Source organism: Panthera tigris, chromosome C2 (assembly GCF_018350195.1).
Source record: "Panthera tigris isolate Pti1 chromosome C2, P.tigris_Pti1_mat1.1, whole genome shotgun sequence".
NCBI classification, from domain to species: Eukaryota; Metazoa; Chordata; class Mammalia; order Carnivora; family Felidae; genus Panthera; species Panthera tigris.
The window spans coordinates 63,601,958-63,674,046 of record NC_056668.1 but is presented as its reverse complement, the minus strand read 5'-3'; positions in this window follow the sequence as shown (position 1 = coordinate 63,674,046).

Sequence of the window (72,089 nt, the reverse complement as noted above, 5' to 3'; positions counted from 1 at the left end):
CCAGGTAACTTTTATTATTGGAGACGTTTCAGGTTTAGTAAAGACAGGCTTTGCCAGCTGTCATTTAAGGCTTGTTTGGTGAATTTAGTAAGGGTTTCCACGTGTGCTACAACATCCTCCAGGCCAATGGAGGGGACAAAGACAGCAGTCAAATGATGAAACCAGTGGGAAACAGAACATGCTTCTCTGGCCTCAAAGAGAGGGAGGTCAGAAATTTTTGTTACTGTGGGGCAACTCCTCTCCTATGCCCAAGGAAAACCCACAGTATAGTGGTTCAACCATCCAGGTGGAAGCCACAGCCAAATATTTGTACCACACATTGGTTCTCCTTCGGGACTATGCAATAAACACCTAGATAGCAGAACCTGTTTGTGCCAAATCAGTCACTATCCTTTAATGTGACAGAATGACTGCACAGTTCTAGTGATATCCATTCTCTATTCTTAGTGAAATGAGTTGGTTCTGTTTGGAGTGATTTTTTGTTTCCACCATAGGGTTGCCAGGGTGCTCAAATGTTTATAACCCCAGGGTAAGCCACCTGAACACATCCCAATTCTGAGAATAGCCACCAATGGGTCTATTTTTAGGACGCTTCTGATCAGTGGTCTGATGGGCTGCCTATGCAGTTTGATTGACAGGAAAAGAATGCCCATGCCTAGGGTTAGTGACAGTGGGTACCACAGGCCAGGTTTCTAAATCAGTATTGGTAATATAAAATGAATTAGGAGTAATAGTCCTAGCTTGTTCTTCTATAATGCACTGCTTTAAGGCCTTCCAATCCCCACCCTGTAGTGGTGATACCCACCATGGCCATCCTAATGAGCTAGAGAGGGACAGTTGCCCACACATCCAACAGTTGGATTGATTCCTTTGTCGGGTGGATGAGCCTGCCAACTGCAGGAAGCTACTGGATGCTGTTTCTGTGACCAGACACCACAGAGGCCATGGAAGTCTAAGGTCAAAAAGACATATTTAGTAGGGACCTATATGGGAAGGTCTTCCCCTTCGATAGGAATTATACTTGTGGCCTGATTGTTAGGTATTAATGTGACTACAGCTTTAGGAATTTAACTTTGTTGTTTATACCATACATGTTGGCTGGGGGAAACAGTACTGTCAGGTATGAGGAGATGGACTAGAGGTAGCATATGTCAGGCCAGGACCCCTACCTTCTCCCCTCTTTCAAAGGTGCGTGTTCTGTTCCAGGTACAGTGCATTTCTGCAGGTTCAGCTTGCATCAGGACAATAGGATCCCAGGTGATTTGTGCTGGGCATGCAAAGTTAACCCCCAACTGGTGGGACATCCCATGGCAAACTCCAGTACATAATGCCTTTCCCAGGTGTGATGGGGCTTGATGTTCTCAACGCGATAGCATGTGGACCATAGTGAGATTCAGGACAATGACTATCTCCCAAGATTTGCATACCTTTACATAGTTAAGTATCTTGGCTGGGGTCCCCAGTTTGGCATATGGGGCAGCAGGTTCTACTGTTTGATTATTCAGATGTATTAAATCCTGGAATGGTACTTAAGCCCACCTGGCCAATAGGCTGCTTTAATATTTCATTCTTCCTTTTTACCAACCCTTCTCCTTGCAGGTTATAGGGGAGATAAAGCCATCATTCAATATCATGTACTTTCATCCAGTCTTGTACATCATGACCTATAAAATGTGACCCTTGATCACTATCTATTCACCCAGGGTCGAATATTCATACATGGTACTCAGTTTATTTTTTTTAATTATTTTTTTTTTTTTTGAGAGAGAGAGTGACCGAGAAAGAGAGAGAGAGAGAGAGAGAGTGTGTGTGTGTGTGTGTGCGCGCGCGCATGAGGGGGGGAGGAGCAGAGAGAGAGGGAGAAAGAAAATCTTAAGCAGGCTCCGTGCTCAGTGCCGAGTCTGACAAGGGGCTGGATCCAACGACCCTGCGATCATGATCTGATCTGAAATCAAGAGCAGGATGCTTAAACGACTGAGGCGCCCAGTTTCTTTAGTCCCCTGATGGTGGCAGCCTGCTTCGCACGGCAAAAGTGAAGTTTGGGTTAGGCTGTATGTAGTGTCCGCCAAAGCAAGGCATATTTAGGACCCTCACTCTGAGGGAGGGACCAATATAATCAAACTGTCAGTTTCTCAGCAGTTGGGAACTTCAGTGAATGTCCCCAGATTCCTTTGACAGTTGTCTTTGGTATTGTTTAGAACACAGTGGACCTGCCGTTTACTGCATTAACCAGTCACTATATTTCAAGGGAAATCTATCATTCTTGGCAATATGCCATCCCCACTTGGGTGCTACAGTGACCACTCTTCCTACATACCCCATCTGCTGTATTTACTGAAGAGTCAGTTGGTAGGGCTCATACCTGAGTTAGGTTATGAGGGGGGGTGTCAGTGCCTTGTGTGTTGGGATTCAGAGGACAGTAAAGACTGCCTGAGGCTCTTGCAGGTGAACCCAAATGCTTTTCATATATCTTTCCATGACCCTAAGGGTTTATTCATGAGATACCCAGAGCTTTAAGTATTTTTGCTTTCTCAAAGGCAGCTTGCAGCTCTGATCCTGGATTGCACCCACGCCCTTTCTTTACCAGGTGGTATAAGGGACAGAAGCACTGTGCCAGGTGGGGAACAAAAGTCTTTCAAACCGCAAAAATCCCTTCAGAGGCTTTCACCTCTTTCACATTATTAGGGATTGGATAGGCTTGCACCTTATCAATCACAGCTTCTGGAACAAAATGCATCTTACCTGACCAAAAAACTCCCCAAAAATTTACAGTGCCATTGATGGCACTGAGGAAGCCAGAAAACTTCTGAGGATTACCATGTGTTAGAGTACATTTGACTCTAGTATCCACCAGAGCCATCACCTTTTGCTTGTTTCTGGGGGACCAGTGACTAATGAGCTCAACATGATGCCTCTAATCACCTCCATAGGCCTTCACCTGGAGGCAATCTTGGCATGCACCTTACACCTGGGTTGTGGGCGGAACCTACCCCAAGTAGTTCAGTATCTCTGAGGCCTCTGCTGGAGCAGGTGAGGCACTGGGGACTGTAGGGGCAGGAGGGGCAGGAGGGGCAGAAGTGGCAGGTCTGAACTGTTTTTCAGGTTTTAAGACCTTCCACAGGCTGACCAACACAGTGTGGGGTTGCAGGTCTCTTTTTTTTTTAAGGCGGGGTCCCATCAGCAATGAGATCAAACCACATTTGCTTCCAGGTTACTTTTCTGGTCCCTTTACAGCCAATTGGTATCACCTTTTGGCTATTGGAATTCCCTCTCTCTCCCAGATCTTTCTCACAGCCCATACTCATTGCTGAGATTTGTCAGTTTCCCCCAGATCAGCAATGGATCGTCCAACGTCACAAACGTCTTATCCCATGACTGAGTTCAGCATGGATATCAGAACCTCATACCAGGTACTGGGGGCAGACTGGAGTATTTTGGCTTTCATTCCTGCAGTGAATGTGACAGAATGTGCACCTTTAAGACAGGGGTGTAGATGGCCTACCTTATTCCCAACTCCCTAAGACTTTGTTGTATCTTATCGATAGATTTTTAGGGTCCCACATGCCCAGGGAGCTCCCACTCATTGGGCCAAGCCTCCCTGCAGGCTAGAATAGTCCAATCTATAAAGGAGAGAATATGTTACACACACACACACACACACACACACACACACACACACACACATTTGCAGGTGCTGCCAGAGGGCAGGGTGTGTGGAAATGTTGCTTATTTTCTCTGCCTCCTATCTAGACAGAGAAATGCCATCACCCCCATATTCCATAGCCACACTAACCACACCTGGATACTTTCCCTGGTCTTTGGCCTTTTGCCGGAACTTGGCAGCTGTATCAATAAGGTCAGCAGAAGTGTACTCTGTTACCATCAGTGTTTCCTGAATAGAGGGCTGCCCTGCTGGCTGGAGTAGTAGCTGCAGGGCTTTGGCTTTCCTGTGTGTCAAGGACAGATCCGCCAGCCCAAGCATTTTGTTTGTTTCGTAGTCAATTACTGCAATGTATTTCCCTTCTTTCTCCTCCCATTTCCAGAGATTCTAGAGTCTCAGTCAGGCCTTGTCGCTAGCACCCTGGTCTTAGTCGCAGACAGTGTGTGTCCTTCTCCTTTTGCAAAACAGCACATTAAGGTGTCCAATGTATCATCCTGCTCTCCCGTTTTGTCTGCCAGCCCTGGAGCCAGCAGATTAGTGGCCCTGGTGCATTCTTCTCTAACTTCAGCTCTTCTTCCAACTTTCTAACTCAAGCTTCAGCCTCTAGTTGTGCACCAATGGCCAGCCAAGCTGCCCACAGGAGAGGCCAGCCCAGTGTGGGAGCCATTTGTTTCCTTCTCTGTGCAGGGTGCTGTGCCCCAGTCCCCGAACTAATGAGTGCCAGCCGCGTTATTATGGCGTCTGCGCCCACGCGGTGTTCCACAAGCATCTAACCTAAGGCACCCTGCCCCACTCAGAGGTCCATGACCACCCAGGATTTCTCCTGTGGATGCCTCTTTCCCAAGATCATTTCTTCAGTTTCCTGCCTGGATTGTCAATTGTTGATTTGCACAGTTGGGAACTTGGGAGGTGAAACCTGAAACCAGACTTGTACAGGGAGGACAGGGAGAGACAGAAGAAAGAGGCAGACCACTCCAGATTGGTAGGTGGTGGGTTTAATAGCAAAGGGAACTTACATATGAGGCTTGTCTTGGGTGGTGGCAAGAGGAGTAGATCTCTGCACCCACCTGCCATTATCTTAAAAGTTTATACAGAGGCCTTACCTGGGTTCAGTCACATGTACCATCCAGAGGGTCTTGCCTGGGTTCAGTCACATGTACCGTCCAGAGGGCCTTATCAGCACCTTCTTCCCTCAAGACTGTATCATTGAAAATGGTGGGAACAGTGGGCAGAATGTACATTTCAAGCTCAAGGGGGCTGAGGAAGAGTCTCTGATTACCCAAGTCCAGCTCTCTGATCAGCCACTGGCTACCTCCTGTCAATGACCTCCTCCAACAATGCATGTCATCAGGTACTTAACCAGTTCTTTCTAAATAAACATTGAAGATGTTTTTCTTTAGCCATTTCTTTTTGCTTTTATAAACAATGCAATAATGAACATTCTTGTGTTGTTTTTTTAGGGCACTTTTGCTAGTGTTAAAAACTTTGTTCTTGGAAGAGGAAATGCTGACTAAGGTATGTGCATTTGAAATTTTGATAGACGTTATTAAATATCTTCCCAAAAAGGTGCTAATTAGCACCTTCCCCAAGAGTGTAGGAGAGTATTTCTAGCACAGACTTTTGCCAACAGGATTATAATTTTTTAATCATTTCAATCTAATAAAACAATGATTGTTTAAAATGGTTTATTTAAATATGAATGAGGCTGAGCATCTTTTCATATGTGTACATTTCTATAAACTACCTCTTTGTGCTCTAGGCACATTTTTATTGTTGATTATTCATTTTTTCTTTTTGATATTTAATTTTTTTCTATATTAAGAAAAGTTTGCCTTTTCTTAAGTACTGCAAATAATTTCCCCATATTATTTCTTTCCTACAGAGATTTCTAATCTCTATGAAGTCATGCTCAGGATTCTTCCCACCCTCTATATTAAAAAACATAAAGTCTGCCATGTTTTATTTCAGTACTTTATTCTATTTTTATATTTAAAATTTTAAACCTTTACTATGTCTTAAATTTATTTTTGTGCAAGTACTGAACCAAGAATATATCTGATCCCACATTAGTTCCAATGCTGGCCAACAGTATCCAAAAAAAAGTTAATAATATATATTTTTCCCCACTGTTTTGGAATACACTTTAATATATATTAAATTTCTGTATTTTTAATTCATATGTGGAGATCATAGTATATTCTATTCTATTGTTTTGTTTCACCCCACACCAGTAAGAAAAAGATTTCGCTAGTCTTGACTTGTTTTCAACTTTATAACTTGAAGGATGATCTGCTCTCATTTTTCTTTTTTAGAAAAATTTCTTGGTGATAACTCCACGGTTTAAAATTTAGACTAAATTTAGTATCAACATTTTTCAAGTTCAAGAAAAAAATATTAACATTTTGATTGAGACTACATTGGATTTTCTAGGTAAATATTTAGAAGGATGGATAGTTTTACAATATTGACCTTTTCTATTTTTCTTCCTTCACAAAGTATATTTTTACATTTATTTAAGTCTTTCTTTTTGTCTGTAAGTCATTTAATTGTTTTCTATATTATCATTACAAGTGCCATGAAAGTTTATTCCCAGTTGTATGTTTTTGTGGCTATCACTTAATGGAATCATTTTTTACATTTTGTAACAAAATGGCCCTTGGTATTTTTATGTTAATTTTGTGACAAAATCACCTTACTAATTAATATTTTTCCTATAGGTTTTTTCAGTGACTTCTCTTTATTTTCCCAGTTGTAAAATCATGTTAACAGCAAATAATAAGGCAAAAATTTTCCTATTCAGTATTTTTGTATCTTTAATTCCCATGTATATATATAGAGAGAGAGACTAATACTTTCAAAGTATTGCCAAGTAACAGTATTGAGTGTAGGTATTCATATAGTTTTCCTAACTTTAAAGGTAGTCTTTCCAGTTTTCCCCAATTTGACATAATGATGGCTGCTTGCTATTTTAATCACATTTATTATATCAAGGGATTATCAACAGGAAGAAATGTTTAATTCTGTTAAATGTCCTTACATAAGCCCTTACATAAACTAGTGAGATGGTCTCTTAATTTACTTTTATTTTGACCTGTTAATTTTGAAATCAAATAAATTTCCTTATTTTAAAACATTCTTGCTCTTTAAACAGCATATGGTTACAATTAGTTATTTTAATATATTCTGTAGTTCACTGTGCTAATATTTAAGAGTTCTGCATACATATTTTTGAGCAAAATTGAGTTTTTTTTTTAAATGTGTTGATTTTTTTGGATTTGGGAGATTACTGATATATAGTTTTTATAAAATCTACTTGAAAGCTTCCCTTTTTTGTCTATGAAGATGTTTCTCCAAGCCTGTTACCCAAGGACCATCAGTATCACAAATTCCTAATGGTGCTTTCTTTTTTTTTTTTTTAATTATGGTGACTATTGGTTATCTATTTTTGTTTGTTTTTCAACAAACTAGCTCTCAGATTTTCTTTTCTGCCTGTTCTCTTTTCTATATTTAATTTGTCAATGTCCAACTTATGTTGCTCTCTTTTTGCATTCCTGGTTTGTGATTTTTACCTCGTTGAATTGAGTACTTAATTTCTTTTCATTTTTGTTTATTGATGTCATATATGAAGATACAAATCTTATGGGCACAAATTGAGTTTCAACACATGGGATTTGATTTACAGTATTTTTACTACTCTTCTTTTTGAGATATCCCATTATCTCAGTCTTAAATTCTTCTCTGAACTGGGAGTTAAGAATTTCATCTTTTAATAGCTAATAATTTTGGTTTTGTTGCTATTATTCTAATTGCATTAGAAAATGGTCAGAAAATGTTACCTGCACGGTTGCAACCTTTTGGATTGGAATCTGTGCTTGTATTCTTAGATTAATATATAGTAAACTTTTGTAAATGATCTTTGAGACTATCATGCCCCATTTCTCAGAGATTTTATATATATAATATATTAATATAGTATCATTCAGATTATTACATATTTTTATTATGAGCTGAGAATAATGAGTTAAAATATCCTATTACAATTCTCTATCTTTGATTTCTCCTTGTATTTCCTGCAATCTTGGCTTTGTGTTTTAATATTATGGTAATGTGTGGCTTAAAGAATGATGACAGCAATATATACTAGCTGTGAATTATATTCTTTATTATTGAAAACGCTCTTCATCACATCTAATACATTAATTCCTTGAATCAAACTTGTTTAATATGGTTATGAAGATGTCAGCTTTCCTTGCATTTGTATTTTTCTGCTTTATCTTTGTCATCTTTTTACTTTGAATATTTTGATTAATTTCTGCTAGATGTATTAATTGTGTATGGCCTGTAATTGGTTTTGCTTGTGGCAAATACAAATATAGCATACATTTCTATAGGGGAGTTTATCTCATTACATTTACCAATATTATATTTTACCTTAATTGGCAATTATTTTGTGCTTTTAATTTTTATTTTATCACACCCTGTTTTTATTTTTTCTACACTCTGCTCTATGGTCTATGTTTCCTTCCCTCCACTACCACTCCGTCTCACAACTCAAAAATCATATAGTATGTTTTTTATTACTTCCTTTGATGGTTATGTTTATGATTTAAATAATATACTAATATCTTTATTTCATATGTTCCAATTTAAAATTGAAGCATTATATATATTACATTTCTCCTCTAAAAGATGAGGGAATTAGTTTGTATTTCCACCTCTTCTCTACTCCCACCCTTTGACTTTTATTACAGTGCTGGAATTTTGGTCTAATGCATTGCAGTTGTTATATATTTTCTCTCAGTATCTATCATTTCCTTCCTTGTCTTTAAACATAACTCACACATTTGTTTTGTGCTAAGTGAATAATTCCATATTCCAAGGTATTCAGTTTTTGCTTCCAATTCTTTTATGTTATGGTGTCTTCAATCCCAGGTTTTTCACTTGATTCAATCTTTGTTTGGTTAGATCCCTCTACCAAGTTGTTTCTTAAGCATTTATATTTGCTATAGTTCCATATTTGTTTAGGAATGTCTATCTTGTGGTGCCTGGGTGGCTCAGTCAGTTGGGTGTCTGACTCTTAATTTTGGCTCAGGGTCGTGGAATCGAGGCTTTCTTCCACAGTCACGCTGAGTGTGGAGCCTGCTGAAGATTCTCTCTCTTTCTCTCCCTCTTCCCCCTTCCCCACTTGGGTGCTCTCTCTAAAAAAGATGTTCAAAGTGATTTAACTGAGTATAAAATCTTGCTTTATAATTTTTTCTCTTTATCCACTCAGAATTTGGAACTTACAAATATTATTTTTTATGCCTACTTGGAAGTAAATGTTAATGTCTGAAAGTTTGAGGATTTTTTTTTCATTTTTTTTCCTTATTTTTTTTTAATATGTGAAATTTATTGTCAAATTGGTTTCCATAAAACACCCAGTGCTCATCCCAAAATGTGCCCTCCTCAATACCCATCACCCACACTCTCCTCCCTCCCACCCCCCATCAACCCTCAGTTTGTTCTCAGTTTTTAACAGTCTCTTATGCTTTGGCTCTCTCCCGCTCTAACCTCTTTTTTTTTTTTTTTCCTTCCCCTCCCCCATGGGATTTTGTTAAGTTTCTCAGGACCCACATAAGAGTGAAACCATATGGTATCTGTCTTTCTCTGTATGGCTTATTTCACTTAGCATCACACTCTCCAGTTCCATCCACGTTGCTACAAAAGGCCATATTTCATTCTTTCTCATTGCCACGTAGTATTCCATTGTGCATATAAACCACAATTTCTTTATCCATTCATCAGTTGATGGACATTTAGGCTCTTTCCATAATTTGGCTATTGTGGAGAGTGCTGCTATAAACATTGGGGTACAAGTGCCCCTATGCATCAGTACTCCTGTATCCCTTGGGTAAATTCCTAGCAGTGCTATTGCTGGGTCATAGGGTAGGTCTATTTTTAATTTTCTGAGGAACCTCCACACTGTTTTCCAGAGCGGCTGCACCAATTTGCATTCCCACCAACAGTGCAAGAGGGTTCCCGTTTCTCCACATCCTCTCCAGCATCCATAGTCTCCTGATTTGTTCATTTTGGCCACTCTGACTGGCGTGAGGTGATATCTGAGTGTGGTTTTGATTTGTATTTCCCTGATAAGGAGCGACGTTGAACATCTTTTCATGTGCCTGTTGGCCATCCAGATGTCTTCTTTAGAGAAGTGTCTATTCATGTTTTCTGCCCATTTCTTCTCTGGGTTATTTGTTTTTCGGGTGTGGAGTTTGGTGAGCTCTTTATAGATTTTGGATACTAGCCCTTTGTCCGATATGTCATTTGCAAATATCTTTTCCCATTCCGTTGGTTGCCTTTTAGTTTCGTTGGTTGTTTCCTTTGCTGTGCAGAAGCTTTTTATCTTCATAAGGTCCCAGTAATTCACTTTTGCTTTTAATTCCCTTGCCTTTGGGGATGTGTCGAGTAAGAGATTGCTACGGCTGAGGTCAGAGAGGTCTTTTCCTGCTTTCTCCTCTAAGGTTTTGATGGTTTCCTGTCTCACATTCAGGTCCTTTATCCATTTTGAGTTTATTTTTGTGAATGGTGTGAGATAGTGGTCTAGTTTCAACCTTCTGCATGTTGCTGTCCAGTTCTCCCAGCACCATTTGTTAAAGAGACTGTCTTTTTTCCATTGGATGTTCTTTCCTGCTTTGTCAAAGATGAGTTGGCCATACGTTTGTGGGTCTAGTTGTGGGGTTTCTATTCTATTCCATTGGTCTATGTGTCTGTTTTTGTGCCAATACCATGCTGTCTTGATGATGACAGCTTTGTAGTAGAGGCTAAAGTCTGGGATTGTGATGCCTTCTGCTTTGGTCTTCTTCAAAATTACTTTGGCTATTCGGGGCCTTTTGTGGTTCCATATGAATGTTAGGATTGCTTGCTCTAGTTTCGAGAAGAATGCTGGTGCAATTTTGATTGGGATTGCATTGAATGTGTAGATAGCTTTGGGTAGTATTGACATTTTGACAATATTTATTCTTCCAATCCATGAGCAGGGAATGTCTTTCCATTTCTTTATATCTTCTTCAATTACCTTCATAAGCTTTCTATAGTTTTCAGCATACAGATCTTTTACATCTTTGGTTAGATTTATTCCTAGGTATTTTATGCTTCTTGGTGCAATTGTGAATGGGATCAGTTTCTTTATTTGTCTTTCTGTGGCTTCCTTGTTAGTGTATAAGAATGCAACTGATTTCTGTACATTGATTTTGTATCCTGCAACTTTGCTGAATTCATGTATCAGTTCTAGCGGACTTTGGGTGGAGTCTATCGGATTTTCCATGTATAATATCATGTCGTCTGCAAAAAGCGAAAGCTTGACTTCATCTTTGCCAATTTTGATGCCTTTGATTTCCTTTTGTTGTCTGATTGCTGATGCTAGAACTTCCAGCACTATGTTAAACAACAGCGGTGACAGTGGGCATCCCTGTCGTGTTCCTGATCTCAGGGAAAAAGCTCTCAGTTTTTCCCTGTTGAGGATGATGTTAGCTGTGGGCTTTTCATAAATGGCTTTTATGATCTTTAAGTATGTTCCTTCTATCCCGACTTTCTCAAGGGTTTTTATTAAGAAAGGGTGCTGGATTTTGTCAAAGGCCTTTTCTGCATCGATTGACAGGATCATATGGTTCTTCTCTTTTTTTTTTGTTAATGTGATGTATCACGTTGATCGATTTGCGAATGTTGAACCAGACCTGCATCCCAGGAATGAAACCCACTTGATCATGGTGAATAATTCTTTTTATATGCCGTTGAATTCGATTTGCTAGTATCTTACTGAGAACTTTTGCATCCATATTCATCAGGGATATTGGCCTGTAGTTCTCTTTTTTTACTGGGTCTCTGTCTGGTTTAGGAATCAAAGTAATACTGGCTTCATAGAATGAGTCTGGAAGTTTTCCTTCCCTTTCTATTTCTTGGAATAGCTTGAGAAGGATAGGTGTTATCTCTGCTTTAAACGTCTGGTAGAACTCCCCTGGGAAGCCATCTGGTCCTGGACTCTTATTTGTTGGGAGATTTTTGATAACCGATTCAATTTCTTTGCTGGTTATGGGTCTGTTCAAACTCTCTATTTCCTCCTGATTGAGTTTTGGAAGAGTGTGGGTGTTTAGGAATTTGTCCATTTCTTCCAGGTTGTCCAATTTGTTGGCATATAATTTTTCATAGTATTCCCTGATAATTGTTTGTATCTCTGAAGGATTGGTTGTAATAATTCCATTTTCATTCATGATTTTATCTGTTTGGGTCATCTCCCTTTTCTTTTTGAGAAGCCTGGCCAGAGGTTTGTCAATTTTGTTTATTTTTTCAAAAAACCAACTCTTGGTTTCGTTGATCTGCTCTACCATTTTTTTAGATTCTATATTGTTTATTTCTGCTCTGATCTTTATGATTTCTCTTCTTCTGCTGGGTTTAGGCTGCCTTTGCTGTTCTGCTTCTATTTCCTTTAGGTGTGCTGTTAGATTTTGTATTTGGGATTTTTCTTGTTTCTTGAGATAGGCCTGGATTACAATGTATTTTCCTCTCAGGGCTACCTCGCTGCGTCCCAAAGCGTTTGGATTGTTGTATTTTCATTTTCGTTTGTTTCCATATATGTTTTAATTTCTTCTCTAATTGCCTGGTTGACCCACTCATTCGTTAGTAGGGTGTTCTTTAACCTCCACGCTTTTGGAGGTTTTCCAGACTTTTTCCTGTGGTTGATTTCAAGCTTCATAGCATTGTGGTCTGAAAGTATGCATGGTATAATTTCAATTCTTGTAAACTTATGAAGGGCTGTTTTGTGACCCAGTATATGATCTATCTTGGAGAATGTTCCATGTGCACTCGAGAAGAAAGTACATTCTGTTGCTTTGGGATGCAGAGTTCTAAATATATCTGTCAAGTCCATCTGATCCAATGTATCATTCAGGGCCCTTGTTTCTTTATTAACCGTGTGTCTAGATGATCTATCCATTTCTGTAAGTGGGGTGTTAAAGTCCCCTGCAAGACCACATTCTTATCAATAAGGTTGCTTATGTTTATGAGTAATTGTTTTATATATTTGGGGGCTCCGGTATTCGGCGCATAGACATTTATAATTGTTAGCTCTTCCTGATGGATAGATCCTGTAATTATTATATAATACCCTTCTTCATCTCTTGTTACAGCCTTTAATTTAAAGTCTAGTTTGTCTGATATAAGTATGGCTACTCCAGCTTTCTTCTGGCTTCCAGTAGCATGATAAATAGTTCTCCATCCCCTCACTCTCAATCTAAAGGTGTCCTCAGATCTAAAATGAGTCTCTTGTAGACAGCAAATAGATGGGTCTTGTTTTTTTATCCATTCTGATACCCTATGTCTTTGGGTTGGTGCACTTAATCCATTTACATTCAGTGTTGTTATAGAAAGATACGGGTTTAGAGTCATTGTGATGTCTGTATGTTTTATGCTTGTAGTGATGTCTCTGGTACTTTGTCTCACAGGATCCCCCTTAGGATCTCTTGTAGGGCTGGTTTCGTGGTGACAAATTCCTTCAGTTTTTGTTTGTTTGGGAAGACCTTTATCTCTCCTTCTATTCTAAATGACAGACTGGCTGGATAAAGGATACTCGGCTGCATATTTTTTCTGTTTAGCACACTGAAGATATCGTGCCAATCCTTTCTGGCCTGCCAAGTTTCAAAAGAGAGATCAGTCACGAGTCTTATAGGTCTCCCTTTATATGTGAGGGCACGTTTATCCCTTGCTGCTTTCAGAATTTTCTCTTTATCCTTGTATTTTGCCAGTTTCACTATGATATGTCGTGCAGAAGATCGATTCAAGTTACGTCTGAAGGGAGTTCTCTGTGCCTCTTGGATTTCAATGCCATTTTTCTTCCCCAGTTCAGGGAAGTTCTCAGCTATAATTTCTTCAAGTACCCCTTCAGCACCTTTCCCTCTCTCTTCCTCCTCTGGGATACCAATTATGCGTATATTGTTTCTTTTTAGTGTATCACTTAGTTCTCTAATTTTCCCCTCATACTCCTGGATTTTTTTATCTCTCTTTCTCTCAGCTTCCTCTTTTTCCAGAACCATATCTTCTAGTTCACCTATTCTCTCCTCTGCCTCTTCAATCTGAGCTGTCGTCGTTTCCATTTTGTTTTGTATTTCATTTAAAGCGCTTTTCAGCTCCTCGTGACTGTTCCTTAGTCCCTTGATCTCTGTAGCAAGAGATTCTCTGCTGTCCTCTATACTGTTTTCAAGCCCAGCGATTAATTTTATGACTATTATTCTAAATTCACTTTCTGTTATATTATTTAAATCCTTTTTGATCAGTTCATTAGCTGTTGTTATTTCCTGGAGATTCTTCTGAGGGGAATTCTTCCGTTTGGTCATTTTGGATAGTCCCTGGAGTGGTGAGGACCTGCAGAGCACTTCCCCTGTGCTGTGGTGTATAACTGGAGTTGGTGGGCTGGGCCGCAGTCAGTCCTGATGTCTGCCCCCAGCCCACCGCTGGGGCCACAGTCAGACTGGTGTGTGCCTTCTCTTCCCCTCTCCTAGGGGCGGGATTCACTGTGGGGTGGCGTGGCCCGTCTGGGCTACTTGCACACTGCCAGGCTTGTGTTGCTGGGGATCTGGCGTATTAGCTGGGGTGGGTAGGCAAGGTGCACGGGGGCAGGAGGGGCAGGCTTAGCTCACTTCTCCTTAGGTGATCCACTTCAGGAGGGGCCCTGTGGCAGCGGGAGGGAGTCAGATCCGTTGCCGGAGGCTTGGCTCCACAGAAGCACAGAGTTGGGTGTTTGCTTGGAGCGAGCAAGTTCCCTGGCAGGAACTGGTTCCCTTTGGGATTTTGGCTGGGGGATGGGCGAGGGAGATGGCGCTGGCGAGCGCCTTTGTTCCCCACCAAACTGAGCTCTGTCGTCCGGGGGCTCAGCAGCTCTCCCTCCCTTTGTCCTCCAGCCTTCCTGCTTTCTGAGCACAGCTGTTAACTTATGACCTCCCAGATGCTAAGTCGCGCTTGCTGTCGGAACACACTCCGTCAGGCCCCTCCGCTTTTGCCAGCCAGACTCAGAGGCTCTGCTTCGCCGGCGAGCCGCCCCTCCGCCCCGGCTCCCTCCCACCAGTCCGTGGAGTGCGCACCGCCTCGCTGCCCTTCCTACCCTCTTCCGTGGGCCTCTCGTCTGTGCTTGGCTCTGGAGACTCCTTTCTGCTAATCCTCTGGCAGTTTTCTGGGTTATTTAGGCAGGTGTAGGTGGAATCTAAGTGATCAGCAGGACACGCGGTGAGCCCAGCGTCCTCCTACGCTGTCATCTTCCCTCTCCTCCTCTCCTTATTTTTTTTAACTTTATTTATTTTTGAGAGACAGAGCGAGACAGGGCACAAGTGGAGGAGGGGCAGAGAGAGAGAGGGGAGACATAGAATCCAAAGCAGGCCCCAGGCTCCAGGCTCCGAGATGTCAGCACAGAGCCCCATGTGGGTCTCGAACTCACAGACCATGAGGTCATGGCCTGAGTGGAAGTCAGACACTCAACCAACTGAGCCATCCAGGTGCCCTAGGAAAATTTTTCATTCTTGATAAGTGAACTGCTTTTTTGTTGTTCCTATCAAAATGCCACAGGAATTTTTCTTAAAATTGAAACCTAATGCATTAATCAGGAAATTTTTGATGAAAATGACAGAAATTAAATTTGAACTAGCATGAACAAAAAGAGGGATTGGAAACTCACACAGACTGAGTTTAATGGTCACTCAGACCATTAAAAATGACTGGAATAGGGGCGCCTGGGTGGCTCAGTCGGTTAAGCATCCGACCTTGGCTCAGGTCATGTAGGGCTCCCTTGCAAATATGTATCATTTTCTATGTCAAGAAATTCAACCTTTTCTTCATTTATGCCCCTTTGAGACAATGCAGTAGGCAACCCCAAACTCCCAGAGGTTCATCCAAATATTGTGTTAAGTAAAATAGAGTGCAAGATTTAAATATTACCATAATAATGTTGTATAAAAAAAACCCTGAAAACTTGTTTCATGTAGAAATAAGTATTTCATGCTCATGGATCTGAGGTTTGGCTGGTCTTGGTTAGGCTTGGATGGGCTTGATTGGGCATAACTTCAAACTTCAGTTGAGTTCAAATCATCTCTAAGTGGGCATCCTTCTTGGACCCCAAAGCTACCAAAGGCATATTCTTCGCATATGAAAAGCAGAAGTGCAAAATGTAACTGTAAAGACATTTCTAAGCCTTTGCTGATGTCCAATCCACTGACATCTTATAGTCAAAACAAGTCATGTGATCAATCCAAAGCAAAAACTGATTAGTCCAGTCCTTCCATCATGACAGGAGAGTGGATGCATAATACTACTACAGTAGGGTTAGGAATTGAGAATAGTGGTTCAGTCTTTCATAATTTCTTTGTTGGTCACAATTACTCACACGTAAAATATACTTGACCCTGTGCAATGACACCCAAAAGTTTTATCCAATCATAGTAGCAGACTCAAAGTCAGGATCAGAGTTTCTTGTGATCAGGAAACCCATGAACTAATTAAAAGTTTACCAGAATCCAAAGTACAATAGTATAAAAAGGGTGGGAGAAAACATAAACGCTTCCATTCAAAGAGAGTAGTAATGGAATGCACATATCAGTCAATGGTCCATAGAAGTTTTGTACTCCTGCTGGACAAATATTGCCAAGTCCACTTCCCACAGGTGCAGGCAGTGATCTTTGATTAGCCTCTATGTCTGCTCTCTGGGAATGTGTTCTCCACAGCTCCTTTTCTGTCTCTAGGAGGACTTTCTATTTACAAAGGCCACTTTTGAAGACACATGGGAGAATGTGCTTTTCTTCAGAGCAGAGGAGGTTTTTGAACCTACTATCTGCATGGAGAAAGAGGCTCAAAAGTCTTTTTACATCTTGAACACTTTCAGTCTCCTTTATTCCAGATTACGGTGATTTTGCCAATACAACTCCCTCAAAAACTGTAAAATTTCTATGTATTTGATTCTAGTTAATTTCATATTCCAAGAGATACAACCACAATTATTTCTGAGGCATGCCCTTCATTTGAATTGCGATCATAGTTTCCCTGGGTGTATCAGACGTCTGGGGGAAACCACCCCTTAAGCTTTCTAGGAGCCCCACCCCCTACTTCCAGCTGAGGAGATCTACTAAATGTTCATTTAATTCTTTCAAAGTTTTAAAGATGGTATTATAGCCACACATTTTTTGTCATACTCTGAGGCTACATCTTATTGGAAGTACCAGAGAATTATTCTTTCTCCTGAAGCTATATCTTAGTAACCATTTATTTAATATGGTGAAAAACAGTTTAACTTTCCAATTTTGCAATCCTAGCATTTCTAGATTCTTCATATTTCCTCTCAATTCTATTTTTACCCTGGCCAATTTTCCCCTGTCTTAAAGAACTTTACCAAATGCAGCCTGCAGTGGCCACCTCTGGATTTTAGCAGTCTACCTCAAAATCTCCTCAATCAACATGACACGTTCATTAGATATATTTTCTGTTCTCTCCATTATCATGAGTGTCAGTTTTGACAAATATTTAGCCACTACATGCCTGCTAGGGATTTGGGATTTTCTCTCTCTCTCCCTACCCACCATATGACCCTGCTCATGTTCTCTCTGTCACTCTCTAAAATCAAAAAAATAAGATAGTAACAATCCAGTTTCTACAATGCATCAATCACAACATCCAGTAAATAGAACATTCAAGATCATGAGATTAAATAAAGAAACAGAAAATATGACCCACACTAAGGTGGAGGAAGAGATATCAATAGAAATTAATAAGACTTTGGAATTACCAGACAAGGATTTTAAAGCAGCCATTATAGTCACTCCCAGTGATATAAAGAATGTATGCTCATGATGATAAAACAGGTAGAAAAATTCAGCATAGGAATAAAAAATGTACAAACAAACAAACAAAAACTCCTATGTTAATACTAGAACTGAAAAATAGAATAACTGACATGAAAATTAAGTGAATTGGCTTAACCACACAGTGAGTATGATGGAAGAAAAAAAAATCAGGGAATTTGAAATGGATCAATAGAAATGATCTAATCTGAAAATTAGAAAGGAAACAGTGGAAAAATAAAGAAAGCCACAGTGATCTGTGTGAATATGAAAATTTTAACATACATATATTTGGAATCTGAGAAGGATAAACGAGAAAAAAAGTTTGAGGCAGACATATATATTTGAAGAAATGACTGAAAATTCTCTAAATGTATCGAAAGACATTGATGTAAAGAAACAAGTACCTTAGCAAATCCCAGCAAGATAAATACAAAGAAAAAAGACCTAGATGAATGATCATCAAACTATTCAAAAGACAAAAAAAAATTCTTAAAAGAACCTAGAGGGAAAAATACCCAAAACATTCATACATGAGAACAATGGTACAAATTATGCCTGACATCTCATCACAAAAAAAAGTAGAGAACAGAAGATAGGAAGACAGTGTGAAATTATTTTTTAAAGTACTAAAAAGGAAAATCCAGTCAATCCAGAATTCCATATCCAGTATTTTCAGAAAAACAAAAACAAACCTAATAGACTTCATTACCAACAGTTAAAAAGTAAAGGGACTACCAAAGGAAGTATTTCATTTGAAGTAAGATAACATACAGAAAGTCAGATTTGGGGAGAGGATTGAAGAGTATCAGAAGTGGTAAATATGGATAAATATAAAATACTATATTTTCCTCTTTATTTCTATAAAATGCATGTGACTTTTTTTCTCATTTTTTTATTGTGGTAAAATGTACTTCACATAAAATTTAGCATCTTAACTCATTTTAAAAATTGAGATAGGGATAGGAAGATGGCGGCGTAGGAGGACGCTGGGCTCACTGCGCGTCCTGCTGATCACTTAGATTCCACCTACACCTGCCTAAATAACCCAGAAAACCACCAGAGGATTAGCAGAATGGAGTCTCTGGAGCCAAGCGAAGACAAGAGGCCCACGGAAGAGGGTAGGAAGGTCGGCGAGGCGGTGCGCGCTCCACGGACTGGCGGGAGGGAGCCAGGGCGGAGGGGCAGCCTGCCGGCCAAGCAGAGCCTCTGAGTCTGGCTGGCAAAAGCGGAGGGGCCGGACGGAGTGTGTTCCGACAGCAAGCGCGACTTAGCGTCTGGGAGGTCATAAGTTAACAGCTGTGCTCAGAAAGCAGGAAGGCTGGAGGACAAAGGGAGGGAGAGCTGCTGAGCCCCCGGACGACAGAGCTCAGTTTGGTGGGGAACAAAGGCGCTCGCCAGCGCCATCTCCCTCGCCCATCCCCCAGCCAAAATCCCAAAGAGAATCAGTTCCTGCCAGGGAACTTGCTCGCTCCAAGCAAACACCCAACTCTGTGCTTCTGCGGAGCCAAACCTCCGGCAACGGATCTGACTCCCTCCCGCTGCCACAGGGCCCCTCCTGAAGTGGATCACCTAAGGAGAAGCAAGCTAAGCCTGCCCCTCCTGCCCCCGTGCGCCTTGCCTACCTACCCCAGGTAATACGCCAGATCCCCAGCACCACAGGCCTGGCAGTGTGCAAGTAGCCCAGACGGGCCACGCCACCCCACAGTGAATCCCGCCCCTAGGAGAGGGGAAGAGAAGGCACACACCAGTCTGACTGTGGCCCCAGCGGTGGGCTGGGGGCAGACATCAGGTCGGACTGTGGCCCCGCCCACCAACTCCAGTTATACACCACAGCACAGGGGAAGTGCCTGCAGGTCCTCACCACTCCAGGGACTATCCAAAATGACCAAACGGAAGAATTCCCCTCAGAAGAATCTCCAGGAAATAACAACAGCTAATGAACTGATCAAAAAGGATTTAAATAATATAACGGAAAGTGAATTTAGAATAATAGTCATAAAATTAATCACTGGGCTTGAAAACAGTATAGAGGACAGCAGAGAATCTCTTGCTACAGAGATCAAGGGACTAAGGAACAGTCACGAGGAGCTGAAAAACGCTTTAAACGAAATGCAAAACAAAATGGAAAGGACGACGGCTCAGATTGAAGAGGCAGAGGAGAGAATAGGTGAACTAGAAGATATGGTTCTGGAAAAAGAGGAAGCTGAGAAAAAGAGAGATAAAAAAATCCAGGAGTATGAGGGGAAAATTAGAGAACTAAGTGATACACTAAAAAGAAATAATATACGCATAATTGGTATCCCAGAGGAGGAAGAGAGAGGGAAAGGTGCTGAAGGGGTACTTGAAGAAATTATAGCTGAGAACTTCCCTGACCTGGGGAAAGAAAAAGGCATTGAAATCCAAGAGGCACAGAGAACTCCCTTCAGACGTAACTTGAATCGATCTTCTGCACGACATATCATAGTGAAACTGGCAAAATACAAGGATAAAGAGAAAATTCTGAAAGCAGCAAGGGATAAACGTGCCCTCACATATAAAAGGAGACCTATAAGACTCGTGACTGATCTCTCTTTTGAAACTTAACAGGCCAGAAAGGACTGGCACGATATCTTCAGTGTGCTAAACAGAAAAAATATGCAGCCGAGAATCCTTTATCCAGCCAGTCTGTCATTTAGAATAGAAGGAGAGATAAAGGTCTTCCCAAACAAACAAAAACTGAAGGAATTTGTCACCACGAAACCAGCCCTACAAGAGATCCTAAGGGGGATCCTGTGAGACAAAGTACCAGAGACATCACTACAAGCATAAAACATACAGACATCACAATGACTCTAAACCCGTATCTTTCTATAACAACACTGAATGTAAATGGATTAAGTGCGCCAACCCAAAGACATAGGGTATCAGAATGGATAAAAAAACAAGACCCATCTATTTGCTGTCTACAAGAGACTCATTTTAGACCTGAGGACACCTTTAGATTGAGAGTGAGGGGATGGAGAACTATTTATCATGCTACTGGAAGCCAGAAGAAAGCTGGAGTAGCCATACTTATATCAGACAAACTAGACTTTAAATTAAAGGCTGTAACAAGAGATGAAGAAGGGTATTATATAATAATTACAGGATCTATCCATCAGGAAGAGCTAACAATTATAAATGTCTATGCGCCGAATACCGGAGCCCCCAAATATATAAAACAATTACTCATAAACTTAAGCAACCTTATTGATAAGAATGTGGTCATTGCAGGGGACTTTAACACCCCACTTACAGAAATGGATAGATCATCTAGACACACAGTCAATAAAGAAACAAGGGCCCTGAATGATACATTGGATCAGATGGACTTGACAGATATATTTAGAACTCTGCATCCTAAAGCAACAGAATATACTTTCTTCTCGAGTGCACATGGAACATTCTCCAAGATAGATCATGTACTGGGTCACAAAACAGCTCTTCATAAGTTTACAAGAATTGAAATTATACCATGCATACTTTCAGACCACAATGCTATGAAGCTTGAAATCAACCACAGGAAAAAGTCTGGAAAACCTCCAAAAGCGTGGAGGTTAAAGAACACCCTACTAACGAATGAGTGGGTCAACCAGGCAATTAGAGAAGAAATTAAAACATATATGGAAACAAACGAAAATGAAAATACAACAATCCAAATGCTTTGGGACGCAGCGAAGGCAGTCCTGAGAGGAAAATACATTGCGATCCAGGCCTATCTCAAGAAACAAGAAAAATCCCAAATACAAAATCTAACAGCACACCTAAAGGAAATAGAAGCAGAACAGCAAAGGCAGCCTAAACCCAGCAGAAGAAGAGAAATCATAAAGATCAGAGCAGAAATAAATAATATAGAATCTAAAAAAATCTAGAGCAGATCAACGAAACCAAGAGTTGGTTTTTTGAAAAAATAAACAAAATTGACAAACCTCTGGCCAGGCTTCTCAAAAAGAAAAGGGAGATGACCCAAATAGATAAAATCATGAATGAAAATGGAATTATTACAACCAATCCCTCAGAGATACAAACAATTATCAGGGAATACTATGAAAAATTATATGCCAACAAATTGGACAACCTGGAAGAAATGGACAAATTCCTAAACACCCACACTCTTCCAAAACTCAATCAGGAGGAAATAGAGAGTTTGAACAGACCCATAACCAGCAAAGAAATTGAATCGGTTATCAAAAATCTCCCAACAAATAAGAGTCCAGGACCAGATGGCTTCCCAGGGGAGTTCTACCAGACGTTTAAAGCAGAGATAACACCTATCCTTCTCAAGCTATTCCAAGAAATAGAAAGGGAAGGAAAACTTCCAGACTCATTCTATGAAGCCAGTATTACTTTGATTCCTAAACCAGACAGAGACCCAGTAAAAAAAGAGAACTACAGGCCAATATCCCTGATGAATATGGATGCAAAAATTCTCAATAAGATACTAGCAAATTGAATTCAACAGCATATAAAAAGAATTATTCACCATGATCAAGTGGGTTTCATTCCTGGGATGCAGGTCTGGTTCAACATTCGCAAATCGATCAATGTGATACATCACATTAACAAAAAAAAAAGAGAAGAACCATATGATCCTGTCAATCGATGCAGAAAAGGCCTTTGACAAAATCCAGCACCCTTTCTTAATAAAAACCCTTGAGAAAGTCGGGATAGAAGGAACATACTTAAAGATCATAAAAGCCATTTATGAAAAGCCCACAGCTAACATCATCCTCAACAGGGAAAAACTGAGAGCTTTTTCCCTGAGATCAGGAACACGACAGGGATGCCCACTGTCACCGCTGTTGTTTAACATAGTGCTGGAAGTTCTAGCATCAGCAATCAGACAACAAAAGGAAATCAAAGGCATCAAAATTGGCAAAGATGAAGTCAAGCTTTCGCTTTTTGCAGACGACATGATATTATACATGGAAAATCCGATAGACTCCACCCAAAGTCCGCTAGAACTGATACATGAATTCAGCAAAGTTGCAGGATACAAAATCAATGTACAGAAATCAGTTGCATTCTTATACACTAACAAGGAAGCCACAGAAAGACAAATAAAGAAACTGATCCCATTCACAATTGCACCAAGAAGCATAAAATACCTAGGAATAAATCTAACCAAAGATGTAAAAGATCTGTATGCTGAAAACTATAGAAAGCTTATGAAGGTAATTGAAGAAGATATAAAGAAATGGAAAGACATTCCCTGCTCATGGATTGGAAGAATAAATATTGTCAAAATGTCAATACTACCCAAAGCTATCTACACATTCAATGCAATCCCAATCAAAATTGCACCAGCATTCTTCTCGAAACTAGAACAAGCAATCCTAACATTCATATGGAACCACAAAAGGCCCCGAATAGCCAAAGTAATTTTGAAGAAGACCAAAGCAGAAGGCATCACAATCCCAGACTTTAGCCTCTACTACAAAGCTGTCATCATCAAGACAGCATGGTATTGGCACAAAAACAGACACATAGACCAATGGAATAGAATAGAAACCCCACAACTAGACCCACAAACGTATGGCCAACTCATCTTTGACAAAGCAGGAAAGAACATCCAATGGAAAAAAGACAGTCTCTTTAACAAATGGTGCTGGGAGAACTGGACAGCAACATGCAGAAGGTTGAAACTAGACCACTATCTCACACCATTCACAAAAATAAACTCAAAATGGATAAAGGACCTGAATGTGAGACAGGAAACCATCAAAACCTTAGAGGAGAAAGCAGGAAAAGACCTCTCTGACCTCAGCCGTAGCAATCTCTTACTCGACACATCCCCAAAGGCAAGGGAATTAAAAGCAAAAGTGAATTACTGGGACCTTATGAAGATAAAAAGCTTCTGCACAGCAAAGGAAACAACCAACGAAACTAAAAGGCAACCAATGGAATGGGAAAAGATATTTGCAAATGACATATCGGACAAAGGGCTAGTATCCAAAATCTATAAAGAGCTCACCAAACTCCACACCCGAAAACCAAATAACCCAGAGAAGAAATGGGCAGAAAACATGAATAGACACTTCTCTAAAGAAGACATCCGGATGGCCAACAGGCACATGAAAAGATGCTCAACGTCGCTCCTCATCAGGGAAATACAAATCAAAACCACACTCAGATATCACCTCACGCCAGTCAGAGTGGCCAAAATGTACAAATCAGGAGACTATGGATGCTGGAGAGGATGTGGAGAAACGGGAACCCTCTTGCACTGTTGGTGGGAATGCAAACTGGTGCAGCCGCTCTGGAAAACAGTGTGGAGGTTCCTCAGAAAATTAAAAATAGACCTACCCTATGACCCAGCAATAGCACTGCTAGGAATTTACCCAAGGGATACAGGAGTACTGATGCATAGGGGCACTTGTACCCCAATGTTTATAGCAGCACTCTCCACAATAGCCAAATTATGGAAAGAGCCTAAATGTCCATCAACTGATGAGTGGTAAAGAAATTGTGGTTTATATACACAGTGGAATACTATGTGGCAATGAGAAGGAATGAAATATGGCCTTTTGTAGCAACATGGATGGAATTGGAGAGTGTGATGCTAAGTGAAATAAGCCATACAGAGAAAGACAGATACCATATGGTTTCACTCTTATGTGGATCCTGAGAAACTTAACAGAAACCCGTGGGGGAGGGGAAGGAAAAAAAAAAAAGAGGTTAAAGCAGGAGAGAGACAAAGCATAAGAGACTCTTCAAAACTGAGAACAAACTGAGGGTTGATGGGGGGTGGGAGGGAGGGGAGGGTGGGTGATGGGTATTGAGGAGGGCACCTTTTGGGATGAGCACTGGGTGTTGTATGGAAACCAATTTGACAATAAATTTCATATATTGGAAAAAAATTGAGATAAAATGAGGTATAATAGTTTCAGGTGTATAACATTTTAAAAATATTTTTACATACAAATATTAAACACTTTTAAGTATACAGTTTAGTAGTATCAAATCCATTAATTATATTGTGTGGCCATCATCACCATCCATGTCTGTAGCTGTTTTCATCTTGTAAAAATGAAATTCTATATCCATTAAACAATATCCCCCCCATAACCCTCTTCCCCAGTTCTTGCCAGCCACCATTCTACTTTCTGTATCTATGATTTTGACTACTCTAGTACCTCATATAAGTAGAAGAATTATACACCATCTTTTTGTTACTGGCTTATTTTCCTTAAATTCAACAATGTCCTCAAGGTTCATCCATGTTGCAGCATATGTCAGAATTTACTTCCTTTTAAAAAATTTTTTTAAACATTTATTCATTGTTGAGAGACAGATTGAGACAGAGTGTGAGTGGAGGAAGGGCAGTGAGAAAAGGAGACACAGGATCCCAAGCAGGCTCCAGGCTTTGAGCTGTCAACATGGAGCTCAATGCGGGGCTTGAACTCTTGAGCCATGAGATCATGACCTGAGCCAAAGTCGGTCACTTAACCGACTGACCCATCCAGGAGCCCCAGAATTTACTTCCTTTTTAAGGCCAAATAATATTCCATTCCATGTGATATATATATCACATTTGCTTATCCATTCATCTGTTGATAGACACATGAATTGTTTTCATGTTTTAGCTGTTGTGAATAATGCTGCTGTGTACACAGATATACAAATGTCGCTAAAAGACCTTGCTTTCCATTCTTTGGGGTATATGCCCAGAAGTAGAATTGTTGAATCATACGATAATTTTATTTTTAATTTTTTGAGGAACTACCATACTGTTTCCCACACTTGTATCATTTTACATTCCCACCAACAATATACAAGGGTTCCAGTTTCTCTACATCCTCACCAACACTTCTTATTTTCTGAGGTGATATTGTAGTTTTTATTTGCGTTTTACTAATGCTTGGTGATGTTGCATATCTTCTTTGGAGAAATGTCTATTCCAGTCCTTTGACCATTTTTAAACCAAGTTTTTTTTTTATTGTTGTTGTTGAGTTTTAGGAGTTATCTGTATACTCTGATACTAATTGCTTACTAGACATGTGATTTGCAAATATTTTCTCCCAATCTGTGGGTTGTCTTTTTCCTCTGTTGATATTGTCTTTTGATGCACAAAATTTAAAATTTTCATCAAGTCCAATTTGGCTATTTTTTCTTCTGTTGCCTGTGCCTTTGGTATCACATCCAAGAAATCATTGCCAAATCTAGTATCATGAAGATTTGTTTTGTGTCTTTTCTCTAAGAGTTTTATAGTTTTGGGTCATACATTTAGGTCTTCGATCCTTTTTGAATTTTTGTATGCCAGGTTTAATAAGGATCCAATTTCATTCTTTTGCATGTGGATATACAGTTTTCCCAGCATGAATTATTGGAAAGATTTCCCTTTCACATTGAATGGCCTTGCCATACTTACCAAAACCCAAATTATCATATATGCAAAAGCTTACTTCTGGGATCTCTATTTTTTTCCATTGGTCTATATGTCTGTATTTATGCCAACACCACACAGCTTTGATTATTGTTGCTTTGTAGGAAGTTTTGAAATTGTGAGTCCTTCAAATATGTTCTTTTTCAAGATAGTGTTGGAGGGTCCCTTGAGATTCCATATGAATTTCAGGATGAGATTTTCTATTTCTGCAAAAAAAATCAGTGGGATTTTGATAGGGATTTCATTGCATCTGTTGCATATGACTTTTTAAAGCAAAAATTGCAACACTGTGTTGTGGAATTTATAATATATGTATATGTAATAGATATAAACATAGCATAATGGTTGGGAAGTAAAAGGAAATAATTACTTACATTATTAACTGGTATTATACTGATTCTAAATAGACTGTGATTAGATCGTAATGTCTATTGTCATCCCAAGAGAAACCACTCTAAAAATGTAATAAATAAGAAAAGGTATAGCTAAAAAAGAAAGACCCAATAGAAACATTAAATGGAATTATAAGAGTTATGCAATAAGCACAAAAGAATTGAGGATAAAAGGAACAAAGGAACGAAATTAAAACAAAAACAAAAACCTAAATGGGACAAATAGAGAACAAATAGCAAAATGACATCTCGAATTTCAATTATGTGAATTAAAGATAAATGGACTAAAATCACCAATTAAAACATGGAGATTATCAGAATGGATAGAAAAATATGTTCCAAATATTATCTTTCTGAAAGAAATAAAGTTACAAATAAGTTGACAGTGAAAGAATGAAAATAAGATTTAGCTAGTAATAAAAATAGATTTAATTAATAATAAAAATAAAAAAGCTAAATTATATTTAAAGACAAGTAATATTATAAGAAATAATGGGATAAATCATATTAATTAAAATTTATCACCTGAGATAAAGAAGGATGCTTTATAGTAAAAATAATATTACAAAAATAAGTATTTTATTTTTTTTTAACGTTTATTTATTTTTGAGACAGAGAGAGACAGAGCATGAACAGGAGAGGGGCAGAGAGAGAGGGAGACACAGAATCCGAAACAGGCTCTGGGCTCTGAGCTGTCAGCACAGAGCCCGACGCGGGGCTCGAACTCACGGACCGCGAGATCATGACCTGACCCGAAGTGGGCCGCTTAACCGACTGAGCCACCCAGGAGCTCCTGTGTGAATAGTTAAGGACACAGATAGGGCTACCGGGGATTTTATTTATGGCATGCATTTTATTTATTTTTTATTATTATTATTATTATTTTTAAACAGTTTGGCTGCTTCTTTTTTTTTTTAATTTTTTTTTTAACGTTTATTTTTGAGACAGAGAGAGAGACAGAGCATGAACAGGGGAGGGGCAGAGAGAGAGGGAGACACAGAATCTGAAACAGGCTCCAGGCTCTGAGCAGTCAGCACAGAGCCCGACGCGGGGCTCCAACTCACAGACCGTGAGATCATGAACTAGCCAAAGTCGGACGCTCAACCGACCAAGCCACCCAGGCGCCCCAAAAATAAGTATTTTACAACATTATGTTACCAAGAAGACACACCAGCAGAAATATATATACACCTAATAACTATACTACAGTAGAAACATAAGCAAAAATTGTACCATCTATGAGGTTCCAATTCCTCCAAATCTTGATATTTTCATTGTTTCATTAATTACTCATTATGGTGGATGTGTCTTGGTATTCCAAAAGGTTTTTCTTTCTTTGTCTTTTTTATGACTTAAAAAAATGCTAAAATGATGTTCCACTGCATGGATATACTATATTTTTTTCTTTTTACCTTTTGACCTCTTTCACCCATTTCTCCCATCTCCCACCCCCTGCCTCTGGTGACCAGCAATCTGTTCTATGTATATATGAGCTTGTTTTGTTGATGTTGTTGCTCTTATATTCCACATATAAAAGAGATCATACAGAATTTGTCTTTTTCTGCCTGACTTACTTCACATAACATAATTCTTTGAGGTCCCTCCATATTTGTCTCAAATGGCAAGATTTCATTCTTTTCTAATGACTGAATAATATTCCAATAATATTCCATTGTGTGTGTGTGCATACTATAATTTCTTTATCCATTTATCGATCTATGGACACCTACGTTGTTTCTGTAGCTTAGCTATTGTAAAGAATGCTGTAATGAATGCATATATCTTTTCACGTTAGTGTTTTCATTTTCTTTGGATAAAAACCCAGAAGTGGAATTGCTGGATCATGTCGTAGTTCTATCTTTAATGTTTTGAGGAATGTCCATACTGTTTTCCACAGAGGTTGCGCCAATTTACATTCCTACTAAGTGCACAAGTGTTTCCTTTTCTCCACATTCTCGCCAACATTCGTTATGTCTTGTCTTTTTGAACTAGCCATTGTAACAGGTGTGAGATGTATCTCCTTGTGGTTTTGATTTGCATTTCCATGATGATTAATGAGGTTGAGCATCTTTTTATGTATCTTTTTATGTACCTGTGAGTATCTTTTTATGGCCATCTGTATGTCTTCTTTGGAAAATGTGGCTTTTAATAAAGTTAAGTCTGCATTTAGGGGCACCTGGGTGGCTCAGTCAGTTAAGCATCTAACCCTTGATTTCGGCTTAGGTTATGATCTCACGGTTCGTGGGTCGGAGCTCTGGGTCAGGCTCTGTGCTGATAGTGCAGAGCCTGCTTGAGATTCTCTGCCTCCCTCTCTCTCTGCCCCTCCACTGCTCACTCTCTATCCCTCTCTCTCAAAAAAAGAAAAATTAAAAAATAAATAAATAAAATGAAGATTGTATTTTGTCAAAGCAGTTTTAGGTTCCCAACAAAATTGAGAGGAGGCTGCAGAGATTTCCCACATATTCTCTGCCGCTACAAATGCATGGCCTCTCCCATTATTATTATTTTTTTTATGTTTATTTTGTTTTTGAGAGAGAGAGAAAGTGCATGCAAGCAGGGAAGGGGCAGAGAGGTGAGGACAGAAGATACAAATCAGGCTCTTTGATGACAACAGCAAGCCCCAAGTGGAGCTCAAACTCATGAACACTGTGATCATGACCTGAGGTGAAGTTGGATGCTCAACTGACTGAGCCACCCAGGAGCCCCTGGCCTCTCCCATTATTAACATCCCTACTAGGGTGGTACCTTTGTTACAATTAATGAACCTGTTGGCATATTTTAATCACCCCAAATCACCCCATAAGGCAAGCATACATAGCCTGCCTTATGATTTACTCTTGATGTTGTACATTCTGTGGGTTTGGACAAATACAACATTACATGTATGCATCATTATGGTATCATTCCTAGTATTTTCAATGTCATAAAAATCTTCTGTGCTCTATTTATTCTTCTCCCCACTGCAGGCAACCACTGATCTTTTTATTGTAGGTAGAGTTTTGCTTTTTCCAGAAATGTCATATAGTTGAAATCATACAGTATGCTGCCTTTTCAGATCGGTTTCTTTCACGTAGTTATATTCATTTATGTTTCCTCTATGTCTTTTCATGGTTTGATAGCTCATTTCTTTTTAACACTGAATAATATTTCATTGTCTGGATGTACCTCAATTTATCCATTCACTTACTGAAGGACATTTGATTGCTTCTAAACTTTGGAAATTGTGAATAGGTTTTTTTTATACATATGTGTGCAGGCTTTTGTGTAGTTATCAGTTTTCAACTCTTTTGGGTAAATTTCAAGGAACATGATTGCATGACCATATAGTAAGGATGTGTTTCGTTTTATTTAAAAAAAAATCATCAAACTGTCTCCCGAAGTGGCTGAACCATTTGCATTCCCATCAGCAATGTTTAAGACTTCTTGTTCCACACCTTCATCAGCATTGTTTTCAGTGTTCCAGATTTGGGCTACTGCTTTCTTTTGATTACGTTTAATATATTTTATTCCATCCGTTTACTTTTTATCTATATGTGTCTTTATAATTAAAGTGAGCTTATTATAGACAACATATAATTGGGTAGTGTTTTTTGATCCATGCTGAAGGAAGGTCTCTGTTTTTTAATTGGTGCATTTAGGCCATTGACATTCAAAGTGATTGATGATATAGTGGTATTAATATCTGCCATATTTGTTACTGTTTTCTATTTGTTGCCATTGTTCTTTCTTCCTGTTTTTGTCTTCCACTGTTTTTTGCCTTTTATGGTTTTAACTGAGCATTTTATTTGATTCTGTTTTCTCTCCTTTCTTAGTATACCAGTTATAGTTTTTTTAAAAGTATACTTTTTAGTGATTGCTAAAAATCACTAAAAAGTAAAGGGATACTTTTAGTGATTGCGCCACAGTTTGCAATATACATTTATAACTAATCCAATTCATTTTCAAATAATTGTACCACTTCATGGTAGTTTAAGTACCTTATAATGGCAAAACAATCCTAATTCTTTCCTCTTATCCTTTATGTCATTGCTGTTATTTATTTTATTTATATATAAGCATACCTAAGCATATACATATAGAATATGTACCTAAGCATACATAATCATATATATTTTTCTATTTTTGTTTTAAATAAGATTTTATATATTAGATCAATTAAGAATAACAAAACTACATTTTTGATTTACCTTCACTTATTTTTTCTTTGATGCTCTTCCTTACCTTATGTAGATGTGAACTTTTGCCCTATATTGTTTTCCTTCTCTTTAGAGAACTTCTTTTAAAATTTCTTGCAAGGCAAATCTGCTAGCAACAAATTTTTGTTTGAGAAACTCTCATTAACTTTTGAAGGATAATTTTGAAGGATACAGAATTCTAGGCTGGTGGGGTTTTTTTCCTCTCAATACTTTAAACATTTCACTCCATTCTCTGTTTTTATGTGGTTTCCAAGGAGCAGATTTAGTTATTTGTTCCTCTATATGTTAAGGTATTTTTCTCCTCTGGTTCCTTCAGAATGTTTTTCTGTATCTTTGATTTTCTGTAATTTGAAAATGATATGCTATGGTTTAGTTTTCTTGGCATTTATCCTGCTTGGTGTTTTCTGAGCTTCCTGGATCTGTGATTTGGTGTCTGATATTAACTTGGGCAAATTCTCAGGCATTATTGTTTTAAATATTTTTTTTCAATTCCTTTCTTTTCCTTCTGGTGCTCCTCTTGTGTTTGTTTCATCTTTTGTAGTTATCTTCTGTTTGGTTTTTCAGTCTTTATTCTCTTTGCTTTTCAGTTTTCCAGGATACTATTGATACATTCTCTAGCTCAGAGTTTCTCTCCTCAGCCAAAGGCATTCTTAATTTCTGTTAGAGTTTTTTATTCTCTAGTATTTTTTGTTTTTTTTCTTAGAATTTCTGTCTCCTTATAAATTGTCATCTGTTCTTGCATGCTTTCTATTTCATCCATTAGTGTCCTTCGCATCTTAATCATAGTTGTTTTAAAACCCCAGTCCAATGTTTCTAACAGTGCACCATACCTGGTTCTGGAGGTTGCTCTATTTCTTTAAATAGTGTTATTTGCCTTTTGGTATGTCTTGTAATTTTTCCTTGATAGCTGAGTACTGAGGAAGAGGAACTGATATAAATAAACCTTTGGTAATATGGTGATGAGGTTTGGAGCAAAGGGAATATTTTATAGACCTATGATTAGATCTTAGTCTTTTAGTGAGCCCATGCCTCTGATCTGTAAACTTCACAGGTGTTTTAGTGTTCTTCCCCCCTCAGGTGGGACAGATTGACTCTAGTGGGCTGGAGTTGGGTATTTCCCTTCCCCAGGTCGGTAAGGCTCTGTTTAACTAGTTTCTCCTGAGGGCAGGCCTAGTTAAGAAAACCAGAGCTTCTGGGGTATTTCAAAATGGATCCTTTTTCCTTTGACCTGCGTGAAGCTGGAGGGGATTTTTCTCTGATATTTACTGTGAGAACCTAGTTAATTTCCTAGAGGTAAATCTTACTGTATTGTGGCCCCTCATGACTGGGTGCTTGGAATTGTTAAGTGTCGGGTTGTCTGCACTGAGCTCCCAGCACTTTATCAGTTACAGTTCTGGTTTTCCTAATCGCTCCTGGTTCCTGTGGTGTTTTAGCCAGTAAGTCCCTGTTGGGTAAGCCTGCCTCCCTTTATTCACCTGTTTGGCTCTCTGATCTTGGGGGCAGCAGTTTGGTCTCTTAAGGATCCAAGACTTCTTCACTTTTCAGACTGTTCAGCTTTTTATTTGTTGTTAGGACAGAGTGACAACTCCCAAGATTCTTATATGCAGAACAGAAAAACCAAAGTCTTAATTTGCTTCTTTTTAGCTAATATTAGATTGCTAAACTATTTTCCCCGGAGGGCAAGCCTCCTTAAGAAGAACTGAGTGCTATGGCAAATTTCAAAATCATTCTTTCCCCCAAACTCTCTTCCCAGAAGCAGGAGGGAATTTTTCTCTAATGTTTAATACTGTAGGAATTTGGTCAAGTTCCTGAAGGTACATATCACAATATTGTGGGAAACCTCCAAGACTGGATTCTGTTTCCTATTTTTAACTCTCGGAGTTGTCCACACTGAGCCTCTGGCAATTCATCAATTAAGTTCAGGTTTTCCTAACTGGGCCCTGGTTCCAGAGACAGTTTCTTCTTATAGTCTCTGCTCCAGTAATCTGGTTGTCTATGACTCCCTGATTTGCTCAGCTGTCTTTCCTATCTTGGGAGCAGTAATTTACCCTATTTACTCCCCTCTCTTAGGGCTCCAACAAGAATTGTTGATTTTCAGTCTGAACTAAAAAGCTGCTTACCTGCAGAACCAGAAACTAGAAGTCTCGGCCATTAGTGTTTTAATTTGCATTTTGCTGATGACTGATAATGTTGAACTCTTTTTCATGTATTTATTTGCCATTCACATTGTTCTATTTTGAAATGTCTGTTGAAATTTTTTGCCATTTTTTTATTGCTTTGTGTATATTGTTTTTGTATTTTAATATATATTATTGTATGTATATAATACATATATGATTTATGTGTGATATATATTAGATATTAGTATGCCTATATAGACATACTATATATGTAGATATATATAGTATATCTATATGTAGATATAGGTATAGTATACCTTCAAAGGAATCTATTATATATCTATATACATATGTAGTGAGATATATAGGTATATTAGATACATATTGAATAGATATAAATATATCTATCTCTTGGAAACCCATTCTCAGATATTTTGAAAATATTTTCTCTTAGTTTATGACTTGCCTGTTTGTTTTCTTTCTTTTTATTTTAAGTTTATTTAATTTGGAGAGAGACAGAGACAGAGACAAGGGAAAGGAGACAGAAAATCCCAAGCAGGCTCCATGCTGTAAGTGCAGAGCCCAACACAGGGCTCAAACTCACGAAATGTGAGATCATGACCTGAGTAGGAGTCAAGGATAAGAGGCTTAACCTACTCAGCCACCCAGGCGCCCCTTGCCTGTTTGTTTTCTTAATGGCGACATTTGAAAGCAAACATTTTAAACTTTGATAATGTCTAATTTGTCTATATTTTATTTTATAATAATTTCTTTCTGTGTCATGTCTTATATTTTCTTATAAGAGAAAATACATAACTACGTTATGACATAACAATTGCACCCCTAGGTGTTTATCCAAGAGAAATGAAAACATGTGTGCACAAAAATGTTCAAACCTGCTCTTTCATAATAGCCAAAACTTGGAAACAATCCAAATATATATCAACAAGAGAACAGATAAACAAGCTGTGATATATTTATGTAATGGGAGACTTAGGTGTCATTAAAAAAGAAAGAAAGAAAAAGAGAAATACTGATGCAGTCAATAACTTTGATGAACCTTAAAAATTATGTTGAGTAAAAGAAACTTTACACTAATGTATAAAGACTATATACTGTATATTTCTATCTAAAAAATTTTTATAACAGGCAAAAAAAATACTATATGGTGAAAAAATATCAACTGTTTACCTCTGAAGTGTGGGGAATGGAAACTGACTGTATAGAGATATGAGGGAAATTTTGGGGTGATGGAAATGCTATGTAGCTTGACAGGTGCTTGGGTAACAGACCTATGCATATGTCAAAACTCATTGATGGTTCATATCATGGTAAGTTAACTTCAAATAAAGCAAAAATAACTATGAACAAATAATCAATTTTAGTTAATGATATAAATGCTGAACTATTTAGTGCTGGTATGTCCTAGTATCTGAAACTAACTTTGAAACACTTCAAAAAGTAAGATGAAATTATGGATGAATAGATAAATTCATAAAGAGATCAGTTGATAAATTTGGGGATGAATAGATAAATATGTGGTAAAGCTTATACAGAAAAATGTTGAGAGTAATAAAATTTCAGTGGTGGGTATATGGATGTTTACTATACAGTTCTTTCCACTCTTCTGTACATACGATAATAAAGTGCTGGGGAAAACCCAAAAGGCTCTTCCCAGTAAAAATGATGAAAAATAAAATGAAAACCACTTTATTCAACATTTCTAGGCAAAAAGGGAAATGAAAAGTATAAATGAAAAATGTTTTAAAAATTGGTAATGCAATTCTTAATGAAATATCAGAATCTATTTCTTATAGCATTTTCCAGATGAGTAGTCAAAATCTTAAATATCTGTGTCAATAAAAGTACAAAATTAAAAATAGTTTCTTAATTTCCCAACTCAAAACTAAAAATGTATAAAATCTTTAAAAAAAATTCCTAAGGAATGACTTAATATAAAAACAAAAGTTGATGGGACAAATAAAAATTTGTAAGTAATGTTAAATCCAAATACTGATTATTTTTTTAATATTTTATTTCATTTTAAAAATTTACATCCAAGTTAGTTAGCATATAGTGCAGCAATGATTTCAGAAGTAAATCCCTTAATGCCCCTTACCCATTTAGCCCATATCCCCTCCCACTACCACTCCAGTAACCCTCTGTTTGTTCTCCATATTTAAGACTCTCTTATGTTTTGTCCCCCTCCCTGTTTTTATATTATTTTTGCTACCCTTCCCTTGTGTTCATCTGTTCTGTGTCTTAAAGTCCCCATAGAGTGAAGTCATGGGATACTTGTCTTTCTCTGACTAATTTCTCTTAGCATAATACCCTCTAGTTCCATCCACATAGTTGCAAATGGCAAGATTTCATTCTTTTTGGTTGCTGAGTAATACTCCATTGTGTGTGTGTGCATGTGTGTGTGCGTGTGCATGTATACCACATATTCTTTATCCACTCATCCATCAATGGACATTTAGGCTCTTTCCATACTTCGGCTATTGTTGATAGTGCTGCTATAAACATTGGGGTGCATGTGCCCCTTTGAAACAGCATACCTGTATCCCTTGGATAAATACCTAGTAGTGCAATTGCTGGGTCGTAGGGTAGTTCCATTTTTAGTTTTTTGAAGAACCTCCATATTGTTTTCCAGAGTGGCTGCACCAGTTTGCATTCCCACCAGCAGTGCAAAAGAGATCCTCTTTCTCTGCATCCTTGCCAACATCTGTTGTTGCCAGAGTTGTTAATGTTAGCCATTTTGACAGGTGTGAGGTGGTATCTCATTGTGGTTTTGATTTGTATTTCCCTGATGATGAGTGATATGGAGCATTTTTTCATGTGTTGGTTGGCCATCTGGATGTCTTCTTTGGAGAAGTGTCTATTCGTGTCTTTTGCCCATTTCTTCACTGGATTAATTGTTTTTTGGGTGTTGAGTTTGATAAGTTCTTTATAGATTTTGGATACTAACCCTTTATCTGATATCCAAATACTCATTATTTTAAAAAGTTAGCAAAAGTAGACATACTAGTATTTAGCCTAATAAAGAAAGAAAACAAGAAATCACAAATATAAAAATAATTAACTACAAGAAAAAAAACTATTGAGTCAGAGAAATAACAAAAATCATAACCATACTTTGTAACTGTCTGCAGGTACATTGTAAGCTTAGATGAGAGAGAAATTTTCCCAGGTATGTGAAATTAAGTAAAAATAATCCTGTTGCAGACAGAGGTAAAATAGACTAGTTTCACAGGAAAATAGTGAAAGTTTAAAAAAAATTCATCCCGCCCACAAGAAAGCACCAAACCTAGGAGGTTCCAAAAGGACATCGTATGAAATGGTTCACATCTAGATGTTCCTAAATGCAACATAAATTGTTCCAGAGCATCAAAAGTGAAGGAAAACTTCCAAATTAGTTCTTATGAGACAAACGTAACATTAATTGCTGAATCTGATGGTAGCAGAAAACAAAACAAAACAAAAACAAATATTACTTGTGAACACTAAAGCAAATATCCTAAATAAAACATTAGCAAATGGAATTGAACAGTCTCTCTGGAAAATAATACATCATGCAGAAGTGAGGTTATATTCTTGAAAGGTAAGGATGCTTACTATTTGGTCATTATTTAACATATATTTACATATTAGTGAAGATAATTTATTCATATTAATTTCTGGGGAGAAACACTGTAGTTACTCAGAAGGCCTTTGACACAATTGATACCCATTTTTTCTGATAACACTTAATGGAAAAAGAATGCACACATATAAGCACATAATAAAAGCATTCCTACTGAGATCAAGAACAAGGCAAAGACTCTTACTTGTATGGGACTGTTGATCAAATTGGAAAAGTAGTAAAACATAGCTACTTATAAGTGACATGACAATATTCTGAAAATGCCAGAGAATAGGTTATAAAACATACTCATATAATAAACATTTTATAATGCAATAGGATATAAAAATTAACATAGAGAAACCAAGGCCTTTAACCACACAATCAGTAAAAATATGAGAAAAACTGCAACAAAATATATAAAATGCTTAGGAAAACCACTCATGAAAGTGAAAGAAAAATAGATTTGAGCAAAAGTAAAAAACATTCCTTGTTTGGGGATTCAATATCATATGCATGTCCATTTTCTTTCAGTTAATATATGAATCTAATGCAATTTCAATAAAAATTCACATTATTTAATGTACAAGAATAAGGATATAATCTTGAAGAAAAGCCATGGGGTGGGAGGCCAGCGCATACTTATCAGATCTTTTTTTTTTTTATTTTTTTTATTTTTTTATTTTTTAATATATGAAATTTACTGTCAAATTGGTTTCCATACAACACCCAGTGCTCATCCCAAAAGGTGCCCTCCTCAATACCCATCACCCACCCTGCCCTCCCTCCCACCCCCCATCAACCCTCAGTTTGTTCTCAGTTTTTAACAGTCTCTAATGCTTTGGCTCTCTCCCACTCTAACCTCTTTTTTTTTTTTTTTCCTTCCCCTCCCCCATGGGTTTCTGTTATGTTTCTCAGGATCCACATAAGAGTGAAACCATATGGTATCTGTCTTTCTCTGTATGGCTTATTTCACTTAGCATCACACTCTCCAGTTCCATCCATGTTGCTACAAAAGGCCATATTTCATTTTTTCTCATTGCCACGTAGTATTCCATTGTGTATATAAACCACAATTTCTTTATCCATTCATCAGTTGATGGACATTTAGGCTCTTTCCATAATTTGGCTATTGTGGAGAGTGCCGCTATAAACATTGGGGTACAGGTGCCCCTATGCATCAGTACTCCTGTATCCCTTGGATAAATTCCTAGCAGTGCTATTGCTGGGTCATAGGGTAGGTCTATTTTTAATTTTCTGAGGAACCTCCATACTGTTTTCCAGAGCGGCTGCACCAATTTGCATTCCCACCAACAGTGCAAGAGGGTTCCCGTTTCTCCACATCCTCTCCAGCATCTATAGTCTCCTGATTTCTTCATTTTGGCCACTCTGACTGGCGTGAGGTGGTATCTGAGTGTGGTTTTGATTTGTATTTCCCTGATAAGGAGCGACGTTGAACATCTTTTCATGTGCCTGTTGGCCATCCGGATGTCTTCTTTAGAGAAGTGTCTATTCATGTTTTCTGCCCATTTCTTCACTGGGTTATTTGTTTTTCGGGTGTGGAGTTTGATGAGCTCTTTATAGATTTTGGATACTAGCCCTTTGTCCGATGTGTCATTTGCAAATATCTTTTCCCATTCCGTTGGTTGCCTTTTAGTTTTGTTGGTTGTTTCCTTTGCTGTGCAGAAGCGTTTTATCTTCATAAGGTCCCAGTAATTCACTTTTGCTTTTAATTCCCTTGCCTTTGGGGATGTGTCGAGTAAGAGATTGCTACGGCTGAGGTCAGAGAGGTCTTTTCCTGCTTTCTCCTCTAAGGTTTTGATGGTTTCCTGTCTCACATTCAGGTCCTTTATCCATTTTGAGTTTATTTTTGTGAATGGTGTGAGAAAGTGGTCTAGTTTCAACCTTCTGCATGTTGCTGTCCAGTTCTCCCAGCACCATTTGTTAAAGAGACTGTCTTTTTTCCATTGGATGTTCTTTCCTGCTTTGTCAAAGATGAGTTGGCCATACGTTTGTGGGTCTAGTTGTGGGGTTTCTATTCTATTCCATTGGTCTATGTGTCTGTTTTTATGCCAATACCATGCTGTCTTGATGATGACAGCTTTGTAGTAGAGGCTAAAGTCTGGGATTGTGATGCCTCCTGCTTTGGTCTTCTTCTTCAAAATTACTTTGGCTATTCGGGGCCTTTTGTGGTTCCATATGAATTTTAGGATTGCTTGTTCTAGTTTCGAGAAGAATGCTGGTGCAATTTTGATTGGGATTGCATTGAATGTGTAGATAGCTTTGGGTAGTATTGACATTTTGACAATATTTATTCTTCCAATCCATGAGCAGGGAATGTCTTTCCATTTCTTTATATCTTCTTCAATTACCTGCATAAGCTTTCTATAGTTTTCAGCATACAGATCTTTTACATCTTTGGTTAGATTTATTCCTAGGTATTTTATGCTTCTTGGTGCAATTGTGAATGGGATCAGTTTCTTCATTTGTCTTTCTGTTGCTTCATTGTTAGTGTATAAGAATGCAACTGATTTCTGCACATTGATTTTGTATCCTGCAACTTTGCTGAATTCATGTATCAGTTCTAGCGGACTTTGGGTGGAGTCTATCGGATTTTCCATGTATAATATCATGTCATCTGCAACAAGCGAAAGCTTGACTTCATCTTTGCCAATTTTGATGCCTTTGATTTCCTTTTGTTGTCTGATTGCTGATGCTAGAACTTCCAGCACTATATTAAACAGCAGCGGTGACAGTGGGCATCCCTGTCGTGTTCCTGATCTCAGGGAAAAAGCTCTCAGTTTTTCCCTGTTGAGGATGATGTTAGCTGTGGGCTTTTCATAAATGGCCTTTATGATCTTTAAGTATGTTCCTTCTATCCCGACTTTCTCAAGGGTTTTTATTAAGAAAGGGTGCTGGATTTTGTCAAAGGCCTTTTCTGCATCGATTGACAGGATCATATGGTTCTTCTCTTTTTTTTTGTTAATGTGATGTATCACGTTGATCGATTTGCGAATGTTGAACCAGCCCTGCATCCCAGGAATGAATCCCACTTGATCATGGTGAATAATTCTTTTGATATGCTGTTGAATTCGATTTGCTAGTATCTTATTAAGAATTTTTGCATCCATATTCATCAGGGATATTGGCCTGTAGTTCTCTTTTTTTACTGGGTCTCTGTCTGGTTTAGGAATCAAAGTAATACTGGCTTCATAGAATGAGTCTGGAAGTTTTCCTTCCCTTTCTATTTCTTGGAATAGCTTGAGAAGGATAGGTATTATCTCTGCTTTAAATGTCTGGTAGAACTCCCCTGGGAAGCCATCTGGTCCTGGACTCTTATTTGTTGGGAGATTTTTGATAACCGATTCAATTTCTTCGCTGGTTATGGGTCTGTTCAAGCTTTCTATTTCCTCCTGATTGAGTTTTGGAAGAGTGTGGGTGTTTAGAAATTTGTCCATTTCTTCCAGGTTGTCCAATTTGCTGGCATATAATTTTTCATAGTATTCCCTGATAATTGTTTGTATCTCTGAGGGATTGGTTGTAATCATTCCATTTTCATTCATGATTTTATCTATTTGGGTCATCTCCCTTTTCTTTTTGAGAAGCCTGGCTAGAGGTTTGTCAATTTTGTTTATTTTTTCAAAAAACCAACTCTTGGTTTCGTTGATCTGCTCTACAGTTTTTTTAGATTCTATATTGTTTATTTCTGCTCTGATCTTTATGATTTCTCTTCTTCTGCTGGGTTTAGGCTGCCTTTGCTGTTCTGCTTCTATTTCCTTTAGGTGTGCTGTTAGATTTTGTATTTGGGATTTTTCTTGTTTCTTGAGATAGGCCTGGATTGCAATGTATTTTCCTCTCAGGACTGCCTTCGCTGCATCCCAAAGCGTTTGGATTGTTGTATTTTCATTTTCGTTTGTTTCCATATATGTTTTAATTTCTTCTCTAATTGCCTGGTTGACCCACTCATTCGTTAGTAGGGTGTTCTTTAACCTCCAAGCTTTTGGAGGTTTTCCAGACTTTTTCCTGTGGTTGATTTCAAGCTTCATAGCATTGTGGTCTGAAAGTATGCATGGTATAATTTCAATTCTTGTAAACTTATGAAGGGCTGTTTTGTGACCCAGTATATGATCTATCTTGGAGAATGTTCCATGTGCACTTGAGAAGAAAGTATATTCTGTTGCTTTGGGATGCAGAGTTCTAAATATATCTGTCAAGTCCATCTGATCCAATGTATCATTCAGGGCCCTTGTTTCTTTATTAACTGTGTGTCTAGATGATCTATCCATTTCTGTAAGTGGGGTGTTAAAGTCCCCTGCAATGACCACATTCTTATCAATAAGGTTGCTTATGTTTATGAGTAATTGTTTTATATATCTGGGGGCTCGGGTATTTGGCGCATAGACATTTATAATAGTTAGCTCTTCCTGGTGGATAGACCCTGTGATTATTATATAATGCCCTTCTTCATCTCTTGTTACAGCCTTTAATTTAAAGTCTAGTTTGTCTGATATAAGTATGGCTACTCCAGCTTTCTTTTGGCTTCCAGGAGCATGATAAATAGTTCTCCATCCCCTCACTCTCAATCTAAAGGTGTCCTCAGATCTAAAATGAGTCTCTTGTAGACAGCAAATAGATGGGTCTTGTTTTTTTATCCATTCTGATACCCTATGTCTTTTAGTTGGCGCATTTAATCCATTTACATTCAGTGTTATTATAGAAAGATATGGGTTTAGAGTCATTGTGATGTCTGTATGTTTTATGCTTGTAGTGATGTCTCTGGTACTTTGTCTCACAGGATCCCCCTTAGGATCTCTTGTAGGGCTGGTTTCGTGGTGACAAATTCCTTCAGTTTTTGTTTGTTTGGGAAGACCTTTATCTCTCCTTCTATTCTAAATGACAGACTTGCTGGATAAAGGATTCTCGGCTGCATATTTTTTCTGTTTAGCACACTGTAGATATCGTGCCAAGCCTTTCTGGCCTGCCAAGTTTCAAAGGAGAGATCAGTCACGAGTCTTATAGGTCTCCCTTTATATGTGAGGGCACGTTTATCCCTTGCTGCTTTCAGAATTTTCTCTTTATCCTTGTGTTTTGCCAGTTTCACTATGATATGTCGTGCAGAAGATCGATTCAAGTTACGTCTGAAGGGAGTTCTCTGTGCCTCTTGGATTTCAATGCCTTTTTCCTTCCCCAGTTCAGGGAAGTTCTCAGCTATAATTTGTTCAAGTACCCCTTTAGCACCCTTCCCTCTCTCTTCCTCCTCTGGGATACCAATTATGCGTATATTATTTTTTTTTAGTGTATCACTTAGTTCTCTAATTTTCCCCTCATACTCCTGGATTTTTTTATCTCTCTTTCTTTCAGCTTCCTCTTTCTCCATAACTTTATCTTCTAGTTCACCTATTCTCTCCTCTGCCTCTTCAAGCCGAGCCATCGTGGATTCCATTTTGTTTTGCAATTCGTTTAAAGCGTTTTTCAACTCCTCGTGACTGTTCCTTAGTCCCTCGATCTTTGTGGCAAGAGATTCTCTGCTGTCCTGTATACTGTTTTCAAGCCCAGCGATTAATTTTATGACTATTATTCTAAATTCACTTTCTGTTATATTATTTAAATCCTTTTTGATCAGTTCATTAGCTGTTGTTATTTCCTGGAGATTCTTCTGAGGGGAATTCTTCCGTTTGGTCATTTTGGAGAGTCCCTGGCGTGGTGAGGACCTGCAGTGCACTTCCCCTGTGCTGTGGTGTATAACTGGAGTTAGTGGGCGGGGCCGCAGTCCGACCCGATGTCTGCCCCCAGCCCACTGCTGGGGCCACAGTCAGACTGGTGTGTGCCTTCTCTTCCCCTCTCCTAGGGGCGGGATTCACTGTGGGGTGGCGTGGCCCGTCTGGGCTACTTGCACACTGCCAGGCTTGTGTTGCTGGGGATCTGGCGTATTAGCTGGGGTGGGTAGGCAAGGTGCACGGGGGCTGGAGGGGCAGGCTTAGCTCGCTTCTCCTTAGGTGATCCACTTCAGGAGGGGCCCTGTGGCAGCGGGAGGGAGTCAGATCCGTTGCCGGAGGTTTGGCTCCGCAGAAGCACAGAGTTGGGTGTTTGCTTGGAGCGAGCAAGTTCCCTGGCAGGAACTGGTTCCCTTTGGGATTTTGGCTGGGGGATGGGCGGGGGAGATGGCGCTGGCGCCTTTGTTCCCCGCCAAGCTGAGCTCTGCCGTCCGGGGGCTCAGCAGCTCTCCCTCCCTTTGTCCTCCAGCCTTCCCGCTTTCCGCGCAGAGCTGTTAACTTATGACCTCCCAGACGCTAAGTCGCGCTTGCTGTCGGAACACAGTCTGTCCGGCCCCTCCGCTTTTGCCAGCCCGACTCGGGGGCTCTGCTTGGCCGGCGAGCCGCCCCTCCGCCCCGGCTCCCTCCCGCCAGTCCGTGGAGCGCGCACCGCCTCGCCGCCCTTCCTACCCTCTTCCGTGGGCCTCTGGTCTGCGCTTGACTCCTGAGACTCCCTTCTGCTAATCCTCTGGCGGTTTTCTGGGTTCTTTAGGCAGGTGTAGGTGGAATCTAAGTGATCGGCAGGACGCGCTGTGAGCCCCGCGTCCTCCTACGCCGCCATCTTCCGGAACCTCCCCACTTATCAGATCTTAAAACACACCATGAAGCTTCTGTAATGGAGACAATTGTGTATTAGCATATGAGTGGACAGAAAGAATGGTAGAACAGAATAGAAAGTTCTGAAAAACATCCCAAATATGTATAGAAATTTAGTATAGGATAAAGATAACATCTTAGTCATTGTAGAAAATATAGGCTTACTAATAAATGGTATCAGCTAATTGCATAGCCATTTGGAAAAAAGAATATTGAATTTATATTTCATAGATTCCACAGGAATTAACTCCAAAAGGATTAAAAATCTAAATGTAAACACACACACCCACACAAGTACACAGAGTAGAATAAAACACAGATGAATTCCCCTATAATCTAGAAACACGCAAAAGCTTTCTATTTGAGTCTCAATATCCTGATGTAATTAGAGAAAAGACTGGTAAATTCAGGAACATACAAAAGCAATCTTTTGCTTGGAAAAAAATAAAGTTAAAGAATAAATTCCAAACGGAGAGGAAATATTTAACTTTTATCCTAAAAGTTAAATTCTGAAAAAATATAAAAAATTCGTAAGAAACCAAGAAATAACAAGACCTAAAAAAAAGGGAATAAGGAAATAAGGAAAAAAAGATGTAGGAGAATAAGAATGAGAAAATGGCCTTTAAACTCTTGAAAAGACATGTATCTTCATTCATCCTACAATAAATTTGACTAAAAGTACCTGGAATTAAACCTTCATGTCTTACCTATTAAATTTGCAAAAACTTGCCCGTTTGATAACATACTTTGATGTTGTTCAGCCTGTGGGGAAACAGGTACTCTATTATATTGATGCTAGAACTGAAAAATGGTGTAACCCCTGTAGAGGAAAATTTAGTGATACAGGAGATAGCAAAGCCACCTACCCTTTGACCCAGCAATCTTAGTTCCAGAAATTTACCCTAAAAATACACCTTTAGTAACACACAAATACAAAATGTATAATTTACTCATTGTAATATCATTTATAACAACAAACAATTGGAATGTTACCTATATGCCCAATAATTGGTGATTAGGCTTATTGACAATAATATGTTCACAGAATTAAGTAATGCCCAAATACAAAAAAGAATGAAAACATCTTTACATGTGATATGGTTTAAGTAGAGTTATGGTATATATTTTGTGTAAGAGAAAAGGGGAAATAAAAATGGTTGAGTATGTTTGTATTCATAGAGATGTGTGTATCTGCTTAGTTTTGTAAAAGAAATACAGGAAAGGTAGATCAGAGAATGATTAAATTTGTTACCTTCAGAAGATGTGTGGAAACAGAAAAGGTAGGAAAGGAATAAGATGTTGAGAATTTTTATATAGATTTCACTTTTGAACCATGTCTTATTTTTTATATTAAGAAGTAATAATTCAACAAAGGATTGCAAAAAACCTTCAAATTGATGAAAATATAGGAAAATACCTAATTGCATATCAAACTAATGATAGAAACACAGAGAAGAATCAATCTAAGGAACTTTTGCATAAAATATGTCGGCTTTATTTCTGGTGAGATATATTCTAAGGACAAAAGGAAATCTTGACCTTTAATTAATACATTTGTGAGTGTAGGGATATGTGTGTACTAAGTCTGAAGATTTCTTGTACATTGTATGACTGAACAAGTAACTACATATTGATGTTTTTACAGCCATATTTGTTTCCAATTGTGGAACAAGTTAGAAGTAGAAAATGGGAGGAGAGAAGGAATACTATAGTGGTGTATTTATTATTTGTTTATATTCCAGTTTAATTTCCATACAGTGTTATATTATTTTCAGGTGTACAGTATAATGATCCAACAATTCTATATATTATTCAGTGTTCACCAAGGTAAGTATACCTTTTTTTTTAAAGTTTTTATTTAAATTCTAGCTAGTTAAGATACAGTGTAATATTAGTTTCATGTGTGCAATTTAGGGATTCAACACTTACATATGTAACACCAGGTGCTCATCACAAGTTTAAGGCACCCACACTCCCCACTTACCCTCTGGTAACTATCAGTTCATTCTCTATAGTTGAGAATCTGTGTCTTGGGGTTTGAATTGGAGCTGGTCAAAATGAGCTAATGATTTTCAAAATACGTATTTCCTAGCTCTGTTCACTGATAAAGCCAGTAGCAATAGTACATCAGTAGCACTGAGAGTACTTAGCACCTAGATCTTGATTTTAAAAATACCATTCTCCTCTAAAAGGAACCAGAGCTCCTTGGCTGGCTCTGGGTCTGTGGCAGGAAAACAAGGTGAGTCTGGGACATTTTGTTATGTCAGAGAGTAAGAAGTTCTCAAACATGTCAAGAGGAATATGTCAAGAGTACAGAAAAGCATGTTTGGAGAGGCTCCCACCGGCTAAATTTGGGATTAATTGAGCCTCAAAAAGAAATAATGGTAGAAATGGTTTATAACACATTGAGTAAGAAATAAATCCATGAACCATAACAATACTAATTTTCAAAGGGCCCAGGAGGGAATGAGTGAAGGGAACTTTCTTTTTTACAAAGAAATGCCAATAATACATATAGGAGGAGTAATAAAATTACAAAATCATCATCTTGCAGCCAACATTTTAGGAATTAATTCAGGAATAAATCAGCAATGAATGCTAAGACCACTTGGTTAAAGATCACTGGGGAAAAGGATAATTGCAGTCTCAACATATGACCTCCACAGACTAATTATTAATTAGAAAGGGGAACAGATAATGCTGTAGAAGTTTGGTGAACACTACCCTTACCAAATAATTGAATTTCATATCACCAGTAGCAGGACAAACCGACAAACCGGTATCATCCTTCTTCTGATACGATGTTCTGGAAATGATATAAGTGGTTCCATGGTGTAATGGTGAGCACTCTGGACTCTGAAAATGATATAAAATCATCTGTGTAGTATTCTTGTTAAAAAGGTCTAATCTGAATCTAATCTTAAGGAAACAACCAAATCCAATGAGAGACATTCTGCAAACAAATGACTTGCATTTCTCAAAAAAATATCAGGGTCCATGAAAGAGAAAAAACAAAACAACAAAACAATGAACTATTCTTGATTACAGTAGACAGGAGAGTGATAACAATTAATGTTGTTGATCGAGTTCTGAAGAGGGGGGAAAAAAGACATATGGAACATATTGGGATTATAAGAGAAATTAGAGAATGGGCAATATATGATAATAATAACAAATCAGTATTAAATTCCTTTAATGTGAACATTGTATTATGGCTATGTAAAAGAATATCCCAAGTCTTAAAGCTAAATGCTTTTATAGAAATGGCAAAATATTAGAAACTGGTGGATGTAAATGAAGGATATAAGGGTGTTTTTTGTTCCCTTTTAGCAACTTTTCTAAAATAAAAAGTTGGAGGAAAAGAACACTATCAAGGCCAAACAAATTCCTACATTGAACAGTATTTGTTTAATTTTTTTTCAATATTTATTTATTTTTGAGGGACAGAGACAGAACATGAGTGGAGAGGGGCAGAGAGAGAGGGAGACACAGAATCTGAAACAGGCTTCAGGCTCTGAGCTGTCAGCACAGAGCCTGCTGTGGGGCTTGACCCCAAGAACTGTGAGATCATGACCTGAGCTGAAGTTGGACGCTTGACTAACTGAGCCACTGAGGCGCTCCAAACAATATTTGTTTAAAAGTCAGGCAAAATATTAATCTGGCTTTGAAATTTAGAAAAAATAAATTCCTTTTTTTTGTTTGTTTTTTGTTTTAAACATGCTGGTCCTTCAATATTACTGAGAGTCAGGATAAAGATAAAAAGTAGATGAGATGTGTACAATCATAAACAATGCACTCGTGCTTGGAACTAACATTCTAGGACACTAGTCAAACATTCAGAATATAGTTTTGAGGTGAGTCTTCCCTATTTTCAGAAGTAAATCCTCTTCCTTAGAAAAGATAGACAACAATATGTCAAAAGTAAAGTGAGGTTATCAAGGGGCACCTGGGTAGCTCAGTTGGTTAAGCATCCAACCCTTGATTTTGGCTCAGGTCATGACGTCACATTCATGAGTTTGAGCCCCAAGTCAGGCCCTGCACTGACAGTGCGGAGCCTGCTTGGGATTCTCTCCCTCCCTCTCTCTCTGCCCCTCTTCTGCTGGCATTCTCTCTAAATAAATAAACAAAGACACAAACAAAAACGAAAAAACAACAAAAAAAGAATCTAGTGAGATCATTAAGATTGGAATGTGCTTCTAAATGGTGCTCTGCAATGGTGGACTTGGTGGGAAAAATAAAGTGATACAAATTATCCTCCCTCTTGTCTGAGTTCTTTTTTCTGCTATTGGATTAGTAAAATGGAGAAGTCCTTCCATTTCAGAGATGCAGTTCTGGAGAGCTAAGTGAAATATTAAGGCAGAAGCATTAAGCCTAGGCCTTTAGAGGAAGTGGTAAGGTGGGTGTGTCAAAAACTGTAGATTGGTCCAATCAACATCCTGTTAGGTTTGGCTGTGTGACAGACTTCTGGCTAATGAGATGCAAGTGGACATCTGCTAGTTGTACTTGTTCCTTTTTTATTTTTCTTGGCTGGATATGATATGAGGGCAAGAACCTCTGAACCACCTTACAACTATGATGGGAAGGCTGATAGAAGTCATCCCTCATGGTTGGGTTACTAAATCTACCCTGCATTAGATTTCTGGGCTTCTCACGTAAGAAAAATAAACTTACTCGTTTAACCCACTGTATTTGGTATATGTTACAGCCCATCTCACTGGGGTAAGACCAGGAATTTGTACCTGAGTGGCTGAGTGGCTCAATAGGTTAAGCATCAACTCTTGATTTGAGTTCAGGTCATGATCTCATGGTTTGTGAGATTGAGAGAGCCGAGCCCCGTGTTGGGCTCTGTGCTGACAGCATGGAGCCTGCTTGGCATTCTCTCTCTCCCTTGCTCTCTACCCCTCACTCGCTCATGCGTTCGCTCTCTCTCAAAATAAATAAATAAACTTAAAAAAGAATGTGAAGAGTTTAACTCAGCATGAATGTCCCCGTGTCACCTCCCTCAGAAACCTGTGTAACCAAATATACTGCAGCACTTGTAGAGATAAATCATACTTTTTACAGGTGTAAAATAAAAATTGCCCAGGGTAGAATTAATTGAGCTATATCAAGTGAACGGAAGCAGCAAAGTAAAGACCCTGAGGAGGGAGAAAGGAAATAGTGGAATTTAAGTTGGACCAGAGTTTCCCCCATCAATCACCAAGAATCATTAAAGGTCAAGAGAAGTGGGGTGAGGCCACGTGATCGTGAGGACGTGGCCTCTTATGAAGAAGGCTGAATAGAGTATATATAGCACAGTCGGGTGTTCAGAAGGGGAGCTGTCAACTAATTATCACAAAATTATGCTGTGTTTAGTTGAGAATTGGGAGGAAGTAGGCTTTCTTCAGACTAGTTAATAAAATATTTAAAAGTTATTATATGATAACTTGAAAAAAATAATAAATTCTGATGAGGACAGTTGATCCTGAGACCTAGCCAATATTAAAGTTCTTGCCAAATCAGCCCTGGCATTTGGCTCCATCACAAAGGCAATCCCGTAGATGCAGAAGCATCTGCTCTCCTACTTACTGCTTATGTTAAAATGAAAGCTATTCAATAAAATATTCATAAGTACTGCTTCTACTGGTGGCTGGATGGAAATAAAATGGCGAGAAACCAAATTTCTGATAAATATATGAATAGCCACTCAGTTGACCACTTTCTGACATGAACATCATCATTCATAATTCCTGATTCTTTTTCAATATGTGCTTTCTTGTCAGAAAATTAAAATAAAGTTATTCTAGGCCTCTTAAGTGTCCAAAATAAATGAACCCTGTCAATATAGACAATAGCAATCAATCGTTTTTTTTTTCCTCCTTAAAAGTTAGATCAACTTAATCTTTCATTAGTTAATCCATTAAATGTGTATTTTGTGCCAGGTATTGTCACAGATTCTGTGGATAAAGAAACTTGACCCTCCTAAAGTTTACCTGTAGGTAAGGGGGATAAAAGGGGCTTAAAAAAGACAAAGTAAAATATGCTTCTTTCTTTGTCCTATGCATAACGTCAGCCTAGTAGGATCTTACCTTGAAGCCAGTCTCAGCAAAGATTTATCTTTTTTTAAATAACCAAAACCAATTTGGCTATTTAATGTGGTCTCTTTCTGAAAGTATCAACAGACAGATCTCAATTCTAACATAGCACAAAATTTCTAAAATTCTGCTTTCTTTGGTTTTCTGTGTCAGAACCTTTCATGTGTATTTTCTTTCACTCTAAACCCTCTCTTCACCTATATATACAGGTTCCACAGATCTTTTCCCTTCCTCACTGCCTCAGTGCTTTGTGACATGGATAAGCTTAGCCACTCTGGCTTCCTCATTTATTGGGTGGCGGATCAAATAGTCAAGTATTACACATATTTTTGTCAGCATATTATAGGCTTCTGCAAAGAGAGACAATATGTATTTGTAATACCTTTTGCTCTTTAAAAACCAATTTCTTTAATTGTCCTTCTTCTTTGAGTGGGATTCATGTAGGATAATTCCAGGAATCTTTTCAAATTCAGCATTATATTGCCCATCCAAGTTCCATCTAGAAATTCTATGCACTTAGAAAATTTAAATTTCTTCTGGGGATGGAGGGTGGTGAAGACAGGTTGGCTTGCTCTTACTTTGAGCATGGCCTCAGAAATGATTTCCAGTTAAACAAACAAAAAACCAGAATTCAGCAACAGAAGATTAATTGAGAGCAGTGTGAATCTTGACTATAAATTTTCTCCAAAAATTTTACAAAGGGCATTCCAATTACAATGCTTCTTAAACTTGTAGAAAGCCTCTCTTCCAAGAACTCGCTAATTATTTCACTTGTTTGGCAACTGTCCACTCCCTGCTGCCTCTAAGTGTCATCTCCTCATCTCCCAATTTGGCAAATCTCTCCTTCTACTCAGCCTCCATAAACTTCTTCAGGCGTTCCTCATTCTCCTGCAATTTGGCATTTATTATGTAGATAATGTTAGTCATTTTGTTAATATTTTCCCTCACTTGACTCATTACTTTTCAATAAAAGAAGACTTATAACTTACTAACATTTCTTTCTTCCCTGTCACAGTTAAGAAAATCATGGTAAAGGTGAGAGAAGGAGAAATAACACTTCTGAATACGCACTGTGTGTTAAAAACATTAGATGATGTTTATAAATCATGTTATATAGTGGAAATTTGGCCTTTAGAAATGTTAAGGGCAGTGATCTCCATATTTATGGGCCAAAATTTTTGAGGGGCTATAGATTTATTTATTAAAAAAATAATGTTTATCTTTTTATTTTGAGAGAAAGGGAGCATGAATGAGGGAGGGGTAGAGAAAGGGAGAGAGAGAATCCCAAACAGGCTCTATCTACACTGTCAGCACAGAGCTAATGTGGGTCTTGATCTCATGAACTGTGAGATCATGACCTAAGCCTAAATTAAAAGTTGGATGCTTAACTGACTGAGACACCCAGGTGCCCAAAGGGGTTATGGATTTATTTTAAGGAATCCTCATATCAATGTTCATACCACACATGAAGTCAAAAAATCATTACTTTGAAGAAAGTTCTCAACCTTTTATTTTTGTTTTTTCTCATCAAGGCATACCCGATGGATGATTATATGACCCTCCCAAGCATTAGACTTTGGTAAAGATGAGTGGAGTAGTAATTGAGATTCTGTTTTCAGTGTGCCTTTGTTAACCCTACCCTTTTCTCTCCTACTCTATAAAGTGTATAAAGACACAGAGATGCAAATACAGGAAAGTTTCTTAACTCCATATGTATATAAAATAAATTAAACATTAACTGTCACACAGTGATAAATTATTTTCATCACATTTGAAAACAAATGTACTGGTTCAAAGTATGGGAGTAGCAAATGACCAGTACAAATATTTTTAAAATGGGCTGTGCAATGTCAGAAGAAACAGCACACTTTATGTAGCCATTTCACAAATCCTTGTTGAGCAACTAATAAATACTAAGAATTTTTGTCAGTGAACTAACAAAAAAAGCACTTGCCCCTGTGGAGCAGGAAGGTTGAGGCACATATTATAACATCAGGTGGTAAAAAGTTGATTTGGGAGAAAAAAGGAGAGGAAAAAAAAGAGTGATGGTGGGGATGGTTGGAGGAGGTTATCCATAGGACATGACCACTGGCTGACTGAAGAGCTGGACCTGGGTAATCAGAGACTTCCCACCCCCTTCCCCGTCCTTGGAATGTACATTTTGTTCACCATTCCCACAGTGGGAGCCATTTTGAAAGATGCAGCCTTGAGAGAGCAATGTGTTGTTGGGACCATCTGGATGGTATATGTGAAAAAAACCCAGTGGAGGCCTCTACATAAACTTTTAAGATTCTGGCAGTTGGGCACAGAGATCTACTCACCTTGTGGCCCCTCGAAGACAGGCTTCATATGTAAATTCCCTTGGTCCTTAAACCTGCCACCTACAATCTGGCATGACCTGCCTCTTTCTTTTGTCTCTCTTGGCCAGCTTAAAAACCGACAAGGCTTTTGCTATTTTAGAGAAGGTATTCAAGGAGGACCTGTCTGAGGAAGCAGTAGTTGAGCATGCTAGAAAGAGTTGAAGGAGTAAGCCATTTGGGAAAACAGTTCAGAGAGAGGAGCCCTATCAAGGAAGGCCCTGAGGCAAGCACATGTTCAGAAAGACAGGGATGAGTCTCTGTCAAATAAGGTCAGAGAGATAAAGAGGGACCAGATCAGGTAAAGGGCTTTGATCTTACACTGAAGTGATGGAAAGTCATTATAGTGCTTTCAGTAAGGGTGTAACATGATCAGATTAATGTTTTCAAAGGATCGCTCCAGCTACTGTGCAGAAAATAGCTGTTGGGGACTAGAGTATAGGAGTTCAGGAAGCTATTGCCATAATCCGCAAGAGAGATGTTGTGACTATGAGACCTTGGAAATGACTCTATAAAAGTATATTTTAAGCTGCAGCTATGAAAAATAAAACATCCTGATCTCAGGGAGAGATCTATTAGAATTAGGTATAGAGTAAACCATAAACTAGTCCTTGATATATCTGAGAATAACTGACAACTGTGGAATATTCTGATGATGAGGGCAGGCATATGGCTAAATGGTTGTTAACTTAATGTAAATTATCATATATTTAGGGATATGGATAACTTTACTGGAATAAGCACAAATTCATCATAAGAGGTAAGTAGGTATAGCAAAAAGGAAGGGTAAATGGAAGGTAGCCCCTTTTATTCCTTTGTCTATTGTGGACATGTTCTCTCTCTTCTTTTTTTTTTTTTTTTAATTAATTTATTCATTTTGAGAGGGGCAGAGACCATGAGAATGGGGGAGGGGCAGAGAGAGAAGGAAAGAGAGAGAGAGAGAGAGAGAGAGAGAGAGAATCCCAAGCAGGCTCCACACTGCCAGTGCAGAGTCCAGCATGGGGTTTGAACTCATGAAACTGTGAGATCATGACCTAAGCCGAAACCAACAGTTGGACACTTAACTGACTGAGCCACCCAGGCACCCCAACCTTTTTAAAAATAATTGCCACAATTTTTTGAGTACCAGATACCTTTTATTTTATTTTATTTTATTTTATTTTATTTTATTTTATTTTATTTTATTTTATTTTGAGAGAGAGAGGGCACAAGTGAGCAAGGGACAGAGAGAGAGCAAGACAGAGAGAATCCCACAAGGGGCAGAGAGAGAGAGAGAGAGAGAAGCAGAGCTCGCCTGAAGTGGGGTTCGTGCTCACCCAAAGTGGGACTTGAGCTTACTCAATGCGAGGCTCAAACTTATGAACCATAATATCATGACCTGAGCCAAAGTCAGACGCTTAACTGATCGAGCCACCCAGGCATCACTATTGTGAACATGTTCTCTTGCTTATTGTGGCCTACCCTTGCATGCTTGATACTTAACATTTGCACTGTAGCTCCCTAAAAAGCATTGGGGTTCAGCAAACTCAAGTTTATTATTACAGCACTACAGGATATGTTCTCTGAAGCATGTAGATATGTAGAGAGATATGCTGGGAGATTGAGATTTAAGTCTTTGGCCAACCATTGCAAAGAAAAGCCACAAATTCTGTAGGAAACATTATTGGCTTAGGCCCCTGGTGAGTCTGAGCATTTCAGAAGTGTAAGTGAATACCTCCAAATGTAATTACTATTTTAAGTCAGATGATTTCATAACGCAAGAAGTGTTGACACTTGCATGCCACAGAGGTTGTCAGAACCTCATTACTAGATGAAGTAAACTATAGTGCCTTGGGTGATCATGCACAAACGCAAATAACTTGATCTTTCTAAACCTTGAGTCCCTCATCTAAAAAATATCTAAAAAAATATTTTCTGCTCTAGCTTTTCTATCTTTTGGTTGAATACAATCTTGTGGTAGGCTTAAATCTCAAATACGGAACCCCCCCCCCCCTTTCTGTGTATTTCCATCCTCTTTTACTCTAGTAGCAATTTTCTCTCTCAGCCTACACTGGAGCTGAAGCAAGGAGCTACAGGATGCTTCCCATATTGGTCATTTCTCTCCAAGAAATCAGGTAAGACAGAGAGCTATAGTCTGAATATTTCTGTGACCCCCAAATTCATATGTTGAAATCCTAATTCCCAATGTGATCGTCCTAGAAGGCAGAGCTTTTGAGAGGTGATTAGCTCCTGAGGATAGATCACATATGAATGAGACTGATGCCCATAGAAAAGAGGCTTTGCCTCTTCCACCTCATGAGGACAAGAGAAGGGAGCAGTCTGATTGGAAGAGTTTCCTCACCTGACTGTGCTGCACCCTGATCTCAGACTTCCAGCCCCCAGAACTTTGAGAAGGAATTTTCTGTTGTTTTTTAAGCCACCAAGTGTGCAGTATTTTGTTATAGAAATCTGTGTGATCCAAGATACTGAGTTTGGGGAAGGGAAAGGGGAAAAGAGACTTAGAAATTGCATGGGAGAAGGCCTGATAGGAGGGAAGGACAGAAGCCAACTCGAGCTGTGGAGTTTGAGGGAAAAGAAGTTTTTGTGTTAAGTCCAGGAGTGGAATGTAGAGATTCTAAGTTTGAAATGCTTTCAGGTATGGACTACTGCTTCTTCCAATGAGTTTATTCATCTACTTTAGACAGTTTGCCATTCAGGCGTTCTGAAAATGTCATTTTCCCCTCTGACCTGGGCTTGAATACCTTGTGAAAAGAGAGGAGGGTGGGGGAGAGCACTGTCTTCTCACCAAGATGAAACTGAACAGAATGGTTGGGAAATTGGTCTGGCCCAGGCAGTAGAGGATACAATGTAGGTTACAATCCCTTTCATGTGGGAAAAGAAACAGACTAGAAAGACTAGGAAAAGAACAACTTAATATAAGATATTCACAAATTAGTCACAAATTTTGAAGATTATTTCAAAACAGAAAAGTAGAGTCAATTAGTGACATTTAGGCTGCTTTGAAAATGATGTGAGTCTAAGTTAACCATTCAATAATTGTTTGACCTTTGCAAGTAACTTCTCTTCTTTGGACATCAGTTTCCTCATGTATAAAATAAGGCATTTGTTTGTTTTTTTTAGAAGTTAATTTATTTTGAGAGAGACAGAGCAAGGGCAGGGGAGGGGCAGAGAGAGGGAGAGAGAGAGAATCCCAAGCGGGCTCCGCAGTGTCAGTACAGAGCTGGATGCAGGGCTGGACCTCATGATCCGTGAGATCATGACCTGAGTCAAAACCAAGAGGCTTTAATCAAGAGGCTTAACCGACTGAGCTACTCAGGTGCCCCTAAATAAGGCATTTGTAACTGACAGCTGCTGAGATTCCTTTTAGTTGTGACAGTCTCTGGGGTATCAGTGGAATCTGACAAGGTATGGTCTGTAAGGATGGGGGATGATTTAAATATATTGCACCTGCACTCAATTCTTTCTTCTGGGTATTTTTTTTCTTCCAAGTTGAATTAAAGGTGAGTCAAATCCTCAGTAGTATAAAATGCTGTTATTTAAAAATAGAGGATTAAAAGAAAGAGAGAGAAAATACTCCAAAATGGCATAGAGGTTGACTTTGAGGTGTGTCTATGAGATCTTTTTCATTCTTTTCATTTCTTAGTATTTCCCAGTTTTATTTTTATTAAACTCGTAATTCTTAAAAAAAACATTTTTAACTAACAATTTCTACAACAGAAAGTTACTGATATTCTCTCTGTGTCTCTGTGTGTCTCTCTAGGGTAATGGAGACTAGCTGAAATATTTTCTATAACAATCCAGCTTTCATGTTTAGAGGTCAGGGACCCTACCGTGAAGTTTCAGTATCTCTTTCAGACTTAGCCTTGAGCTTAATGGTGTTTGTGTTGAATTTTCTTGCCTCCAATATGGATAAACACATTCTGTAATTTTTTATATCGTTGGTCCAAGATGAATTTAAAAAAATCTGATAATAGATAGCCTTCGTTTTGATCCGCTCATAGTTTATTTCTGGGAAGAAGGTAAGTGACTGGAATACATATTTCATCAGACTCCTTTCTGCAATCACAGAGTATTAAATCCTTATGTGGATGCATTTACCTGTACAATGACTTCCTTTTTACATCACAGTTGGCTAAAAAGTCTGCCCTAGCAATTAGTACCCTCCATTTGTAGAGACTAAATATTATTGGATAGCTTTCTGTAATTCCTTGTATTACTTTCTTGCTTTAGGCGGTCACTCTTGGTGCCAAGACCTCTACAAGGTGTAATGTAAACGCAGGGGATGTTGTTTCCATAGCAGCATGACTCTCTAGTGCACTCATACCAACAATTGCAGCCACTCCTGCCAACTTCAGCCTGATACCTTCAGATGAGAACAGATGGCTAAGTAGTCTACTTCAATATCAGAATGAGTCAGTCAAATCATCTTTCTTGTCTCCTTCAAAACTATCCTTGAATTCCAACTCCGCTAAGGCATTTTTGATTAAGTGGAAATGAGATGTGTTTAAATAGCTGGTCCTTACACAACCCTACAAATAACTTCCTGACCCTTATCCTTGCCAGAGATGTAAATAAACACTAGAAAATGAATGAAGCAGAAAGAGATGTGGCATTAACAAACACTTTACAAACCGTCTCTGTCTTGCTTCCTCGCTTCTAATGCTGCTGTCACCTCCTTGAGAGGAAGACCCTGACCAGTAATGCCTGAAATGCCAGTAGTGTCTTAAAAAATGCTTAGATAAGCTGTTTTCAAGTCAAATTACTTGTGTGCCTTGTATTTGAAACTATTAGGGTAAATTAGATGTCAACCTTTGGATAACTAATACCACCCGTTTTGACAATTTTTGGCCTATTTTGGGTGGGGCATTTAATTCATATTTATTCGTTATCATGGCCAACTGCTTTTTCTTTAGGAAGGGGCCACTCAAAAGGCCCAGGCCTGAATGGTATCAGCGTAGAAATGGACAGACATAAAACCATAGCTTTCTTGAATTGTAGCCCATGATGTATGCATGGATTATGGAAAGATTTTGCTTTCACCTAGCAAATAGGTGCAGGTTTTCTGATGAAAAGCCTTTTTACAGTTTAAAGATAATTTTTCCTCTATTAGTGATGTAGTCTTCTTCAATTCCTCTTCTGCAATTTTTGGCATTGCATTGGAGTTGACTCAGATTCAAACATGTATTATCCCAGAACTGATTGCTATCAAAAAGACACAGCATCAGGCTCCCTGGACTTGAAGGAAGATTTACATGGGGGAGAGTCCCAGCACCTAAACCTTAAATGACATACACACGCTGGTGAATTTCCAAGGAACATAAGGATGAGTCTCATTTAGATTAAGGGTAATTTGTAATAGTTGGGGAATAGCTTTAAAAATTTTTTTTTTGCTATTTTAAATGTTTCTCTATGTGTTGGTCTAAAAGCAGTTCAATGATGATGGCCTAACAACCAGTTTGTAAATTTGCAGTGAGAGAGTAAGAGAGAAGACCTCTCAACAACATGGTACAGGCAAGTGAAACAGGATAAGGCATTTATGGTTCTTTCTTGCCTCTCTAGTTATCCATTTAGCATTTTGTACGTCGTCCCAGAAAAGAGAAATTCAAAGCGAGTGATAATTGCGAGAGTGGCTGGAAACTGGTGTCTTGAGCAATTATTATTAACATTGCTAAAAATAATAAATAATAAAATAATAATACCCTTAGAACACATATTCCCAATCTGATGTCCTAGGCCCACCGGGAGCTCATAAAGTTAGCAATCGTGAATTGTTTACAATATTTAAAAATAATCTACTATGGATACTATTTCAGTAATTGATTATTTTTACTGCATGGTAAGGTATGTATTTATTTGATTAATAAAGAGTAAGGACATATGTTACTTATTAATGAATACATACAGTTTGGGTCAAGAAGCTTTTCAAACAATGAAGGTGAGTGATAGTAAAAGGCATCTTCGGAGGAGCAGAAATATTAGAATTTTTATAGTTAAATAATTCATTTGATTCTCACGCCACCGTGTGAAGTTGACAGATGGATATAGTTAGCTCCGTTTATTAAACCAGGGAACTGACATTTGTTACTCCTATATGTATTATCTGTCCTTTCCAGTTTCACATACTGTAGATCTCTCTTTTATGGTTTCTTCATTCCAGAAGTACTCTATTGAAGTCAGAACTTGTTAAACTCTAAGATTATTATACATAATGCTTAGTTTTTGCTTATCATGGAGCTTGTAGTCTAGATAGTAATAAAAGGTAACCTTCATGAAAAGTCACAAAAAAGGAAGGGACAAATTATGACACTGTCTGTTTATAATTTTAATGATATTAGTTCGATAACTTAAGGGATCCTACTTAAATACTAAAATTGTAAAGTGCAAAGAATATATTATAACAAAAGGAAGAGTATAAGGCAATATATGACTGTGAGACAAATGAACAATGCGAACAATATGGTTTGGCAGAAAGGAGGGGTCACCATAAGGGTAGTTAGTGTTAAGGGAAGAATGTTATGCCTGTAAGTTTTGCCTTAAATGATTAATCTGCAGTAAGGGAAAAGGCATAGAGAAGAAGACATTTGGGGCAGGATTTCGACTCTATCATGTTCACATCGTTTCCATGTAGGATGTTACATTTCAATATGCTGTAACGTCATATTTTTTGCCATTTTAAAATCTTTTGAAAAAAAAAGGATGCAGAGGAAAAATTAAACGGGAAAGAAATAAGTAAATGTATAAGGAATAAAACATTATAGATAAGGAAGGATTAAATCTTATTATCATAGCCTCTACCCTTATGCTGCCAAAGGAGAGTGAAGGAAGAACCGGACGGTCTGTGTTGCACAGGTTAAACTGAAATTGGGTTTGCATCGTTAGACATCACACTCCCATACACATTGGAAACGGCAGAGAGAGTGAGCACAAGCCAGAGAGAGCTGTTAAACATGGGATAGTGAAGACCATGAGAGAGGAGCAGAGGAGATAGAAATCTAGTGAAGTGGACCATAAAAATAATAGTGGCCCTGAAACAAAATTTGGAAGAAAAAGTCCACTGTGCAAGGGTCAGAAGCCAAAATTGGGATAGGATCTGCCAGTCACCAGGTAACAGGCGAATAAGGAATCTAAATCCAGTTTGCTCAGTCTATCAGCCTGGCCAGGTGTGAGAACATTCATCAAACTCTTGATAGACTACGGCACCCATCCATGAGAAATCTCATTTCTGGACATTCGGCAGTCCTTGACCTTGAAAGCAGTTCCGGACTGATAGTCAGTCTAACTTGATAAATGATGATTTCTCAAAGAGAAATGCAATTCTCCCACTCCACTATGACTGCAAACACACACATACAGGGCATAAAAATGTATAGCGACATACATGGAAAGACCCATGAATGTGTGACATACTCATTCCACCAGCAAGTCACTGATAACAATCGTGCATTTGATGCATTCAACGTAATTGCAGATACCAACACCTATGCCCACCCTGCTCTAAAAAGCTCTTGGAGAAATCTTGGCTGTCTGACACAAGGTGTACAGGGAGTCCTTGCCTAGCTGTATGAATACAAACATTTATTACAAATAATACCTGGCATTATGGTTGTGTTCTACGCACAGCCACAGTGCCCTGACCAGAGCATCCAGCCAAGGAACACTGAAAGGTACTGGGATTTCATTTAAAGGTGTATTTAAAAAAATCTAAACAAGTATAATGATATTTTCTGTCCCCTCTTTTTACATCAGTCATTGATTTATTGTGTTCTTGTTCCTCCCACTAAATCATATGTCTGTGAGGACAGTGGTCATGTGTCACTTATCTCTATTTCTTATGTACCTTCACAATTTTTCTCTCTCTCTCTCTCTAAATGATATATGATCAATATCATATATGACTGTGTGTGTCTTGATTTGTCCAGTATTCCTTTCATTTCATAAATAATAAAAGTAAAATGAATAACATTTAATGATGGTAGGAATTAATTATTTGTACAACCAATAGTAAGCTTAGGTATATTTTATAGATAGGTAAATACAAGTACCTGTTTGTTAACAAAATATCAAATTTGGGAATACATTTGAGGCCAGTATTTGGATTCCCTTTTTGTTGTTGTAAACATTCTTTGTGCCTCTATATCAAAAATCTTTATGCATTTTGACATTATGGATATAGTGACAACTATCTCTAGGTATATTTGTGTTACAGTAAAAGGTCCCTTACCCAACTGTACTTACCCCATTCATCAATTAACCATCACTCTGTTCCTCTATTCTGATCGAGGCCCACTGATTAGTAGACCTCTTTACCATACCATGTTCTTCTTTTCCCATTAACAAAAGTATATGTTTATCAAGTGTCAAGTCTTTGTTCCAAACATTTATGCCAGGTTTATATGCTATTGTAATTACTTTATTTAACCGATTACTATTTAAAACAAGCAAATAATGAGCAGAAGAAGTTGGCTCTTTAATGAAAGCTATGTTGAATGCTTCGGACATATTTGTTAAAGGTAAGCTGAAAAAAATGCCGTCTTAATTATGTGGGGGTGAGACCACTGTAAAAGTCTCAGGGAAAATTGTAAAAGTCTGGAAGAAATTTCATACTCAGATTTGTCACAGGTTTTGTAGATTTCAGAAGAAAGATAATGGGCCTATTCAAAGAAAAGGTCTTGGTATTACACTAAAGTTGTGGTAAATAAATGTACATTTCTATGCTTTGAGTTAAAATACAGTGTTGAAGGTATGTATGTATTTTTAGAAAAATAATGACCCTCCTTAGCAGACTTTTAAAATTTGACTTACTCTACAATGGCTAGATATAGGGCTTCTACTCTTTATTGGCCCATGAATTGGCTCAATTTCAAATAGTCCTCATTTCTTTTTCATGTAGTTCAAGAGGTTCTCTCAAAACTTCAACTTTAATGTATTCATTCCTTTATTAATTTTTTTAAAAAGTTTTATTTATTCATTTTGAGAGAGAGAGAATGAGCAGGGTTGGGGTGGGGGGAGACAGACAGAGAGAGAGAGAGAGAGAGAGAGAGAGAATCCCAAGCAGACTCCACACTGTCAGTTCAGAGCCTGATGCAGGGTGCAAACTCATGACTGTGAGATCATGACCTGAGATGAAAACAAGAGTGGTCGCTTAACTGACTGAGCCACCCAGGGGCCATTTGCTAATTTTATCATGACTATGTGCTTAAAACAATACTTAGTGATACTATGGCTGCATTCAGTGACATGGTCTTTGCCCTCAGTGAGCTTACAATTGAGTAGGGAAAATATGCTACTTACACATACAAGTACGGTCAATTACATATAAGTTGTACAAAGCAAAACAAGGGCTCACTTCCAGAAGTATAGATGAAAGACTCATTTCTTTATTCAACAGATATTTTTAGACATACATCTTAGATGCCAGGAACTATGCTCAGTTCCAAGGATATAGTGGTGATGAAGACAGAGAAGTGCTTGCCTCATGGTTGTAGCTGAAAAGATGCTCCTTGAACATATGGTAGGATTCTCATAGGTAGACACAGCTTGAAGAAAAGAAACAGTGAGATAGCTTGATAGCTATGAAGCTATCTCAAGCAATGAGGTGGCTTGAGCAAAAGCAGGAAAAACTCAAGATTTGTTAAGGGATGAATGAACAATTTGGCTAGAGGATGAGGTGTCTGTGGAAGTGTAGTGTGAGAAAAAGATGAAAATGTATACAATCTTCTTTTTTCATGTAAGGACAATGTGAAAATCATGACTATGCCTTTCTGATCCTGTTTTCCTCATCAGTGAAGGGCAGGCAGTGGTCAGGCTCCATGATCATCAAGGTCTTTTTTTACAGCTCCTAGTGTTTTTCTATTCTGAATTCATATCCCCCTTTGTGGTCTTTGTTTTTTTTTTTAATTTTTTTTTTTTAACGTTTATTTATTTTTGAGACAGAGAGAGACAGAGCATGAATGGGGGAGGGTCAGAGAGAGAGAGGGAGACACAGAATCTAAAACAGGCTCCAGGCTCTGAGCTGTCAGCACAGAGCCTGACGCGGGGCTTGAACTCACGAACCGCAAGATCATGACCTGAGCCGAAGTCGGATGCTTAACCCACTGAGCCACCCAGGCGCCCCTCCCCCTTTGTGGTCTTTGGAACACAATCGACAGCCCAAAATCTTCCTTCCAGGTCTGATTTGTTCTTAGGCTCTCATCTTGGTTTGGAATTAACACAGGGAGTGAGGATGAAGAAATGGAATTTCTAACCCACATTGCTGAGGTTGTCAGGTCCTGCTATGGCACTCCATTAATTGCTAAAAGCACAAAATGATGGTAAGGAGCAATAGAGGAGCAACCAGAAGCCTTTCTAACTCCATTTGGTTCCTATAATTCCTTGTTCTTAAGAGTGTGTTTTGCCCCCCTGAGCCTTACATACAAAAGTGTCATCTAGATTTGGAATTTATAGCTTCTTCTCCTTTTATGTTATTTGCTTTTATAGTTTAAGCTTTACAAATTCTAAGACTATGTCTATATAATGCCCAGAAAGATTTATTGGGCAACAAATTTGCTTGGCCATTTGCATCCTAATGGCAAAAGCAATTTCTTCAGCCAGAATAGTTTATTTTCTTTTCAGTTGCAAATGGGGATATTTTAAGGGAAAAGAAGTTATTTTGGTTCAAAAGGGGATATTATAGCTCCTTCTGTCTGACAACTGTCAACCTCCCACCTCAGCAAAAGTCCTTTGTTGGTCAGGAATGAATTTCTTGACTCAAATGACCCAGGCTGTACTATCTACTCCTTATCTAAAATAAAATACAGCTTTGGAGTTTTTCTCTAGGTTTATGTAAATAGTTTTATAATTATACCATCTAAAGCAGAGAAAGTGCTATTTTCTGGAAGAGGGTTGGTGGGAAACCTTACTTTTTTGTTGTGTAATAATATGGAATACTATATTAAGAACCACAATGGCTACATTCTATTTTTTTGTTTGTTTGTTTAGCTGTAGACTTTGGACATATTGTTTGAGTTTGGGAAGCCTTAGTCTTTCTTGCCCAATTGGAGGCAGGGGGATGGGCTCAGGAAAAGACAGAGGGTGGGTGGTGTGGTGTTTGAGGCAGTATCATGGATCAGCCTCCCTGAGCACTTAATATGTCAGGAACTTTATATATCTTATTTCAATAGATACTCACGATATCCTTATGAAAACAAAAAGAAAAAAAAACCCTAGAGCTCAAAAAGGTTGGGTTATTTACCCATGTATTGGAGAAGGTCATCAAGAGGACGTGACCGCTGGGTGACCTAAGTGCTAGACCCAAGCAATCACCCTCACCCCTCCCCTGTCCTTGGAATGTACATTCTGCCACTGTTCACATAGTGAAAGCTGTTTTCGAGGATGCAGGCTTGAGAAATCAAGGCATTGTAGAGACCATCTGGATTGAATATGTGACTGAGCCCTAGTTCAGGCCTTTATATACACTTTCAGATTCTGGCAGGTGGGCGCAGAGGTCAGACAGGCCTCAAAGTTAAATTCCCTTGCTTGTTAAATCTTCCACCCACCAACCTGGAGTGTCCTGCCCTTTCTTTTGTCTCACCTTGCCCTCCATGTATGGGGACCAGTTTGTGAACCAACACCAGGGTCACAGCCATTGAGTGGAAATCCCCATATATGTTTGAGGTTACAGCTGGATTTTTATTTTACACACTGCCTTATCTGAGTTCCTGTCAAGTACTTTTTCTCAAAGCTCTACTTTTTGGTTTCCTGAAACATCAAATTCTAGCTTTTCCTTCTTTAGATGTATACTTTTAGGGTAAAATAAGTCAAAAGCAGGAATACAAACTCTCACCCTCTCAAATTTTCTTCGTTGTTGTATTAATGAGCCCACACACATGAAGTAGCTTCAGGACCGTCAAGTATTACTGTTAGATGAACACAATCGCTGCTCTGGGTTTTTTGGTCTGGAGGTGAACTTGTTTCATTTCAGATGCCCACAAAAATCTGCATTTTTGTTCCTCATTTTTTGATTCCACGTAAATTATGTAGCCATTTCCAAGATCTGCGAAAAACACTCTGGCAGGCATTGGGACAGTCAAAAGAAACCCGCAGGCCAGATTGCAAAGTCTATTGTGGAATGTATTGTGCATATCACCTTCTCTTGCCTAAAGTCAAGTAGTGGGAGTATAATACAGGCAGGCATGATGGCAGTCGTATACTGCTACAGGATGATAGCTCTCTAGTTTGGGGGGGGGGGACAGCTCTACTGGAGGAAAGGTAAAATCAGGCAATCCATCTGTTCAAAAACCCAAAACACAAAAAATCTTTCCTTTTTTGGCTCATTGTCTCAGTATAGCATCTTGAGTCTCTGGACAAAATGCACTTTTATACACATAAACCTAATTATACTTGTAATGAAAGGTGGGTTTTTCTTTTTGTTTGTTTTTTTGTTTTAAGGATTTGCTAACACCTCACAGAAACCTTTGAAAAGTATTCTATTTAGGGATAATTTTGCTGACTCAGTATGTCATGCATCTGGTATTCCTTTTTAAATTGATTTATTTTGGAGACATTAGTATAAAAGCTGTTTTTTTAAAAATCTTTCTTATGATTATTCTAATAGTTTGGGAAGAATACTCACTCTATCGTAACAGTAGTTTAGACACAGGTATTGTAACCTAAATATTCTTCCACTATATCTATACCTTCCACTAGGGAAAGGTAGTTGGGGTCTATTGAAATAAAATATGAAAAGCCAGATCAGGTGTCTCTGAGATTTTTTTGAGCGAGAGAGGACACTTTCTTTTCTGGTAAGGGAATTTGGGGTCTGAATGATAGGAAGAGGATTGACGAGAGCGTCCAGGGCTACTCCTTTCCTTTCTTCTTCCTCCCTCCCTCCCTCCCTCCCTCCCTTCCTTCCTTCCTTCCTTCCTTCCTTCCTTCCTTCCTTCCTTCCTTCCTTTCTGCTCAGAAGGAGGGAACCCAAGTGACAGCAGGGTGGGATGGTGGTCAGGGGAACCAAGCTCTAGGAATTCCTGGGCCCATTTAGAACACAAACTTCTTATAGAATGAAAATGATTTAACAGTAATACCAGGAAGCTTCTCAGAGCAAATTACAATCCCATCACAGAGAATTAGCAATGAAAGTTGACAGGCTTTATAAACTTGGAGATTTTGTTGTAGTGGAAGGCAACTTCAGGGAATAAAATGCCCTTAGGTACAAAGTGAGGAAGGGCTTCTATGCCTATGATTAATTTCTGTTATGCTATGTGTGGCTTTCTAACCAAAATTAGCATTTTAGAACCATAGTGATGATGCAGAGTCGCACCATTTCCACCTATTTATACAAATATGTCCATATGTGTAGGCATGCCTTCCACCATGATCTTAAGAAGGGCATCATCCTCACTGTTGCAAAAGTTGAACTTGACAGCATGTGGGTAAATTTTTGCATGCAGAAAATTCCAACAAAACACACACATACACAAGTTGTCAAGTTCAATGTTCCTGAACTCTGGCAATGTATCAATCAGTCTGACCTGTGGCCCTATTCACACCTAAATGAAGACATGTGGGTGGTATCTGATATTTATAAAATTTCTACAATTGACTTTATCCAGTCAATTTGAGAACAACTTTTCTATGTATTAAAGAGTGTTCCTGAACTAAAGTGGAGGGTATGGGCACTTATAGATTGGGATCCTTGTTTTTCCCTAGAAAAAGAGTATTTGTAAGAAAAAGAAATGCCTCTATGCATATAGTATAACTTAAGAAATCTCTAATAAAAATATCTGGACAATTGATATATGAATACATAAGTGCTCTCTGGCCCCACACAAATTAATTATTCAATTGCTAACTACAGTCAGGAAATGCTTGCCCCTGCATCTCACACTGTGCTAAGTTCCTTAAAGGATACAAGATAACTGGAAGCTGTTTTTACAACCAACTTGGAAAACATGATGCTGCCGTAGAAATTAGGGATTGATTCTTTAAAGCAATACAGAAACAAATAGATATTACAGCTGGTACAGTATATGTTTCAGGCAAATGTCTAACTTAGGCATCCAATTTTTTTTTTTTGAGATAACTTCTAAACACTTGTTGGAAGCCATTCCAAGCATAGCGTAGGGAGATCAAAACATCTGATGTGACACACTTCTTGGCTTTGGCAAATCGAAATCTAAACTGACCTTAGCGAGTCATGTGGTTTCCTTGAGACTCAGTTTCCTTACCTAATAAAGATGCTTGCACTAGATAAGTGACCTCCCCAGGAGTGGCAGGTGAGGAGATTATTTTCCTAGAGGACATGTGGAATGTCTAAAGATATTCTTGGTGGGAGGGTCGTGAGGTGGAGGGACAATGCTAATGGCATGTAGTGGGTAGAGGTCAGGGATGCTGAACATGTTACAGTGCATGGGACAGTCCTACACAGCTAAGAATTACCTGCCTCAAAATGCCAATAGGACTGAAATTGAGCTTAAAGATTTCTCACAGCTCTTAATACTTTGTGGTTCTTAGTTAATGTTTCTCGATCATTAGAAAGCTCAAGTCACCTAGAGAAATTAGTTTAACAGATTACTAGACCCCCTGACATCCAAATATATTAATACGTCAGGTTTGGTATGTGACTGAATCTGGAATTTTAGTATGCACACTAAGTGATTCTGTTGCATATGAGTCCTCAGATTATATTTTGATAAACCTTACTAAGATACACATTGACACTGAAGAAATCTCGGTTGATTCTTGAAAAATGATACTGTTGACATTTTTAAATTAATTTGGTCATGAGTCATACAACCACACTTGAAGACTTATACAAAGTCTCACAGCTTGTTAGAAGCAAGATGGCACCAGAATCCACCCAGTTCTAGCTCTGAAGCCCATACTCTTGTCACTATGCAAACTCCTTCTGAGAGTAATGCAGTCTCTGAAAGACAAACAAGCTGTAGATGAAGAAGGCAAACAAGGCTAAAAGGAGATCGGAAGTCTGGAAGAGAGTATTTCCACTGGTAATAGAAAAAGGGAATGTGAATGGTTAAAGGTAAAATGAGAGTTGCAAAGGACCTTGAATGAGAAAATGAATATAATTCAATCTGTTAGGCCAGTGTTTCGCAGCTCTAGTTACAGATTAGAATCACTTGGGATCTTTTAAAAAATATTGATGCCAGGGCCCCACCCCAGAGATTCTGATCTAATTGGTCTGGGGTGGGATCATGCATCAGGAGGTTTTAAAAGCCCCAGGGGATTCTAATCTGTACCCAGAAGACCACAGGGAGCCACGCTATAATCCATAAACAGGTGAGAGTCTTTAAGAAAATGTTGAGGAGGATTAACCTGGTGGAAATGTATAAACTAGATTAGAGCCTGAGAAATGGAAGAAAGGGATCAGCTGGGAGGCTATTGTAGGAACCCGGGTGTGTGGAGATAAAGACCTAGACTAAGGAGATGGGTTAGAAACAGCAGTGAAGAGACCTCCCTTAGCTCTTCTGACCCTGCTGTCACTGACCTGTTGTGTGGCCATGGGAGAAGTCACATTTCTTTGTCTGCATTTCTCACTAACTCAAAAGAGCTAACACTGTCCCTGAAGATATGACAGCATTGTTATGAGATTCAAACTAGATAACTGAAAATTAGATATTTTGGATAGTTATGCACATGTTCAATATATGTTGAAAATGATGGTAGTGGAGCTGGAAAACCCTAGAGGCAGCCTAGATGTGTTCACATTGGTGAGACTGGTGACCAACTGAAGTTACAGAAGGGTTGAAAGATATTCTAAAGGTATAAGCCTTTATACCAATTCTGTTAGAATTGGAATCTAACAGAAATGGGGAAGTTGGGAATCGGGAATGATTCCTAAAGGAAAATGGCAGTAGGTGTGGATCAGAGGTTCTCAGCTGGGGGCAATTTTGTTCCCTAGAAGGCATTCAGCATTGCCTGGAGACTTTCTGCTTGTCATGATTTGTGTGTGTGGGTGCTACTGTTAAACAGTAGGCAGAAGCCAGGGATGCTGCTAAAAATCATATAGTGCACACGACAGCCTCCCACAGCAAAGAATTATCTGATCAAATATGTCAATAGTGCCAAAGTTGAGAAACTTGATAGAGACATTACAGATAGAGTTGGAAAGGGCCAAATACATCATGATTCAGTTCCATGTTTTAGTTTCACCATAGGGTAAAACGAAGTTCAGAGATTAAATGACTGGGTTAAGGTCCTGAGTGAGTGGGCGCCACCGTGACAGAACTGAAATCCAGTTCTCCTGAGTGTCCAGTGCTCATTAGTGAGAACCTATCTGACCTCTCACTCAATTGATATATGGGCCAGGGGCATTCAATTGGATATGCTCGGTACCCACCCACCTGGGAAGTCTGATTTGAGGGCTAAGTAGGAGGTTAGTGGTGGAGATCTCCATCTTAGAGTAACCAGTACAGATGTTTGATTTTCAAATAACTTAAATATGGATAGAAACAAGAAAATATAATAGAAAATGTAAACAAAGAATTGCTGAGGACCCAGAGGGCTCTTGGAAGGGAAGGTCAGAAACACCAGGAGATCTGTTCTGATTCAGGGACTTTGGACTCAAGTAAAAAGGAATGGCCAACACTGTGAAATACAGCATAAAATCAGATAGGATGAAGCTTCAAACAGTCATTAGACTCCTGAGGTGGAGGTCAAGGTGACATTTGGAGGAGCTGTTCCATCCAGTTGGGGAAATAAAGGAAATTTCAAAGAGGGAGAGAAGGAGCAATGGGATAATGAAGAAACGTGGGTAGTAACTGCCAAGAGTTTCCTCGTGAAAAAGAGATAATCAGGACCTATGGGATATAACAAGGTCAAATCAAGGACTCAGGAGGGCAGGAGCTTCACCTGCGTTTGCGGAGAGCCAAGGGGAATTGGTGGCATTGACTGGCCCTGGCGCACACACACAAGCAAACGCAGAGCTGCGGCGATACCGGAATGTGCGCACTAGATGGCAGTAGCGGGGCCCTTTCGGCTGGGTTCGCTGTCCTATAAGACGCTGCTTGTTTAAGTACAGTCGCATTTAGTTGGAGCTGCAGGGGAGTGAGGGAGAGGAGGGTAGGAAGGAGGCAGCGGGAGAGCTTGAGGGAGAAGGGGGCTCGCTGTGTTTCCACCAGGCACAGGCTTCGAGCGTCCCTCCCGGGGCCTGGCTCGCGCTCTTGCGGAGGAGAGCGAAGCTGTTTGGGTCCGGCCGTCGTGCGGCAGGTCTGTCCGGGTTGCGGGAGCCGGGAGAGCCCAGAGGGAAATCGAGGGAAGCGAGCCGCTCGTTTTACTAGAGAGAGCGCGAGCGGAAGAGGCGAGAGCAGGACGCGCGACGGAGCACCGAGCGCGGCGGAGACATGAGGACCTACTGGCTGCACAGCGTCTGGGTGCTGGGCTTCTTCCTGTCCCTCTTCTCGCTGCAAGGTAAGGGGAGGATTCCCTGGCCCCTCGCGTCCAGTCCTTCCCGCCGCCGGCCTCGGGGTGGTCGCTGGAGTGAGGAGCGCTCGGAATATGGACGGAACGCGGTTTATTGACAAGTCCTGCGGTGCGCTCTCTGCCTTCCCGGCTCTGCGCCCAGGCTGGGTCCTGAGGCGTGCAGGAGTGTGCAGACAGACTTGGTGCATTATCGCTGTTGGTGGGGAGATTTGGAACCGGTGTGTGTGTGCGGGGGGGGGGGGGGGAGCAGAGTGGAGCGTGCGTGTGTGTGTGTGTGTGCGCGCGCGCGTGTGTGTTGGCGGGGGTGGGGGCTGGTGCGAGGGGTGGCGACGGCGGAGCTGGGGTTGCTCCTCTGTAAACTCCAAGTGCCATCGCGGTGTTCGCTGTCCCCGTGTCCCCGGTGCTGATACAACTGCATTCCTTCTCTTTGAGGAGGGAATTGGCATTAAGTTTAGAAGGAGGCTGGGTATCCGCTCTCCACCTGGTACTTGTATCTCTATGTAAAATACCCCTTACAGATTCTGCCCGAGGTGGGGGAGGGAAGCGGGCGGAGGGGAGATACTGGGGTGGAGGAGAAAATGAGAGAAAGAATATGAATTTACGGGTTAATAGCTATGCTGACTCGGAATGGTCAATGTTTCATGCTTGGAGGACTAAATTGCTGGTGCTGGGTGTTTACTTTGAAGAGGGTTTAGGTCTCTACGTTTTGGGAGGTTGTGAAATGAATTCATGAAGGTTAAAAATGAAAACACATAGTGTGCATTTCACTTACAAGCTGGCATCCAGAGCTCCATACATGAACGTACCTCCAATACATGAAGTAATTCTAACATAAAAAATATATTCTCTTTAATCCACCTGTCTCCTACTCTTCCCTGAGAGGAGCCTTGCACAATTAGCCACAGAGCATGTGTGCTATATTGCTCTACCACTGATGGTTCTACTACATCTTCATGTTTGGGGCATTCTGCCATCATTGGGACCAGCTCCCGCGCACATTTCTCATGCTACTGCCCGTGTGAGTCTATTCTTTGACACACACACACACACACACACACACACACACACACACACATGTGCATGCACACATACACAGGCACAGACCCTCTCATGAGCACACTGACTTGAAATGACCAGACTGACGATCCTACTCCTGATTTTCTTCTGACAGCTGGTTGCTAATGTTACATTTGTGGGTTTCATTTTTCATTGCTGGGGGATATTTTGTGTAGCTGTAGAACCCTCTTGCCAAATGAAAAGAGAATAGACTCCCTGCCTATTTACTAGATGAAGCATCTCAAGTGAATAAACACTATGTTGAAGTTAAATTTTGAACTAAGCTTTGGGGAGCGGATGGAACTCACCCATAACACAATTACAAGTTACAGGTCCTAAAACTTCATCTTAGAACTCACTGACCCATTCCTCTGCCATCTAAATTGTGGGCTCTTGTAATACATAATTCCTCTACTAAAAATGCCTACATGAAAAATAGAATCCCAAACCAGGTTTGGCTTTTAATATTTTATTCCTTCGAATTTTTTTTCCTCCAGAGCTCTCAGGACTTTCTCTGTGATTTCAGATATTACTGCAATTCAGCTTTTTCATACAGAGACATTAGCATCGTGACTGTACTGTGCCAGCAGCAGAGGTTAATCCCTTCCTATTCCATTTAGCTCTAGGAACTTAGCTCTTCAGATAAAATGCTAAGAATGAAGTCACTAATACAGGCTTCTCTTAGGTTTGAATAAAACTGTAGAATATTCATAACGCAGTCATGGGGGTCATACGAGTGAAGGGCAGATCACAGTGCTGGGCTGATGTCAGATGGTACTTCTGAAGGATGGGAAAGGTCTGATGAAGCATCAAACCAGATCTCTAGATTTCAGAAGATCTTCCACCTAAAAACGAATAAAGCTCTATAGGCTTCTTAGAAATAGCAAAGTTAACTATAATGGTAACTCTTTGAAATAGAGTATCTGGTATCATTTGGACAAAGTAAGTGGTTTTTCTTCCTAGAGAATATATATTATTTTTTTTCCAAAGAGGAGTTTTTAGGAGTTTGCTCAGTAGAGTTTGGTGAATCATGGGAGGTGGCCCCAATTCTTAAGCTCTGGGGTCCCTCGATGTTTGGCACAGACCAGGAAGCAGTAGCTTTGGGTAATGGGGTAGGAGGAGAAGGTACTGTGGTCTGACGAGGCCAGGAAACACCGCCATCAATCACAGTTGCCAAATACGACTCTTCTGTCTTCATCACGGCAGGTTGGACTGGCTGCCTCACAACATGTTCCCTCTCTTACATGGGTTATTCAATGTCAGAGCCCACGACTCTCTTGATTCAGCTCCTTCTCTTGACTACTATCTCCCTCCTGCAGCATAGTTACTTCTGTTGTTTTCATGGATGGATATGTTCATGGATCCACAGATGATGCTGTTGTTCATTTTTAAGTACACTTGATTTGTTTAGAAATTTCTAATGTGAGTGTCTGAGGCTGTGTGGATGGGTATTTGAATAACTTGGGCTGGACTTGTGAGTCCAGCTGGACTTGTGCAGTCTATGCCCTTACTTTGTGACCGTGGGCAAGTCAGATCCCTATATTGGTGTGTTCTCAGTAATAATTAGGCTCTGTTTCTTGGTAATGATGTAAGGATCATTAACATTTTGAAACAGAGGATATAAAATGTTAGTCAAGATTTATTTACATATGAATAAAGACCTATAATTTTTCTTGTACTTTTTATCCAAATATCCTAGAGTACTTTGCTGTAGTTGATTATAGCGCTCCGTGCCTCATCTTTCCGATATTGGTCGGTATAATTTATAACTTCTAAGCAATGAGAAAATGGTGAGAAGTCTACATGGTTAGTGGCCCAGCTGGATTTTATCCTTGATACACTAGTAAATGTATTTTATGTTAATGACAGCTCTTTAGGTAAAGGCTATAGGTTCTCAGAAGAAAGTTTTCTAGCACATGACTACACTATAATCACATTTCCTTGTACCCGTGAGAAAGCAGAGGAAAAAAGAGTTCAGGTGGAATTTTTTAAAGGCAAAGGGAAGCAAGCAAACAAGCAAGAACAAAAACTCCTCAGAACTCTCTGTCTTGGGCTTGGTTTAATTTAAGGCCCCTGTTCCATTGGCTCGGATCTGGCTGGGTGTCCTTGTCATGTGGCATCTGTCCCTTCTTTCTCAAGCTCCACAGCCAGAGAGCAGCCACTACTTTTCCCTGAGGTTGGCTCTGTTTCCTACCTTTGGCATCTGGAATGGCAGTAGCTGTGTGCCCTCTGGGGATTGCAGAAGAGATGGACTCCACTTGGCCCACCCACCCCATCTCTGGTTCATTTGGGCATGAAGGTCGACTTGGC